Source organism: Falco peregrinus, chromosome 10, assembly GCF_023634155.1.
Source record: "Falco peregrinus isolate bFalPer1 chromosome 10, bFalPer1.pri, whole genome shotgun sequence".
Lineage (NCBI taxonomy): Eukaryota > Metazoa > Chordata > Aves > Falconiformes > Falconidae > Falco > Falco peregrinus.
Genome location: NC_073730.1, coordinates 17,565,331 through 17,632,822, shown reverse-complemented (window position 1 = coordinate 17,632,822; position 67,492 = coordinate 17,565,331). Strand labels below are relative to the sequence as shown.

Here is a 67,492-nt window from a genome sequence, read left to right as displayed (position 1 = left end):
TGGCACAGATGTCAACAAGGAGTGTTGAGACTCTCTACTTTAAGTGTCTGTAAAAATACGCTTCCTAATGTTGTTGGCACGGCCCTGCCTGTGCACACAGGAACCCCACCTTCACTTGCTAGTAGGTGGCTCTGATTGCCTGTGCTTCTGGTGCCAAGGATTTTTGCAATTTTTTGGTGTAACTTGGATGGAAGGTGGTATTTCAGTGTTTTTTCTGTGTTTGCTGCTTTTGCTCTCCTTCCCTTGGTATGTATCTTGGAAAGTTTATACATCTTAATGAAATTATGCAAAGGGGACGCATTGCCCAAAGGAAAGGAGAAAGTGGAAAAATTATATAAGCTTCCAAAAATAATATGGAAACAGGGTGGGGTTTTTTCTGAAGTACTGAAAGCCTGGTTTAGATGAGCAAATTAAAATTGCGGTCATATACTGAAAAGACAGTATGAGTGTCTGCTAGGAACGCCCACCTGACTGGGACCCCCACCAGCACAAGTGTTACCACAGAGTTTTGCTGCTGTAGCCAGGGGTTTTCCAGGGGACAGGCACTGGGATGGCCCCTTGCAAATGCCATCTGATGAATCATGCTTTTCTGAGGTGCTTATGGAGCAATCTTTGGCTCTGCATCCTAATTCCACTGAACAAGCACCATGCAGGAAAAATTCCTTATACATAGCACGAGGAGGAGGCTAGAGCCAGTCTAGCTCACATCAGTTCCAGGGGCAGCTGTCTAACATGCGGTCTCTGAGCCACACGGAGCTGGAGCTACCCTTTGCACGGGGGCAAGAGCTGGGCAACCAGAGTGCTTGGGGCCAGTGTCAGGCTTTACCCATGGTGTATCCATTTCCAAATCCCAGTATTTTGCACGCAGGAATGTGGCAGGAGCCAAGGCAGACCCATTGCTTCGTGGAGCTAATCCTGGAGCTCTGGAGCTGTCCTGGGGTATCTGGGCCTAACATTATGCTAGATGTGTATGTTTGCATTTGATTTTTGCTTCTCGTGGAAAAATACATAAGCACATATCCCTCACACTAGCTCTCTGCTAGCTCGCCTGTAGCTGCTGGAGCCATAACTGGGAAAGGAGAGAGAAAAAGGAAGACAGATGTGTCTCAGCCACAGGGAAGATCTGGGTCAGAGCCCATAACAAAGCCAGTTCACCAGTGCCTATGGCTGGAGGTGAATGGACTGGGTGGTAAATGTCCACAGGAAGGGGGAATGTATGCATTTCTTTTTTGTTTGAATCCTGATTTGGCCTTCCTGTCCCAGAATGCTTAACATAGGCGACTTAGAAAAGAAAGATACAAATCTACACAGCTCCCTCCCATAGCTACCTAAGATACTTCTGGGCTGTGTGCGGGGGAGTCTTAGCAGTGAAGGGGGTGAATCCATTAACTTGGTTGGAGATGAGGTTACATCTCCCTTGGTAGCAAAAACAGGTGAGAAAAGCTGCCTTTGAAGCCCCCATCACCCTCCGATGTTCACTTCTGTGCTTCCTCAGAAGGTCCTTTCAGGACAGCTCATTCAGCTGTTTGTGTGGCTGCACATGAACTAACTGGAAGGATCAGATTTTTAAAAGCCCTCAAAAGGGAGGGGTTGTGCACCTGTGCAGAAAACCCATGTTGTGCATCTGTATCAAGATCTATAATTGTGGTTAGATGAGGTTATCTGCATTAAAGTGCTCCTGGGTTGGGACCACAGACTATGAGGCTAGCTGGAACTGCATGCCCAGAAGGTATATGAGCATGGAGCATGGAGCTGAGTGAAATCGACGTTTCACTGGGATTTTTGAGAGGCAGCCAGCACTGGTTTCAAAGTGCTCTCGAGTATCATGGAGGAAATGTTGACAGACACTGCAATCCTCACGCTGATGAATGCGCTCAGGCTGCGGAGAGCATCTCAACATTCACGCCAGGACTTGAGACCCAAAGTAACAAGTGCAATGGAAGAGGAGGAGGAAGCAAAAGCTGATACTGAGCAGATACTTTCTATTGCTTTCTAGACGAGCTGCTTTGGGCTCAGCAGAAGCAGCTGTCTCCTGGAGAGGCAGAGCTGCGCTGTGGAGCAGAGCAGGCAGAGTTACCAGTGCAGAGGTCTTTTTTCAGACCTTGGAGTAATGCTTGCCAGGGCAAAGCTGAGGAGATGTAAGACCTTCATCAGTGCCAAGCCCCTCATCTCCCTGACACCCTGGGAACTGCTGCCCTGGCTGCTGACACGCATGGGAAGGTGGCGGGGGGGTGGGTGGCACAGCACCCACCTTTTGCAGTGAATAAACCTACCCCCTGTCTCTGGACCAAGGCTCCAAAGTGGGTTCAACAGCACTATTATTGAGCTAACAGTGTGTAACCATCAGACGTTTCACAGAAACCAGAGTGTTTGAATGTGAGGCTCCTTAGTGCAGGTTAATTCAAAGCACAACAAATGGAAAGCACAGAGGAGCATTATTTTAAGCATTAAATTTTCAGATTGTACTAAATGCACACTACATGCCCAAACTCGATTCAGAAACATGTGCAGCACATGCAGGTTTTTTGAGCCTTCGTTGGTAAAGTGTTTGCTGAAATTTCTGTCATCCTTGAAGTGCATGGGAAGCAGCACGCATGCAGTCTGAGAAAGAGGCTGTAGCTATTTTCTTCTCTTACACATTTTAAAGGATTCTGTGTACAGTCCGTGTTTTCATGAAACTGTGTAGTGATTCCCCTATAAAATGTCGAAAACTTGAAAGTAAACCGTTATGTGAAAGTTTGACTCTGTACCACGGTGTACACACTATATCATAAATCCAGCAAAATCAGATGGCAATTTTCCCTTCCTGCACTATGGGGAAATACCTTCTGCAGACCAGCTCCTTTGGTAGTACGCACCAACATAACACAATTTAAGGAAAAAAGTGCTGAGCACATTCATGGCAGGATGTATTGGGCCACGTGGAAATTGTTCCTGGCATGAGCTAATTTGGAAACACAGGAAAAAATGTCTGAAATGCACATCAAACCATATACTGACATTCTGGTGATTCTATCACAAATCTTGTAACAGTTAGTGTTTGCTGTACATGTCTGACGTCTGACTTGAAAGCATGGAAACCTGAGCTTCAAGTAACAATAAAAATTATAAATTAAAAATGAGAAAAACTGTTGTTCAGAGTCATGATGAAAAGTTCAAGAACAAAGCCCAAGAGCAAAGGCTTGGAAAGTGGCCTGCAAGTTCAAATAAAGATACCCTCAACCTCCCCTCCTTCCTTTTTTTTTAAACTTATTTTTAAATTCTTGAATGAACCCACAGCAGTTTTGAGGGTGCACGGGCAGCCTCCTACCTCTGTGAAAAGTTCCTGCAGGAAGCCCACATCGTAAACTCTTCTAAGCTTACTGCAGCACGGAAGAAAGCGAGACATGCCGCCTTCTACCCGCTTCCCTACAAAAGCTGTAACAAATATGTTACCACGTCCCACTAACTGTGCAGAGAAAGAAGCTCAGACGTCAGAGCGGACACAGCAGCCTGCCACGCGTTTTCTTCGGCTCCTACAGCAGGGGTGAGTTTCCGGTTTCTGAAGAGCTCCCTTTACGGGGAACTGCTTGGAGTAGTGCCTTCTCATCTGGGGCTCTCCTCTTCAGGCCTCTCTTCGTCTTTCTGTAGCAAGCCCATGGATTTGTCTATACAAGCCACAGTCACAAGGAGGACTAGAAGCCAAGAACTTTGGCCTCAGAAGTCCTCAGCCACTTGAACTGTATGAAAAAAATCACCCTACAAGATTTCATGCTTTTTCACATCTCTCTTGTTTAGCATTCTTGTCTTCACAGTAACACTATCCTAGTTAATGGTGACTTATTTTAAAGGGAATTGAACACACCTTTATACTCTGAGATAAGTTGTCTGACTGCTGCTGTGTGCTGCAAGTATTATTTATCGTCACATTTTTTATCTTGGAACCTCACAGCTTCTCATACATGCTACTTCTATCTAAAAACTGTTTTGAATGTAAATGTACTAGCCAAACTTTCTAGAAAAACGGTGTGAATAGACCCTTGCTGTGAAGGGTACACTTTTATTTCAGCTACTGTGTGTATGAGAGAGATGGCATATGCATTTTAAATCTACTTAAATGCGAAGTTTCTTGTAAGGAAGCTGGGTTTGTGCCCTTTCTAATACATAAGTACCTACACAGAAAAGTTGAAAAGTATTGCCAATTAATATGTATGTTTGTGTTAATTATCTGGGGGGTTTTGTGGGTTTGGTTGGTTTGGTTTTTTTTTTTGAAGGACAGGGAAGGTTAGGCAGGGAGTATGGCACAGACATCTCTAACATTGGGGCAAATAGACACGTAATAGGCAACTGAAAGAAGTGCTCCAGGACATCCGTGGCATGACTGACAGTGAAAGGGCAATGAGCAATGACAAATCCTGTTCCTTCTTTGTTTAGGGCACCCACGCAGCTCTGACTCTTCCAGTGCGGAGGCTACAGGGCAAACAGCCCAGCCAGAGTCCTACACACCTCCAGCAGCACTTTCCTGCAAGATTAGATAACTAGAGCTGGCCTCCAAGGAGTGTAAAGTAAAAGTTATACATCTAAAAAGCAATAAGCATAATGGCTCATAAGTATTTGCATGCAAGAGAAGTAAGGCACTTCACTGATAGTTTGCCAATTACTAATAAGCTGCTCTGCAAAAAGATCCTTTTTCCTCTAAGGCTGTGTGATAATGAAGCTGATATCCTTTCTCTATTCCCAACGAACCAGCAGTTCAAAATCATGCCAAAAAACAACCAAAGCCTGAAATGGGTTCTACTGCCCTCACTTCCGATGTTCCACTGTGACCCAAAAGTTATAGCAAATACTTGTTCCAGCAAGTGCGCACTGCTGCTTCTGGGATGCTGATGGGGCTCCAGTGGGGCTGTAGCAGCATGCAAGCTCCAGCAGGTCTGTGCTATGGCACATTTGAAACCTTCTAGTCTTTCCCATAAAGGAGCTATATGAAGAGGTTTGTTAAGTTTGGTTGACTTTTAATCTATATTCTAAGTGAGGGGTTTTTTTTCCTGTAGGAAAGGATAACATGATTAGTATGTTTCTGCATCACAATGTTTCCACTCTGTCCTCCACTCCTTCCTGCTGAATTTTAGGGTGTTTTTTACGCTTGTGTTGTACAATATATACATATAGACATTGTAATACTTCAGCTTTGGAAACCCCATATTATGGCTCTGATTTATGGTATGATGACAGACATAAGAGCCCACTGAAATCAGCGTGGCTCTGGATGGTTACCATGGTTCTTCTGCGAGGCTCAGATGGAAGGATCTGCTTCTATGCTAATATCTAAGAAGAAACAAAGAAAATTAGATTTCATGTTCTAGAAAGAATCGATGCAATTTTCATGTTCCTGCCCCACTCCACATTGCCCTAAAATGCAAAGAAAGCCATGTCCTGAAAATATCAAGTGTCGGTGGAAATGTATGTTAAAAATTAAAAAAAATATTAAAAAAATACATTCCACTGCTGTGAATGCTGTTTTAACAGCATTGGAGAGATGTGCTGTTGGAGTGATGTGCTCCTGGAGACTTAAATATTGTGTCAATCACACTTGCTCTAAACAGAGTTAAGAGACAGAGAGCTTTCATCAAAGCCAGAAGAACACCACCACCCCCCCTTACTGTTGATGAGATTTAGATTAACCCCACAGCAATGAAATACAGAGGATTTGTTAGCATTAGGCCTCCACAATTGCTAGTACCTGGTTGCTAACCCAGTGTCAGCAGCAACTGAGGGTCATTTCACAGAATTTCTTCAGGTTTTAGACAATGCTTTAAATGAAAGGGTAGAAGAAAGAGGAGGAGAGGGTGTGGTAGTTACAGCATTGAACTACAGAAGAGCTGTATTTCACAGTAACTGTGCTGCTGTGTGTGCTTGGAGAAATCACCGATTGTTCTCTTATCGCTGTACTGCTCTGAAGAATTTAAAAAACCTCCATGAAAACAAACCCAGGGAAGCAGCAGAACATGAATTCAACAGCAGAATGGGATTGCACAGGGAGATTCTACACTGAACGGAAACATTCATGTTTTGGATCATTGAGAACGAATGAAGTACAATACTGGTCTGTTCCCTTTCTCTTCTTATGTCTCCATTTTGTTTTGCTTTGCTTAGCTTAGATTTTTTCCTTTTTGGAGTCCTGCAGGGAGGAAAGAAGGAGCCTTTGTTTCAAAAAGCCTGAAACCAACAGTGGCCCATTGATCATAATTAAGTCTAAAATAATACGCTTTTGCTGACCTGTTTGTATTGAATCCAAAAAATTGTGTGTTATACCTGCTGTAGCCTTGGTGTGCCCCCAGATCCAGTTTCTTCTCCCTGAGCTTCTGGTTCTGGGACAATAACTTTAAAAGCCCGAATACACCTGTGTGTTTGCAGGGCTGCATGTGAAAGCATCTCCTCTTCTGTCTGGTGCCTGAAGTGCTTGTTGGTATGAGAACAAATTTTTCACAATCAGATGTTCTCTTTGTCGTGTACCTTCACTTCTTTGACAGGCTGCAGTCCCCATAACAACATCTCTGTTGTTAATAGCTTTCTCTGATTGTGAAGTGACACACAGGAGAGCAGTAAGTCTTGTAATAACACTGGGAGGTTGCACGTAAGTTATAAGTAACCTCACCATGATGTTCATGGGCCCAGTTCAGAGCTTCCTGAAGTCTATATGAATAGTTGCCTGATTTCAACGATCACTGGTTTCTTCAGGGGCTGCTTCTAATCTTTTTAAGTCAGATTTTTAATATGACAAAATACAGAGGCTTAACCCTGTGCCTCTTGGTAGCCTAGGATGCTCTAATGAGTAAACATGCTAATGGATTAGTCACAGAACAGAGCTGCTTTAGGAGAATAGTGGAGAGATTCACAGAAAAAGGTGCCTTTTTGGCATCATGTCCTTTATCCTACAAATGGGGAGTGTTAGGTGCCTCGATCCTGCTTCTGCCCATTCTCAGTTGGGGTCTTTACAGAGGCCTGCACCACACACACAGGCAACGTGCACAGCCCGACCCTGGTTCTAGGGATGTGTGCTCATGGAAACCCCCCTTCAAGGGTCTTCAGTACCTGTCTCCGAGACCGTTCATTCAACTCACCAACTAGTCTGGCTTGGAGTTCATGAGCAGATCACATGCACAGACACAGAATAGAGAACATGATCACATGGAAAATAATTAAAACCAGAATTTACAAAGAAGATAGGACAGACAGTGGCAATCAGTCACAAGGCTCAGCCACACATACTGACCAGCAGCCTGCTTATATGCAAGCAGTCCTTTTTATTCCCCTTCTCCAATCCACATCAATCTTTTTTGTTCTTCCCCAATCTACTTTGTTCCTCCCTTCTTTGTCTTTGGCCTTTTCCCCAAATATCTCATAATAATCCTGTATCATTTTAACAGTCTCCTGTTCAATCCCAGCATTTCCCTCTTAGGCACCTCATTATAAATCCTGTTCTCCTTTATGCAATAGTCCCCTTAGGTTGCATAGCGTACCAGAGAGTTTCATTTGTTGAATCCCTCAGCAGGTTTCACACCAGGGAAAGAGCTAAAACATTCACCTTTGGATAGTCTTAGGGGCAGCTGATTCAGATGAATCAGGTTTCCTGGATCTTTGTGTTTATTTTGAATAACCATTAGCCAGATATTCTTACAATGATCACAGATCTATCTATTCTGCATGATTTCCTCTCTTCAGAGCTGCTGATTCACTAGCTTTTCATTAGCCATCTCATTTGGCCCAGCCAGATACATTGGAGAGGGGTGAGAATCCCCTTAGTGCATTCCTCAGCAACTCATCCCGCAACACGCACTGAGTCCGCAAGCAGAAATGATATTTTACAGTTTTCACTGCTGTGTGTTTCAGGCCGCCTGGGAAAATGAGGTTATTCACACCACCTTTGGATTTTGTGCACGTATATGCTATTTTTTAATTCATCACCTTTTTTTTATTTGGCATACAGCAAAAGGCATAGAGCTGTGCCCATGCATTTTATTGCATGGGGAAAAAAAAATCTTCAGTATGTTTTTTTCTTGAGACATCTGTGCCAGGCTATGGTGAAGCGGCAGACAGGCCCTGGGCAGGCTGGCCTGGCTTGCTGGGGCGGATCAGTGGCGTTCCTGGTGGAAGCCTTTCAGCAGGAGCCCCTGTGCCTGTACACCCCACATGCTGGCCTGCTCCCTTCTGCAGGGCGGTGGGCTGCTGCCCCTCGCCCCTGTTTGCAAGCACAAGGCTACAGCACAGGCTGGGCAGCGCTGCGCTGAGCTGTGCAAAGAGGGCCGCGGAAAAGAGGCTGCTGTGTTGCAAACATGGGGCATACAGCCCTGAACGTATAGCAAAATGCCTGTTGTGTAAGTCTCGCGTTCAGTGCAAGGAAGCTGTTCGGTCTGCATGAAGGGTGCACGGGGCGCGCAAACAAGTCTGCGTGAGGGCTGTTTGGACCTTGGTATCACTGCTCTGCCCAAGCATAACATACCTTTGGCTGAGAAGTCAGCGGTAAAGCCGCAGGAAAGATTCCCTTCGGCGGGGGATAACCATTTCCTCCGCACGGCTTCCCCCGCGGCGCTGGGCAGAGCCGGGAGCGGCGAGCGGGGAGCGGGGGGAGCGGGAGGCGCCGGCTCCGGCTGCTCCCCGCCGCAGCCCGAGTACGTTCGCATCTGCTGCCATCCAGAGCTCGGGGAGGGGAACGTCTGCTCTGCCAGGCTTGGGGTTTAGTTCAATCCAAAACTTAAAGACTCTGGACAGGTGTGAGTCACATCTTCCTTTCCCGCAATAGGGCTTTTGTTACTTTTCGGATAGGGAGAAACGGGAAGGTTTTGATGCCATCCTGTCAGGCACCCGAGACCGAAAGCAGCCCTGTTTCCCCGACAAAATCAAACCCCAGGAGACGGTGGCCTTGCCAGCCCATAACAACGTGGGAGTTCACCCGCAGCTTGTCCTCAGCGGCAGTCACAGGTTTTCAGTACCAGATCTGCTTATCACCATCTCACTCGCATGCTTTCCCCCCCTCTTTTGGTTTGTTTGTTTGGTTGTTTCTCTCAGGGTTGCATAAAACATTACAAAAACTGTAAGGAATGGAGTACTTCTCCACACGTGATCTTCATACAGGACTTCGGGGTTTTTTTGCACAACAATGTGTCCGGGGAGAAGTCTGTTTCTTCCTCAATCTTTGGCTGCACAGAGGAGCACAGTGTTTTCCTACGACTACCTTAAAATGGAAGCCTGTGTTTCACAACTAATGTAAAATGGAAGTCTGTGTTTACTGTCAGCCTGTTCCAGCATTTCAATGCAGCCCGTTATAGACGCTGAAATACTTTTGTCTTGGAATTAACAGATAGAACCGATGTTAATACACATTAGGTTCATCGAAGGGGGGCATTACAGGGGTGGCGTTGCTTAAATAAGCATTTTATTTTGCACAACTCAGCAGCAGCCCCCGTTGGGAGCTTGGCAGGGCTGTGGGACAGGCCATGGAGCTGCCGGGGAGCCCCCCAGGGCTCGCTCCCACCAGGCACTGCCTGAAAGGGTTGAGGCCCAAGACCAAGGAAGATGCCTAAGCATCGTAGATACTTACTTAAAGAAGAGGGTCCAGGATGGTTGTGGAATGGTATGAGATAAGGAGGCCTGAAGAACAAGGGAACTGTCTGTAAGTACTAGATACTGAACAAAAGAGGCATCCTGTGGTTGTGGGATGGTTGTGAGATAAGGAGGTGCCTGGATCACCTCGCCTGACAGAGATGTGCTGGACCACGAAGATAAGAAAGTTACAAAAGGATGGCAACAACAGAAGACCCCGATGACCACTCAAAGACCGCCAGGAGAGGCAATTGCACTTGTGGACCAGACACTTGCATATGAGTTCCAGGTATACGTGTAACTTTATGGTATATAGCCTCTGAAGGTCTGCCAGATTGCAGGAGCGCTTCTGCTGGAGCTATCCCCAGTGCTGCAGTAGAGAATTGCTTAGTAACAGCCTGCTGTTACTGAGTTTTATTACATCGCACTCCTTAACGCAGCAGCACCTAGCATCCCACCGCTGCGAAGTTATAAAGCGAGGGGGTTTGGGTGCTACCGATCTTTGTATTGCTTCCAGCTCTGCACAGGGGCACATTTTGGTACTTGGGCACCGAGGGGGCTGTTTTCTGCAGCGGCCGCTTCGCCAGGGGCTACGGGTGTGTGTGGGAGGGTAACAGCGTAGATGCTTCGCCACTGCCGACCCCGCAGCGGCTTCAAGCACGCCGGGGCCCTCCGCCAGGACGCAAAATGGCGGCTGCCAGGGCCCAACATGGCCGCCGCAGGGCCTCCTTCGTGACCCGGCCGAGCCGGGCTCCCTGCGCCAGCGCTTCACGCGGCGTCGCCGCCGGTCCCGGGCCCCGTCCCCCTGCAGGGGGGGCTGCTCACGTGACGCGGCGCCCGGGCCAATCGCCGCGCGCCGTGGCCGCCCCGTCGCGCGCAGGTCCCGCCTTGCCTCGTTGTGGTGGAAGGCGCCATTGAGAGAAGCCGGAGCCGCCGCGGCCGCCAGCCGTCCGGGGGAGCAGGGCCCGCCGCCGCCGCCGCCATGGACTACGGGGAAGGTGAGGGCGCACCCCCAGAGCGAGGGTAGGGCCCGGCCGCCGCCACCGTTGCCGCCGCGAGGCCCGGCCGCGTCTCAAAATGGCAGCGGCCGCTTTGTTCCGCGCAGGACGGAGTCCCCTTCATCCACTTCCTCGTCCTCCTCCCCGCCGCCCCTCCCGGGTCGGGGGAGCTGCGGCGGCGGCGGCCGGCGGCGGGAGGGCTGCTGCGCGGGAGGAGGGCCCTCCCGGGGGGCGGCGCGGGCGGGCGGGCGGCGCGGGCGGGGGCGGCCCTCCGCGGGGCGAGGCGCCCTGGGGCGCGGGGCGAGCGGGGGGCGAGGGGGAGGCGGCGGGCGGGGGCGGCGCGGGCAGGAACGGGGGGAGCTCGGGGCAAGCTCCGTGAGGGGGTCGTGTCAGGAGACTGGAGATCCGACAGGAGAGAGAGCCGCCTCTTGTTGCGGCTCCCTGTCTCTCCCCTCCAGCTCTTGCTAAGCACTAAGTCATTCTCACTGACCCATCCTCTCCAGCTGAAGACAGAGATTGGAGATTCCCAGATACCCCCATGCATTGTGGTGTGAACATGCCCAGTGGGTCAGTCTCAGGTATGAGCTATAAATACGTCTAACCTGTAAAAAAAGAGTTGGGGCTGAACAGTCACTGTTGACAAAAACAAAAAACAATCGGGTTATTAAAAGTACGTAACATGGTTTGACTGCACATGTTGTTTTCTGGAGGAGTTGTAACTGGCTGGGAGTGAGACTTGATTTTCATCTTGGGCATGTCAACATGAACTCATGCACGTTCCAAATCAAAATTGTGAGATCGAGGAATGGGGATGGGTGGGGGTGGGGAATACAGACTTTTCTTATGATGATGCTTTTTGCATAAATCAATATTTTGTTTTCTTATGGACTACTGTATTTGATTCTTGCTACTATTGAAAAGAAGGAGGATGTTTCCTCCTTTTATACAGACATGGAAAGAAACAACCTGGAACTGCTTGATTTTTTTTAAGTTTACTTTAACAGTTTGGGAAGGAATATAGGAAGCATATAAAGTAAATGTGATACAGCAAAAGGTAGCTCTTGTTTTTACGCTATCAAAAATACCACATACAACAAAATACATACAACAAAAAGGAATGCACATAATTTTGTAAGATGATTAAGGTTATGAGTTTAGTAAGACTCAAGAAATGACTCGACCTATCTTGCCAGCATGCCAGTACTAAAAGGATGTTAATGTAAAAACTTTACCATAAACTGTGCCCAGGCTTCATTTACAGATGTCATCAAGTAAGTGTCTGCTGTTGGGTCTCTTGATACTCTTGCTGGCTGTTACAGGGAAATAACACATTGGATTACAGAGAGATCTTTGATTGCAGTATGATCATTTTTATGATACATTCCTTGAGTCTTAGCTTTTTTTGCTGATTATATTATTTTGCATTTATCTTTCTTCATAGTAAGATAAGTAAAGCTGTGACCCTGTTTTTTAGCCTTCTGTGTTGATTCCTAATTAAATGTCCTTTAGAATATTAGTAGAAAAGGTTCTTAATTGGCGGTTTTAAGCATTACTGGAATATTCGCTGTAGCCGTTAACCAGAACCTGCTTTTCTGCTATCAGATGACAGTAGTATTAAAGTGAATCCAGGCTCATCCTATGGGAAGTAACCAATGAAATGTATGTTGTACAATTAGATTGTTCCTTTCATGTACCTCTGTAATAATAGTTTTCACTGTGATAATTAAGCTTTCTATTATTCATTATTACTTAACAAGTTTAATTATGATGTCTGCAGCTTGAAACATTTAATGTTAAAGTTTATGCATTGTATATACCTTAGTAAGGCATGCATAAAGCTTTGTCTTACCCCATGATGTACAGTGGGCTAAAGACTGTTTTGTAGGGGTCCAGTAGATGGCAACAGAGGATGGATGTTGGGAGTTTTCATCTTTTCCCAGTTTTGAGTTCTTGGCAAGGCTCTTCTGGTTGGCAGCTTAACCAGTGTGAAGTACTTCTCATTGGATGATTGATGACCACTGTAATTCTGCCACTGTTTCTTGCTCATAACTTGGTTTGAGACAGAAGTGATATGGCCTGTAGAATAAATTCTGTTAATACTATTAACAAATGTGTTACTAACTGTTCTTGTTAATATTTTGTTTACTGTAACTTGCCCGTTTAATCTGGAAGGGGAAGCGTCTTCTGCTGCTGTTCCTAAAATTCAACTGCATTGTTAGATTGGTTCCTTGTTTTGCATGGGACTCAATGGTGTGTTAAAATTTCTGTATCTAATAGCAAGGTTGTGATCTTAAAGCAGGCATAGTGTTATGAAAAATCTAATGTACCTGGAAAAAGTGTTGCTTACTCCATTACACAATGGATTCTTAAGCTGCTTGTAGTCGCTGTGGATTATGAATTTCAAACATAGGGAAATTTAGCTTCTTTCAAGCTGGTACTTGTGTTTTTCTTATTGTTTAAAGGTTATTTTTATTTTACTGAAGTTTATTTTATTTTCCTGTATTTATTACTGTAAGATCTTTCTCATTTTTCTAGCCTTTTCATATGCTCCACATGGATAACATTGTTGAAAGTGATTTCATTTCTTTGTGCTGTGAATAATGATTTCAATGTTCTCTGATCTTAAGCTTTTTCTTTTAAATGGAGCCCTTTATACCAAGGGATTCTGAGTCCTATCTGCTACGTATTTAACTTCCTAGTTCTTTTCCTAAGGAAAACTTGATTTTTCTTTGCTGGCTATTGAGCTATATTTTGCAGCCATTTTAAATGATCTCTCCACCAGATCTGTTGTGGGTGTTTTTTTTAATCTGAAGGAATACATATACATTAACATTTTAATTTGTAAATTGAACTTGTCTTTTAGTGTCCCGTTCTTTTTTTTTTTTTTTTTTTTATTTAGAGGTAATACATTTTTCCCCCTCTGATGCAGCTATTCTCCTGTCTCCGCTACCCCAGTAGACTTGCGTATAATCTAGAAATACAGAGTGGGATTGTTCTTTGCAGTTCTGTTTCCATACTTAAATTCCACAGCTCGTTAATCCACACTGTATTTATGCAAGAGGTTGCAGATCCAAAACCTGATTTATTCCTTCAACAAACTCTTTGTTTCAGATGCTTTGTCAGTGCTTTCATCAGTGCAGAAATTTAGTCTTTAATTTTTAAACTTTAGGAGCAAATATGAGCTGCTGCTGCTTTTTTTTTCCCTTTTTCACTCTGTAGTATTCATAGATAATGCAAATAAAATATTTTGTCAAAGGTTTCTTTGACAAACAGTTACTATTTAAACTTAAATGAAGTACTACACTTCTGAATTTGCAGTTTGAGATGCTTCAGTACAATTCCTGGTGGTGTTTCTCTGGTGCTTAAGCACATGTTCTCTTAGTATGTGGAACAATTTCACATTTAGTCTGAATAGTTTGCACAGACAGGCAACTTCTGTTTATCTCTGCCAGTGGTAACAGCCAGAGCTAATGTAACAGTGAATGGGGAGTAGGCTACAGGCAGAGGGAATGGTTCTGTGCAGGTACAGCTCTTTTAGTGCTCCATGTCCATCTGTCTTGCTTTAGTTAGAAGAAGAGCCAGTAGTGTGAAAGAGGCCAGTGTGAATGGATTTTGATGTCTGCAGTTGTGACATTTGTCAACTAATAAGCTATTTACCTTGAGATTGTGATAACTAAAGCTGTGTGAGCGATTATTATTCAGGTATTAGATTCAGAAGTTGAAATCCTTTTAGGTCACCAAAGTGAATATTTACTGTATTATATCTTGTATGTTTTTCCCCTTTTTAGGATAAAGCCTATCTGGAGCACAGACTTTCAGAGTAAAGAAAAGCTTAATGCCTGAAGAAATACTATACTTCCTAATTTGAATGCAGTATGTTTGTCAGGCTCTGAGGTGTAAATATCTGTAAAACTTTGGTAAAGTTTGCAGCTGACAAAATGAACCAGGAGGCCAGTGGTTGGAATGATAGGCTTGGCTGCTCAGCAGTCTGGAACAGTTAATGAAGTAGTTGGAAGGAGATCATAAATCACCTTCATTAGGTCAGGTCAAAGATGTGTCTGTCCCACCTCACCAGTATCTTGTATGTTGCTGTCCGTTTGGAGATGTGGAAGGAATAGTACAAGTACTTGTTCAGTATATTTATATGCTTTTTCTGGTTTGCAGCTTGGGAACTTTCTGAACCAGAGACATAGCCTTTGTGTTCCACATCCTTTGAATTTGTCAGTAGATTTCTCCAGTTTCTTTCTTAAATCCATGCACATCTTTTTCTTGACACAGAGCACTTCCAGGACTCAAGTATCTGTTTTGTGAAAAAGATCCAGTTAATTTTGTAGCTTGTTATTTTTGTTTCATTTGCTACCTCCAGTTTTTTGTAGTAGAAAATCATGCAAGTGATCATCCCTCTTTGCTTCTTTATATCTCTTGTATCCCCTATTAAACCTTTTCAAAAGTGAGTGTATTATGATGTAGGTAAATGCAGTGAAGTGAGTCTGGAAAGGACAAGTAAGTTGTTCACTGTTAGGGAGAAGGTGATGATGTCCTAAAGGCAGTGATTTGAGGGTTTGGGCACTGGCATAGCTCTTGCAGTAAGACTGCTGGTGTTTGGTAACACGAAGTGTGGATGAGTAAGGAGAGTGAGCAAAAGTGGATGTCAGAAGTTCTTGTGTGGTTGTAGAACATAATTCTAGAAGTATTTGCTTTCCTGCTGAAAATTTTAGACTAAAAACTTATTTTGCAACTATGCTTCAAACCATTTTTTGGAAGAGTCCTTCTCTGTGAATGTTTTTGTATTTTTCCTACTAGCTAACTTCTGGCATTTGGACAACACTGATCACTACCTACTACACTACAACAGAATTGGATTGCAGTGGCAGGGAGCTTGATAGTATGTTGTGTTCTTCCTTGTTGAATGATGTGATTCATCTCTTCAACTCTTCACCAAATTACTTTTGTGCATCTCAGAGTCTGTAGATAATAGGGAGCAGGTGAAACTATGGTAGATTATTGGGTGCTTTTAGGTTAGATATTTTTTTCTATATAGTTTTCTATATAGTTTCTATATAGTTTTCAGAATGTCAGTCTTTTGATTAGATATACTGTATTTAAAAAAACAAAACCTAACAACACCTTGGATTTGAGATTGACTGTGAGATCATCTAACCTTAATTTTTGTGCAACTGAATTTATTTTATTGGCTACTTTACGCTTTTTACTGGCCTGCACCACTGGATTTGGTGATAGATCATTCAGTCACACCAGAGACAAATACTGGATGTTTCTATTGGAAAGCTTAGCCATTTCTTTAAAGAGTAACTTTTTGCAGTTTAAGTTGATGCTGTGTGATGCTACGTGACTAGTATTTTGAAAAGCTTTTTTTTGTGCTTTGCTGTAGAATCTTTATTATATGTTCAGAACATGGAAAGAGGTGCAGTGTGACTTCTCTTGTTCGAAGTTTTTTTTATTTCAGAAGTACCTACAATCATTAGAATAAAAAAAACCCAGCAGGAGATCTTCATTTCTTGGAGTATCTATTCAGGCATGCTAAGAACATCTGTGTAAAAGTGATACAGCCAGCTCAGTACCATTTGCAGAATTGTTGTTGTTGACAGATTAAGAAAGTGAATTGCAATGGCTGCCTGGTGCTAACAGGAAGCAGGTACAAACAGTATATATATATACTTTAGTATATATACTTATTTTCATCACTACAGTTATTTCCATGAAATGATATGCACAGAGAATTACTATGTTTCTTTAAACAGGAGAATTTCTTACAACTTCAAGTGAGCTTATTGTCCTGTTGTCTTCTGGAAAAGTCAGTGGTTTACACTTGGAGATTTTGAAATGGATAAAATACTCTCTCTTGTCAGAGTGGACAAGTCTTTGTGTGGTTTTATTTTAATCCTTCATGTGTTCACTGTGTTTTCCTTCTCTGTTACCTTTTCTGTGAGGCTTGACTTGCCAGGCTTTCTTTGTATTGTCCAGAAGTTAGTGTTGGTTGGTACCGGGAAGCAGCTTTTGTCATTAGGCTGCCAGTAAAGTGCAAATTGTGTATGTTGCAAGAAGACAGCGAATCATATTCGTTATGCAGATCTATGACACTGTTTCAGTGCTTTGAATTTGAGTGGGTTATTTAACCAGAACTTTTACGTAGGACTTCCAGTGTTGAGGAAGAAATTAGTTCTTTTGCCAGACTTCAGTTCAAGATACAAAGATATCACAAAGTGTCATCAGCTCAGCTATGAAATACCAACATCTTACTGCAGTTAGCAGGCTGCAGCTCAGTGGTGATTTCGATAAATTTTTGGCTAGATGGGAGAAAATTATTTTGTTTGACTGTAGTCTATATACAGAATCTGCACTGCAGCATGACAGCTTGTAACCTTGACCCAGGGTGTCTGTCAGTGTGAGTGAATATTTTTGAGGGGCTGGATAGAGAAAGCAGATGCCTGTGAGCTGTGTGTATTATTAAAGGGTGGGAAGTGGCCTTAATTCTCCACTAACTTCTGACATATTCTACATCAGTCTTCTCCATTTAATTCTCTTAATTTAACTTGCGTCTGAATTCCAGCTGATGGAACAATAATGCTGAGTTATCCAGTACTGGGGAAAAAAATATGAACTTGATTTCAGTTAAGAGGTGCTCAGATGATGGCAAAGACACTGCTTCCCTAAGCAGAATGTCAAAATTGGTTTGCAGCTGGCAGTTGCAAAATAGTTTAAGCACTGTGGCAAAGAGTAAACCTTTTACTTAAGATTTTTAACTAGATTACTTAATAAGACTTCTTGCTTGCTTTCTTTATAAACATTTCTCTGCTCTTTTTTTAGACATGGACCGTGATTATGGGCATGGAGGCTATGGTGGCCCACGATCCATGGACTCTTACCTTAACCAATCCTATGGGATGGAGAGTCATGGAGGTGGAGGCGGAGGAGGTGGTGGTGGTGGTAACAGGTAAAATAATCCTTCAGTTGTCCCAAGAATTGATCAAACCCAGTTTAAGTTTAAATAATTCTGTCTTCTAACTTAAGTGTTCCTGAGGCATGTTGTTACGATTTTGTATGAACACTTTTGTTCTGAGTCTTCATGTTTGATAAATACTGGCAAATACTAAACTGTAAGAGCTAGATTCTTATAATAATCAGCATTTTTATGGAAAAGTTTGATAGTGAAACAGTGCGCCTTCGAATGAAACTGGAAAAAGTGTTTATTTTTCAGTAATGGCTAGCAATTTGCAGCTGATTGGCCTGACATACCATTTCTGACATAGCAGACTAGACCTAACTGGTTTAGTGCCTTAGACCGAATCTATCAACATTCCGTTTTCAAGGAACATTTAGGGTCTGTGTTCTTTGGTTTGAATGTGCAGTGCTCAAATGATCTTGGTATTGAATCTGAAAGTCATGTCCAGATTATTTCATTGGCAGGTACTGATTACACTTAAAACTGTGTGCATGTTCTGGGCTGCTTTGTAAGATGGATTGGTCTAAAAATAAAAATTCTGATGCAGTGGTCTTAAAGTTGTGTATTTAATGCTAGGGTACTACTACTGTTGCTCTTTCAGATAAAAACAGTAGGGAGCAGCTGATTTGATTTAGGTTTTAATATTGTATTCAAAGAAGCATGCTTTTCAGAGTAGCGATTCTATCTTGGAGGAAACAAAATGTGAAGAAAATTTAGATAATTGATGGTTTTCTTGTGTGCGCCCTTGAATTCTTGTCTGGCTGTGGCCAGACTACTGTATGATTCTTGTCTGTAGTCACTGTGGTGCCACTGGGCAAGGACAATGCTAAGTAGGGAGGCTGGAGAAGTGTTGTGTTTTGCTGCACGGTTCTGTTAAACACTTTATAATTTGTTTAATGATGAACATTAAGATTGACTTAAAAGTCTGAGCAGAGATTCAGGAATGAGCTGTACCTACCATATAGTAATCTGCATATGATTGAGGTTGAATGACTACTTGAACACCGAAATGTCTCTTGCCATGTAACGTTAATATTGTGCATGGGCTCTTTCTGTAGATAGTGTCATTTTCTGTGTATCGTTGGGTCTTCTGAGACTAACATCCTTTAAAATGAAGGCATTCAGTTTACTGTAGATACAGCCAGTAGTTTGAGTCTGTTCTAGTTTATATTTTATCTGTCAAGGGGTTGCCTTTCCCAACTCCTGCTGAATCACCTTATTCTAACCCTGCAGGGACACTAATGTGTTTCCCTTCCAAGTGGTTACAAATACTGATGATTTCTAGCCTGAAACCCTTGCCCCACCCTGCCCCTGGCAAAGCAAACTCTTGGTAAATAACTAAAGATTTCAGAAAGACTTCAGCTCCTTGTTACTCTACTCTGAAATTGCGAGGACTGTTTTTGTGTCCACTGTGCATGCACTGGGTAGACTTTCAAAATCCTGAGTTGCTAGACTTAACAGTCTGCAAGTGAAAGATGGATATACTGAAGATCATGAACTCTTTGGGAGACAGAATTTAAAAGGGAGAAAATTTCCAAAAAGTACAAATGTGGATGGAAGAGCACCTGTGTTTTTCCTTTAAAATTAGAACCGTGGGGTGTTTAAGACTCACAACTGTACCACTAAAAAAAAGATCTTTCTTTTTTTCTCCTCAGTTCAGAACTAAGCCGCCTTTTAACTGCTGTTTAACTGTTAGAATATGAGGGCATGATTTTGAAGAAAGGAGAGTTTGACTAGCCTATGAATGTCTGCAGGTGATGATTTTTGTGAGACTAGGGCTGGGCTCTAATGATGTTTTAGTAAATAACTTGCTGAAAATTTTAAGTAAACAAAGTTCAGGCATACTGAACTTTAGAATTGTTTGTAGCAAAACTGGCTCAGATAGCTTTCTATCTGGTCATAGTGTGATTTGCCCAGCCCTAATCAAGATTAAACAATAACACAACTGTTCGGACCAGTACAGTAATAAATTGATTTTAGTTGATAAATGTCAACTGATAACTTGTCTTTTGAAATGTATAACATTAGTAAGCTTACTTTTTTTTCTCCTCACTGTGCAACTTTTCCAGGTTTGGACCTTATGAGTCTTACGACTCCGGGTCTTCTCTGGGTGGGCGAGATCTGTACAGATCTGGCTATGGTTATAATGAACCCGAACAAAGCCGCTTCGGAGGTAGTTATGGTGGTCGATTTGACAACTCCTACCGGAATAGCCTTGACTCTTTCGGAGGTAGAAACCAGGGCGGGTCTAGCTGGGAAGCACCTTACTCCCGTTCAAAATTGAGGCCTGGGTTTATGGAGGACAGAGGAAGAGAGAGTTACTCTTCCTACAGCAGTTTTTCTTCACCCCATATGAAGCCTGCACCTGTAGGCTCTCGGGGGAGAGGAACGCCTGCTTATCCTGAAAGTGGATTTGGAAGCAGAAACTATGATGCTTTTGGAGGACCATCAACAGGCAGAGGCCGAGGCCGAGGAGTAAGTACAGAATCTTTTCAGATTCTTTTCACTAGACACTCTTTTAAACCCTTTCAAGACCACTGCTTTAAAATGAATGCACTGTTCAGTACAGTGTGGGTTTTTTGTCCAAGCAAACTATCATGGTTTGACAATGTTGTTTACCCCCTTGAACCTGTCTTCAAGTAGTACCCAGTCCCTCTTTCTGTCGAAAGTAATGAGTAATAGAGGACTAGTTGATAAGGTTTGTTAAATCTCTCCTTTTGTTTGAAAGGTGAAGATAAAAGTAATAGGTTTGGTCTAAAAGGGGTTAAAAGGACTTGCATTTTTCCTTGTAAACACTAGCATCTTTGCTGCTGGTGGGGGAAGTCTTGAATATTGTAAAAGTTTAATTCAAAGTCTTTTGAAGTTTTGAGTAGGTTAAAGGTGCAATGTATAAGCAAAAAATAAAACACAGGCTGTGAATGCTAGAGTAGTTTTTGTTTCCTGTAAAGGTAAAAGTTTAGCTAATTCTTCAATATGTTGAACACGTGCTTTATCAAACATCAAGTCTTCTTTTAAACTTAATTCTTGCTCTGACTTGTGTGTTGGAAGGGTGATGGGGAGGAAATGGCAAAGATGGGTGGTTAGCAGTTACAGTGATTCTTTTTCAAAATTAAAGTATGGTTAAAGGGGCATCATCAACTTAAAATCAGGTCCTTTCACAGAATTGAGGTTAATTTCCAGATAGTGTGCCTAGTCGTGTCACCCGCATTGATTTTGTTTTGAGGACTTACGTTCCCACTCCTTTCCAGGGGACTCCTTTCCAGTGTAGGATGTAAAAACTGTATGTCCAAGAAACAGCAGGATTAACTGTACATAAAATAGTGGATCACACTTCAGAGAAGTAATGCTTGATGTTAAATGAGCTAGGGAAAAGAAATGCAAAAGAGAATAAAAAAATCCTGACAGAAGTACTAACTTTAGGTTGATGGTGTCCCTTTATCTTGGTTTTATAATCCCAATTCTGATTATGTTTTTTTTTTTTTAAGCATGAAGAGTTCATTGAACATTTTTCTGCCTGTGCCTCTAGGTGTAACTTATTTTAAAATTAAGTGTGCCATATTTCTTTGGGAAGCAATTGGTTAATATTAACCCATACAACTTGTTTGTAGCTTGAAGCGTAGAGGAAGATTATTTTTTACTGGGTCTTTTAAATGCCTAATTGTGTGGTGGTTTTGTTCCAGAAAGTCTACTTTGCAGCATTCTTGAGTACTATAGTTGCCGTATACAAATTTTAGCTCAGACTTGCACATGGCTGCTAGCTGGCATGTGGCATGGTATGAGAAATAGAATCTAATCTTTGTTTCTCTGCTTGTGAGCTGAAAGCGTTAGGTTCTTAACTTTGGATGCTGTCCTTTCAGAACTCCTTTAGATCTGAAAGTTTTGTGCAGTTACAACCAAGTAGCCTTATTTCTTTTTTGTTTTGCTTTGGTTTTGAAATTTCTCTTTTTGGTCTTTCATGTGATAAAGGAGAATGTAAAGGCTAAACTACTTACCATATGTAAAATGCATTGCACCTTTAATAGATAGACTGTTTAAAAAAAAAAAAAAGTACTTGAAATTATCCCAGTGCATACTTCATGTCAAATTTATGTGCGTACAGTGTAAATGTACATGCTAGGTGGTTCTGTAACTGTCTCGACTAAATAAATTAACATGGAAATCTTGTGCATGGACTTCTGGTTAAGAAAAGTGCCTGTTTTGGTACATTCTGTGTGTCATTTGAAATTCACTTAAGAAAAAGAAAGTCATACTTCTCACAAAGTACTTTAAAGTTATTTTTATGTTCTTTTAATTTTGGTAGTGTAATACTAATTCTCTTCTCATGGCAATACAAATATTTCTGCTTATCCAAGTCACCCATCCAGTCAGTGGGCTCTCCTTTGCCCTTTATTAATCAAGCAGTTGAGTTAATATTTAGTAGTATGTTAGTGCTTTCGAAAATACTGCAGCTACCTAAATTCTCCCTCTTTAGATTACTCATTTATTCCATGCCTTCAGAGAGGTAACTTAGAAATCATAGCAAGGTTGCCTTTCAACTGAATTTTCATTCCTACTGCTGCCATGTTTTTGTAGCACTCCCTCCAGGCCCAACTTTTAAATTCTGGATTTGTTGAATTCTGTAGAAAGATAGGTAAAAGAAAGAATGAGCTTCCTTTAGTTAATCTTTATTCCACACTGGACAACCTTCTTTATTCATTTTTCGAGTCTCTGCTAATAATTTGGTATGAAGAAGCTTTTTTTTTTTTTTGCCTTTTTGTTGTTGTTGGGTTTTTTAATTTTTATAAATGACTGCTGCCTAAAGTGTCAAAAAACTGCTTTGGTTAGCTCTGTTTTTTCCCAGAGGGAGAAGTCATTCATCATCTAGAGAATCTGAAGAGAGGAGCCAAGATGTTAGGCTGAGATACGAACTCTGATAGACATGTTCATTGTCTGGACAATGGTTCTGAATAAGCAGAAACACCGTTTGTACATATGTATTCATTCTACTGGACAAACACCCACAAAGCCATTGCACAACACAACATCAAACTGGGAGCTTAAATTTCCCTTGCATTTTGCTCTAGGACACAGATTTTACTTAGTTCACAGTTTTATTGTACCAAGTAATTGTTTCATTTCTATTGATTTGATATACTAATACATTTCTCTTGATTTTACAAATTTTCAGCATATGGGAGACTTTGGAGGAATGCACAGACCTGGAATTGTTGTTGACTATCATAACAAACCCAGTCCTGCAGCAGTTGCTGCAAGAGGAATAAAAAGAAAAATGATACCACAGCCATATAACAAACCTGGCGGGACATTTATCAAGAAACCCAAAATGACAAAACCTATTTTGAAGCTGAGCCAGAAAAAATCACCTAGTAAGTAACAAGTGCCAAAATTCTTAAGTTAAAATTAATGTTGGTTTTTTATTCATTAGGAATTACTTGGGTTTAATATTCAGGAAGAGGGCTGTATGTGCTGTTTTGTAATTCTTCATTTTCTACCTTAGAAGTACTCCACAACAGGTTTTATGAATTTACTCTTCTAACTCTTGTACTGCAAAGATAATGTGCTGAAGGAAATTGACTATTTTGATGTGTTTAAATATCTACTGCTGAAGACAGTTTCATTCAGACTTTATAATGATACTTCCTGGAGGCAGATTTCTACCACTGAAATTCATTTCAGATCTCGGGTTGCCTTAAGTGACAATGCCTGACAAATATTAACATAAGCCCTTGCATGAGCCTGGGTCCTGCTGTCCAATTACTTTGATGGATATAAATAGTAGTGTATCAACTGCAACAGCTAAAATAAAGGCATAAGGTGTGGGTGAAGTGGAGAGGGAAAGAAGGCAAACAGAAAACAGTGAAAATTGTTACAGAATAATTTATGAAAGGCAGAGAGAGATTGCTCCTTTGTGTAAATGAAATGCCATAATGAAGAGAAGAACTGGAAATAGGACAGATAAACCGGAAATATAAATTTCAAAGTATTAGTGGTGCTTGGTTTGTTCAGCTTCCCTAAAGATATCCTACAACTATAATAATTTTGATATTGCAGGCAAAGCTGGAGAACAAAAATCACTAATGAGGTGAATAAATTACTTGCTTGGAGGGAATGTAAACTTGAATATTAAATATTAAGAATGGCATTTACATCAGTCAAATTTTCTAGGCTTTGTGCTTGTAATTTCCTCGGTAATTCAGATCTACAGTGTTTTATATAGTTTGGTTTCACATTGCACCTGAAAAATGCTTAAAATTACTTTAGCTCAGTGCTTGTAAGGTAAATGCCCAGTCAGACTTGGCAGAAAATTCCACGTGAAAATTTTATTTTTGATTTTGTAATTCTAATTATATTGCTGTGTATTGCAAAACTATTCCTTTAACTTTGAGTACTATAAAAATTTCAGGCACTGGGTGTATAGGACATGTTCCTCTGGCTTTTGCATAGGGAGCGTTACTGCTGGACTCGCCAGCTTTGTTGTGATGAAATGGGTCTGTAAAATACACATCCAGGTATATCAGACTACTTATTCTTTCGGTACTTTTGTAGATTCTCCTTTTCTAAACTACCTTCAGACAGAGCACTTATAGTTTATTATCTCTTCCCCTTCACTGATTTCCACAATCCAAGGACCAATGTACTACATAATACTGAAGTTACTTTAAGAAGTGAAGTAGATAGCATCTGCTAGAATGCACTTTTTATCCAACCTGTCCTGTTGCTCAGACTGGGGGAAAGAAACTGCTGGGTGGCTTAACACAGTTTTCAGAAGCTTGAACTGAAAGATGCTTTAAGCAGTATCATGTAGTTTAAAACTAAAAAGCAGGTGACGACAGAAAATTGGATGCAATTGGTATACAATGTAAGCATGAAAATACATCTCAATTGTATTGCCCTTTCAGTCTTGGCTTTCTTGTTTTTGTGGAGTTTTCTTCTAGAAGACTGTTTAGTTTATATTCCGAAGGATAAGTGATTTTGCATCTAGTATTAGAAAAATATGTTAAATTGTAGATGTAGACTGCCCTGGCTGCATAACAGGCAGGCTTTTTTTTTTTTTTTTCCTAAATGCCTTACTGCCTTAAAATCAACAGCACTTCTGCGTTACTTATTTCTTCCTCGTTTTATTTTTATAGACATGAAATCATCTTTCCAGGATTCTACTATAGAGGTAAAGATTCCCAGCACTGAAAAATGTTTGTGATTCTTTCAGAAGTTTGCACAGTATGCCTTAAGACAAAAAATTATTAAGCTAAAGGGCTTAAGTTTTGGAATTTTTTCTAAATGTAATATAAAACTGTCTTATTTTGGTGACAGTCTGAAATCTTTACTGGCTTTGAGTGAAAGATTTATAGCTTGTGCAGATAGCCTAGAAAATTAATTTTAAGGTGTATTTGTAGGCTCTACCTGTTCTTGCATTGCACAGAGAGCTGTCATATGAGCACGTCTCATGTTGTCATAGGTAGTCTGCTTGAATCTATACACCTCTGACCTGCTTGGGTGGGTTGAGAAATTAAGTACAAAATGACAGGGAGATTATTAGACAACAGTGAGGAAGAGTGGGTAAGATACAAGACACATCAAGGAGAGGGTAAGTAAAAAAAGAACCAGTGTTAACAGGTGTTGTGTGATAGGGTACAAAGATTAGTTCCCACCTACAGAAAGATCAGTTGCAACAATATGTAAGAGTGTGATTAGTAAACTAAGCTAATCCTGGTTCCTGTGTTGAAAAACGGGAATGTTTTCCTTATTTTTGAGTGGATGTATTGATGTATTCTCAACTAAATATTTAAAAGTCTGAATTGAAAGTCAGAGTGTTTATGTAGAAGACAGGATTGTGATTGTGAAACTAATTCACAGAGACTTTAAAGGAGGAATGTATAGGTTGAAGTGTTTGTATGCTGAGTCTAACTATATACTCAATTGGCTTTCTTCCATTTTCATATTGGATAAAAATGGCAAATATCAGATTCTTGGAAAGAATTTGCACTGTCTTTTTCTGGTTTTAGAATGGCATTGTTTTGTTGGGGCTTTTTTCTTAGAAAATTTATGGCTTTGACTTTATTAGGAAATTGAAGTGGACACAAGTGGTGCAGTTGTTATATATGAAGACTTTACAAGAGATGCTTATGATCTTGGCTATCAGACTTTCGGAGGTAAGTTGCTTTGTCAGGTAAGGTGTTGTAGGTATTGTGTTTGTGTGACTTTGAATAGATTTAGTAAGTTGGTATGTGTGACCTCTAATTGAGTAGCATGACTTTTTCCTCCTCCTGCCCCAACAGTTCCTAAATTAGGCCATGAAGAAGATTGTAACATCTATCCATCACTTGTTTTGTTCTTTACATGCTTATTTTCTCTCTGCTTTCTGATCATCTCTGTATGTTGTTGTTTGACTTGCTTTATTTTTGTGAAACTGATGTAAATAGTCTTCTGTACTTACAGCCATTCCATTGCTTAAATGTTGTTTATCCCATCGGTTCCTCACCCATATCCTACTATTTATCCCACTAGCTGATCAACCTCACCCTTAAATCCTAGGTGAGTCACTTCTATAAAAGTGGATTTGGTTAACTTGGAGAGCTCATCTCAAGAATATTAGGTATATTTCATGTGCAGTCTTAATGGAATAGGTTAATTATTAGCTTACATAAAATCAGTTAAAGTGCATATTAACTTTAGTGATTTCAAACATATACACAAAGAAATCCAGTGTTAAGGCTGAAATTATTTTTAGTCCCCTTCCCTTGTGGATGGCCTGATTGTGCATGTAGTTTAATCTGATGGTAAGGAGTGCTGGAAATTTACAGCCAACTGATTAGTTTCTTTTCTTGAAATAGTAGTAATTTAAAATTTTTTTTTTTACTAATTATGTGGGTTTTTTTCATTTTTAGAAGTTTGACTAAGTGCACTTAAAAGTGGGAGCCCCACTGGGGATTCCCAGTTCATATGTAGATTCAAGACTTCCATTGCCTGGCTTGTAACAGGATGGGCACTTGTGTTTGTGAGCTTGAGAGGCAAGAGCAGGCTGTTTCACTCTGTTACAGTGTCATACCAGATTATTTTTACAGCAGTAAAACACTAACAGAATTGCCTCTGTGGGTGGGTAGTTGTTTCTTGATTATTTTTTTTAATTCAATTTAAAAACTTTTGGATAGAGTTTTTTTTCCTCCCTGGATCAGAGTAATTTTTGAAACTATTACAAAATAAAAAACCTTGGGTTAATCAGGAATGAAGTGTAAGCTGCTAGTCAGTGGAAATGTTTTCAGTACTCAGTGATGCTTCTAGAGTCACAGAGCTTTTCGCAGGTCTTTCTATTTTTTTTTCCTTCTTTTTTTCCTGTACATTCCTTTCTGTTGCTGTTTAGATGGAGGCTGGCCTCTCCTAAGGTTGAACTGCAACAGAAAACTAAGTGATCCTTTTTTTATTTTTATGATCTATAACTACTCACTGAGTAATACTCTAGTTGTTTCCCTTTGTCCATGGGCTTTTAAAGCAGGCATAGCAAAGGCGAACGTAAGTACAATTACACAAAAAGTCAAAATGTCCTTAGAAGTCACTAATGTTGCAAAACTCATTTCCTGACATTTGTTTGAAATCTTACATGCCAGGTGATAATTTAATGATATTTGTCTTTGAAGGTTTGGTTGGGTTTTTGTTGTGTGGTGGTTGTTTCCTACCCCATTCACCCAGCTGGCTCTTCTTTCAGTGGTTTTTCTTTAGCTGAGAATCTTTGGATCACTTTTCTGTGAAATCAAGCGAAGTCTAGTGAAAATTAATAAAGTTGTTGAAGATCAGGTTGGATACTGCACCTTAATGAAACTCTGCATAGTCTCCTTTGTGAAAACTTCTGGGCTTGGAAACTGCCTTCTCAGTGGAAGAGAATGACTTTAGATAATTTCTTTTTATGTAAGGGCATTGTAGCTATGGTGTTCTAAAACCATGGAGAGTTTTAAATTATGTGTTTCTCCCCAGTACCCTTTCCTGGTCAGTCACTTGAAGAGGCCTTTAATAACTAGGCACAGGAGGGTAGGGTTTGCTTTAACTCTGAATTTCCTTTCTTTTATGAATGTAATCTAGAGTGTAACCCCTTAACTACTAAGTTTGCGTTGTTGGAAGCAAATGTTTAAATTGGTTGTCTTTAGAGGAGGCAAACAAAGCAAAACTTTTGTGGCATTTAAATAAGTTGTTGAACCATTTTGATATAGAATCATTCTCTGCATTTTGAGGTATTTGTGAAGGAGACAGGGAAGACAGATACTTTTACTGGAGTGGAGTGGAGTTTTTTTGGTTTGTTTGTTTTTAATGTGATATTTTAATATCCTCCTATTGTATGTTAAGATGGCAAAGGAGAAGTTAAAAGTGAGGAAGAAGAAAAGCGGCGAATTGAGGCCAGAAGAGAGAAGCAAAGGCGTAGAAGGGAAAAAAACAGTGAAAAATACGGTGATGGATACAGGTTTGTTATAACTTCTGTCTTGTGCGCAGTGTTCTTTTTCCCCTTTATCCTTCTGTAAGAATAGGTCATTATCAGTCCAAAAGGGTTTTCAGGAAATTTTAGGAAAATAAAATGCAATGTAGAAATGAGCAAAAACCTGACCCAAACAAACAAAAAACCCTCAGACTAAAACAGAGCACCCAAATCTTGTGGCTTAGAAGACTGAATATTTCACTGGCCCTCTGCTGTGTCAGAAAATACAGTTTCCTAACCCCTTCTCTCCCACAAGTGCATTAGTGCACACTTGAGAAGCAGCTTAGAATGGCACTGCTTTTGAAGTATGTACTTCAGTTAAATATGTATTTCATGCCGATTTAATAAGCTGTTAGAAATTAACTTTATTCTGGTTTTATATGTATGGTAAGTGATTTTGTAGCAAAACCAGGTAGATAGTTCTGTAACTTTTCTGAGTCTTGTCACGGCCAAGCAGGCTAGTGGCCATCACCATACAAGACTGTTCTATGTCACTGCAGTATAAGGTCGTAGCATTACTGCCTTTTCCTTACTGTACTGAGGAGGCCATATTTCCTTATAAAGATTACATAGGTTTTGTATGGAAAATGAGCTTTAAATGAACTCTTTTGACTATTTGTAGTTAGGAAATCATGGAGTGACTTGCTTATGAGAGCTACTACAAAAAGTGACACAAACTAGAGAGCTGTGGTAGATATACTCACAGAATAATGTGGCTTTTAAATGGCTAGCTTCTGATATCAGCAATTTTCATGTTCTGCACAGATAATTCATTACTTGGACTGGCCTGATTTGTATTTGGTTCTTGTAGCAGTTACCCTTTTAATATACTGGATTATTTTTTTTTTCCACTTAGGCTGCTATAAGGAATGCTTTTCCCGTTCCTTTTCCAAATAGGTTTGTCAAGTCCTCATCGTTTTGAGGAGAGAGAGAGAAGAATGTTTTCTTTAATAGTAATATTGTTTAATGTATTTCTCTTAATAGAATGGCATTTACTTGCTCATTTTGCAAATTTCGAACATTTGAAGAAAAAGAAATTGAGGCACATCTGGAGAGTGCAGCTCACCAGGAAACATTGGATCATATCCAGAAGCAAACCAAATTTGACAAAGTAGTGATGGAATTCCTTCATGTAAGGCAACTGGTTTTTGAGCTATATAATACTTTTACATTAGAGTGTAGTTAACAATTTACCATGTATCTTCAAAATATGCTTAATTTATCATTGTCACTCCTTTTGCAGATGACTTGGCACAGCACATATTGCTAAAAATTGAAGCAAATTCAGAGTCTGTAAAGCAGTGTTACTTTTACAATTAAAAGTAGTGCCTTAAGAAGTAACAGCAATTAATTGCTATGTATTACTGAGCTATCCTGAGTAATATTGTAAGTACAGGTTCCTATTGGGATATCAACAGCTGTACATCAAATGTTACAGGTTTTGGGTTTTTTGATTCTCTGTAGGAGTGTATGGTGAATAAATTCAAGAAGACAGCTATGCGTAAGCAACAGACAAGTAACCAAACAGAAAATGCTCAAGCTGCTGAAAAAGATATAATGGAAGGTGAGTAATGCTTTTTATATGAAAGTGCATACTGTGGAGCTCTGCTTGCCCTGTTCTCCTATCATTCCTCTTCAGATCTGATAAAATGTTTGAATTAAAATTATGAGTTTTCATACCTTTCCTGTACCTGGTTGGAATTTCTTGCTTCATTTCTGTTAAAATGTGGAACATGAGCACAGTGGGAGATAGCAAACCATATTTATGTTCGTTGTCCTGATAGCCTTGTTGGAAAGTAAGATAGCATTGTGCTAAGTACTTGACAACTGCTAAAAGCTACTTAAAAATGGATATAGCTAACATCTTAACCATCTCCCAAATTCTTTTTGTGTACTTTCCATAAGTACTGGAGGACCCGTATGCCTTTATTATCAGAGTGTGCTGTTGGCAAGCTAATACTTAAAATTGCAAGAACTGCATTCATGCTCTTCCTGGTGGTGAGGGGAGGCAAGGAAAGAAATTAGTTGTTCTTATAAGGGGTAAAGTAAATCCAGCTGCTTTGGTGAAGCTTTGGTTCTTGTATCAAAATGTGTATTAAGGATATTGGTTATTGTTGTTTTTAAATAGATGACATTTGTGTACATTAACTAGTTCAGTTCGATAGTACAATCATTTTTATTTCCTTCTGTTTAGGCAGGTAGGTGTTCATATATCATAACCTCAGACAGCAAACATAATTGCCTGGGTCTCATACATAGTCTGTGGAGGGAAAGAGTTGGAATATCCAAGTGAAGAGCCTTCCTCCTTCAGCACTTTGCCTTCAGAAAGCCTAATTTTGGTGCCCAAATTTGGGTGAATATTCCCCTGTGGTTCAGTTTGACGTGTTTACAGTTCTAGTTTTTCTGGTATTAAACGACCAGTCCCCTTTCCTACTTCCCTAGAATAACATGCTTTGTCTTAGTGATTTGTTGCATCTTCTTTGGCAGGGGTTACTGCTGATGACCATATGATGAAAGTTGAGACTGTTCACTGCAGTGCTTGCAGTGTGTATGTTCCTGCATTACACAGTTCTGTTCAGCAGCACTTAAAATCTCCTGACCACACAAAAGGAAAACAAGTAAGATATGTCATATTATTTAAAAAAACCCAAACAAAACGGAAGCCCAAGCATAATTAATGGTAGATGACAAGTCCTATGGTACTTGGTGCAAGTAATTTCTGAGTTCTTGTTGGTATTACTTGTTCTCTAGAAAGCTATAATGTCCTTATTAAAATTTGTAAACGTAATGTCTTGTGAAGTAGCTAGCACTTAAGCACCCCCAGTTAATGAAATGTTGGTGTGCTTAATAGCTGACAGTAGTAAGTCCTGAGAAGGTTACTGGGAATGACTTTTTATTTTATGGGATTTTTTTTAAACATCATTAAGTGCTGGAAAGGTTTTGTTACTCAGATTGCAAAACTTAATACTTACGTTTCTAGCAAGGTAACAATCCTGGTATCTTTTTTTGCTTGGCTGTTAACTTTTTAATTTGAAGAAAAGTGAGACCAGTTCAGAATTAGCAGTACACACTTGTTAAGTTTGGTAGAAGGGTTGAAAGAGTAGCATGGATGAAAAAAAAAATCACAGTTGTCATAGTAAGCAAGTAATGTTTTGTTTGTATGTGAGCTTCTGTGATTGTGGAATATCACGGAATAGTTAGGGTTGGAAGGGACCTTTTAAAGGTCATCTAGTCCAATCCTCCTTCAATGGGCAGGGACATCTTCAACAGTATGTTAGGCTGTGGTGGAAAAGCATGGATGTTATCTGTAGATTAAAACAGGTAACTGTGGTTGTAGATAGGTGCATGGTTGTAGTTTGTTATGTGAGCAAGATGTGAATGTATCTTTTGGTCAAGGTAAAGCAACAAACTAAGTTTCTTTACAGAAACGGACCATTAATTCAAGTTTGTGTGATGATTGTAATAACTATGTGATGATTATTCACTGTAAAATCTGTTTCCCAGGCCTACAGAGAGCAAATAAAAAGGGAGAGTGTTCTTACTGCCACCAGTATCTTGAATAATCCTATAGTCAAGGCACGGTATGAGCTGTATGTGAAGGTAAGATGCAAATGGGAAAAAGGTAGTCTGTAATAGTTGCTATACCACTATAATAGTTGCTATATATTTTCTCCATGCTCTTGGAGTGTAACCTCGGTGCTGTCTTCTGCTTCTGCCTTCTAGGCAGCTCACAGATTGAATATACTTTTAACATATTTTGCCATTCTCAGATAACTTTGCTGAAAAACTTGCCACCTTCAGATTTAGTAGCTTTTGGCTTTCGTTTACCATTTCTTTTTAGTAAATTTTTAATTAGATGCCCTTACGAAAAAAATAATCGAGCTTTAGGAAAGCATCTGCAGTGTCTTTTAAATGAGCACAAAACACTTGAGTCGGTGTGTATGTTTAGGAGCGAAGGCTCCAGTGTGTGGTGCACACTACTCTGCTACTTTTTATTCCATAGAATTTCTAGAATTTATGGCAACATACAGAAAACGAAAGCTTATGACAGTAGTTGTGATCAGGCAATTTAAAAGCCTTGGCAGCCTGTGTTACAGATGCGTGGCCCGAGAAATGTTATGTGAAATCATTTTGGCAAAATGTGGATGTTTTTTCTGCCAGGCCAATGAAGTGACTTTTTCTGTAGTACCATTGTTAGCTATTCCTGGTAGTCACTTTTAATTGATTGATTATTTTTTTTCTCTTCTGTTACACTGCTTGATTTCTCTGCGCATATTGGGAAGCTTGGTTTTTTTATCTGTAGCCTAGAAGATGTGCATTTCCCTAATTCAACCTTATTTGGGATAGCTTTTCTTTCTGTTGAGGCCAGTACTGCCTTTTAGAACCACACCCTGCTGAGGGTAATGGTCCTCCATCTCTCTACCACAACTGGTATTTAGGACCCACCTGCCACCATTGTGGTTTTGAGTGAAAAGTTCTGCTTCAGTAAATTTGACTGCCCCTTGAAGCTACTGAGTAACTGCTTGGTAGATGACAATTTAATGTAATTTGGGTTGATTGGCTAGCTGACACTGCAGCAGGTGATCAGTTTTGAGAATATTAGCTGCGTGTTGCATTGTCTAAGACTTTTTTTCAAGGTTAAAGGCTCTAGTTAATGTTTGACTGAAAATGAGGGAGTAGATAGTCACTTCTGGTCTGGAGTGAACTAACTGATAAGCAGTAACAGCTCTTGTCTTACTTGGGACACCTTGACCATTTCTTTTGGGTAAAAATTCTCTGTGACTTACTCCTCTACCAAATGCTTAATGGAAAATGTCTTTTGCCCTTTTGATTTTATTTTTTTTCAGCTAGAGACAGCTCCACAGGTTGTTCACTATATGTGTAAAAGGAGAGAAAGCAAATGGATGCATCCTTTTTAAACAAACTTACAGCTTCAAATATGTCATTCTACAATCAGTTTCTTTAACTACATGTTTTTAGTTTGCACTGTGAAAATGAAAGCAGAAAGAAAAAATTGGTTTTGGCTGTAAACATTTTCATGTTTAACCACTTAACTATGAGGTCAGTTGTAGGTTTTCAAATTTCACTGCAGAATCTTCAAGAAATGAATACAAACTTGGTAGTATTTACCTGTACCCGCTAAATAAGTATGTGTATTTTAACTTGAGTCTTTCAGCTAGTTTTGTGAGCTTGAACACATTGACTATAGAAAGGGTGTAAAGGTTAAATCACCCCTGGTAATTTTCACTGAGTTAAGTGATTTTTTTTAATTATATTTTTTTTAATATGGTAAAGGTGTCTGTGGTGTCCACTGAAAATGGAAGGATCTATATGGAGTTAGCCTAAGATAATCCCTCATGTGTTGTGTGTGTGGTTTTTTCATTTGTTTCAAGACATTTGCAATTAATGTCCCAGCTCCATGGAAGACAGCTTCGGTAAATTAGGTGATGCAGCTTTTAGAAGAGCTCCTGGTGTTTTTATAAAGGCTCTGATCTTTGTTACACTTCTGGTCAGTGACTATAGTTACAAACGGAAAGGAAAACACAAAGATCCAGATAGGTCTTGACAGTGGTTGCTAGTGCCATAGCAGATAATGAAAACAACAAGAATCATAATGGTGGAGAATAGCATTTCTTCAAGGTGGCCTTCTTAATTTACTAATGCGGCTTCCTTGGATCTTTTAGTATTGGAATTACTGTCACATGTACTGTTCCTCCAGTGTTCTACTGGACCCCAGCTGCTAGGACAATAATTTTTGCTATCATGTCTTCTGTCATGAAATGCTGCATCTGTTCACTGCTGCTTTGAAGCTGGTGTCTGCATTGTTGCAAACTTCATTTAGTTTCCAGAAAACTGCTGTATTAGAACCAAGGTTTCCAGTTGTCAAAACATGCATGTGATCTTATGATCCTAATGGTGCTGGTGACAGTCTTTTACACTGTCTTATTCCATGATTTTTTTTTTTCAATTCCTGTATTTGAAAACCAAGTACAGTGCTTAAATTAACAAGGTATGTTTGCATCCTACCCTTTGCATGCAAGGAACCTTTCCTTTACATATCTTGATATCTTCATTGTAGATATTTCAATCAAAGAACCTTGAAAGGATTGTTTCTTAGCTTGGCCATTTCTTTTAAAGAGCCCTCTGTTTCCCCAGTGTTGGTCTTGTGTCACATCCTTTTATGCTTCCAGTGTATTCTTTGTATGCTTTTTTAAAAAGTTCTTCATTCTTCCTTATTCCCCTACATCTGTATTATGGAGGGAAGCAGGGGGGAATCTACTACAAGCCACCTGCTGGCCGCTCTGAAACAATCATCTTGGAAATGTTATGAACCTGCAGCAAGTCCCTTTATACTGAGGAAAAAAGACCACCTTGTTTCTCAGGCAAAAAGTTACCACTTGATGAAGTCATGACTATCTCTTAATTTTGGACCATTTAGAACTTCCTAGATAGAATGATGTCTGTGATTAAAACATGCTGGGATGTTGCTCAAGAGAAGTGTCATAGAGGTTGACATTTTCTATCACTATATCCCAGGACTGTGTTCATGTGTATTAGTGAAGGCATTCTAAAGTTTACCAGTTAGATAGGCAGACTTCGGTATCTTTTTGAGTCAGGTTTGTGAGACCTGTTATAAACAGATAGGGAGCGTGGTTTCTGGGGACATTTGAATCCTGAAGCTTTGGTTGTAAACACCAGTTCACAGTCTTAAGGTTTCTCTGCAATTTAAATATTCTAGAGACAAGGAACCCAAAGAATGCATCTCTTGGGAATGAACTACTTACCTGCTTGTGTTTTTATGCTCTGTAGGCATCATAAAGTCTTTCTGCAGCAGTTCAATGGTGTGTCTGTGTTCTTGTTTTCTGGTTTTTTTTTGTTTTGTTTTTTAAAGCCATCTGGGAAGATGGGACCAGTGTGGCTGTCAAAATCAACTAGCATCAAAATTGGCTCTGCATGCTGTGCTGGATGCCTCTGATGCTACATCACTGGAAAAGAGCACAGTCGTTAGGATCTTCCCCTTGAGGGCAGTAACTTTTTCCTTGGCTTGAGAACTTGAAAAGTGCATTTTTCTCTGAAAAAAACAGTTGGAGAAAGCAACTTCAACTTTTTTTGTTATTATTGTATAGAAGTCTGTTCATCCAGAAGTAGTGTGCTGAATCCAGTTCTGCTAGGTTAGCCAGAAGCGACATACTGTCTCCATAGGAATGAAATGTAACAGTTTTCTGTAGCTTGTCCCCAAGAGTCGGGGACAGTCAGAAGCTGTCTGCAGGAGTGTAGAAGTAGTCCTTTCAGAAGTGCATTCTTTAGTTACGTTCCATAGTTATGCCTAGCCTAGACGTGAGAGGATTTTAGTCTTTCCTTTTATATCAGGCCTATAAAAGGGCTGATATCCTTGTGAGTCATATACAGAGGAAGGCTACCTTTTGATTTCTTTTGCTAGGAAACAATGCTCTCTATCAGGACATATGAAACTCTTAATATAGCTGTCTTCCCTCTGTAATGTCTATTGATGGTATTTGAAGCTTACCAGGTGGAGTGTTCTTAACTCTGTAATTAGCTTATTTCTGTCTGTCTTTGGAAATCCTTGTTCCTGTACCCAGATGATGGAAAATATTTGGCTGAACCTAAGGAAAATGGCACTGGAGCATTTACAGTAAGGTGGTCTCTTGCACTTGTCCAAAAAGGAAAATAGATGGATACAGTTTTGGGGAGTGGCACTAATTCTTGATGTTGGAATTGAATTGATTGGGCACTCGCTTTTCCCTGTGGTTTGCTTTTTGATGAAACTTTTTACTGAGCTAATAAGTATTTTTGGTATTTCTGTGTTGGGACACTTATACTAAACAGTAATAGTATGTAGGCAGTAATGAGATGTGGGGTTTTGCTGTGTTCACGGGGCTCAGATAAGTTATGATACCAGCTTTCTATGTGCTTGACCCTTGCCTGTGAGAATCTTCTTATAAAAAAAGTCAAACTTAGTATCTCAAAGAAGTTTAAATAGCTTATTCATGGGGTTTATATGTGGCAGCTGTGTCTTTGATTAGACTATGAGTTGACGGGGCTCAGCAGACATTACCATCTAGGTGCTGTAGACTGGCCATTATAAAGTGTATGCATGAAATTCTCCTGGGACTTGGAATAGCATGGCCTCAAAGAATTCTGCTTTCTTTGTGTTACTCTTTAAATATGAAGTTATGATTTTTCTTGATTTTTGAATAACAAGGAAGCCAAGTTTTTGTTTAGTGGCATTTGTTAAATGTTTTTATAGCTTTCTAATTTTTCAGTGTTTCATAGGCCACCTGGAAGACTTACCAGAAAAATGTAACGGAAGAAAAATATTTAAGCAAATAAGTACAGGAGGCCTAGAACTCCGTTTTTCTTTTGGATCATCTTTTAAATAATATTAAAATCATTATCTTAGTGTAGTTAGTGATCGGTGTCATATGCTCAGATCAGACTTGCTCTGTCAGATGCTTGAATGTGAAAGGAACTTTAGCAAAGAAACTGCTAATACTTCATGTTGTTATTCTTTATTGATTATACATAGTTCTTAAATTTCTGAAACAAGTGAAAGCTGAGGTATGTCTTGTACTGAACTACTATATGAAATAGAGAAAGTTTAAAACTAGAATGCTAATGTATTTAAAATACTGAGAAATCTAATAATTTCTCTAGATAAGCAATGGGGTGAATTTCAGACTAGTCAATATAATTCTAAATTGTTTTTTCATACACTGAAGAGTGTCTTTTTGGTAGAATTATTTGGAGTAAGTAAAGACTAAGTAAGGAAAAGCAGAACGAAACTCTGTTCAGATTTGGTTTTAATTGAGGAGAAAAAGGAAGTGGCTGTAGTTCTTAAAAACATATTGAAACTTAACCATGTAATTTTAACTTACTGAAGGTTGAAGTTAAACTGAAGTTTGTGTGTAGCATACTTGGACTTCTTCTCAGTGCCATTTCTACTTTCATGAAAAAATTTTATTTGAATCTTCATTTCCAGTGTGCATAAACTTTTAAAATCAAACCTGTTTTGATTTTATTGACAAAAAAATGGCACCCTATTAAAAAGCTGTATAAAACACCATAGCATTTCTTAGCGGCTGCCTTTTTAATTCACTGAAATTATGAGTATAATTTTATTTCATGTCTGAAATAAATATCAAAGTGTTTGTTTTCAATCTTCTGCTTCAGGGTGAAAATCCTTTTGAAATTAATGATCAGGCTCAGGAGCAGCAGGCAGAAGAGGAGGACAAAGCTGATGAACCAGCTGAGGGTGAGGAAGAAGAGGAGGAAGAAGAGGAAGAAGAAACTGAAGAACAGACTGATTTCACTTTAGACCACACTGAAGATAACTAAGTGCAAGAAAATGAAAATATATCAAGGGGGGGGAACAGCTTTTTATTTCTGCTCTAAAGTGGCTAAGACTTTTTAATAGTCTCAAATGAAATTGTTGAAGATTCCCCACCGTATGCATGCATTCCATTCCATGGAGAACTTGTTTATATAATTCCTCTGTGTTTCTGATTTTGTTTAAAATGAAATTAAGACTATTTTAGTTGAGCTTTTTATAGAAAACTGACTGTTAAAGCTGATTAAAACATTGTGTTGTATATTTTTTTAAGCATCCTATTTTTTTGGTGTGTGTATTGAAAGTTGGATATAATAATTTTTGGTCTAATCAATTGAAAAGAAAGGCGGGTCTGTGGGGTAAATATATTAAATGCTGTATGGCATAAGCTTATCATATTTACCTCTTAGTACAGAATGAGTAACTCCAAAAATTGTGCTGTTGAGTGTGGCTGTTTCGGGGACTGCATTGCACTCTGTATAATAGAGTATGTGTTATAATATGCCTTGTAGCTTTTTGTGATAAGATGTACCAGTTTGTAGCAATAAAACACTTAAGAAATGTTACTGTTTTTAAAGTGTCTATAGTTACGTATTTCAAGTATGTCCCTATGCTGACTACCAGATTGGTTTCAAATCAAATCTTGATTGATACTGTGATTTAATTTATTTAAAATTTGTAGTTGCATCTTAGTGATTAATGTTATTTATTGCTGATTTTTTGATGTATTCAGGCTCCACCTATCGGGACAGGTAAACGCTTTAGGATTCATAGTGTGCCTAGGGAAAGCATGCTTTCAGTATATTTATATGCTGTGCATTGTTGTCTCTTACACTTGGTTTTTCCACAATTACTTCTAGTGTAGCTTTTGACTACTGAGAACTGGAAATACCCAGTTTAACTATTTCTAAGTACAGCTAAGTAGTTTGCATAATTTTTCCCTAAATGTGGTAACTTAACAGAAGTAACTGTACCATTTATTGTGGTCATTATGGGGAATTTTTTTCAAAGTTTCATCATATGTAATTTGTGTACCTTTCTGTTGGAGAACCTTTGTGTAAAGTTGTAGCCATCGCTACAATACAGGTGGTGGACAGAGAGTGGACAGAGGTTAGAATGTAAAGTGCTTCTGACCTCAAATGCGACCCGATTTGCTCTTCCAGTGATCTACTGCAGAACTGGGGAAAGTGAAAGTATTATGGAGGAATACTTGATTTAGATACTAGGCCACTAGAAAGTCTAGTAGCAGTCAACTCCAAAGAACACTGTGTATTGTAATCATTTAGCTGTTGCCTTTTAGCATAGCTTGGAGTGTATTGTGAGGAAAGAGAGGCAACTGAGTAGCGCTTTGACTTTTTGTCTTACATGGCTTAGATGTTTTCATTTTAAAAAATTGGCATGAAGTAGACTTGATTGTTGTACCTGTAAGTGTTAGCTTGGAACTGAAAGTTAGCATGGGTTGGTTGAAAGATGTGTTAAGGCTGCAGCTGGTTGAACAGTATCTCTTTTTGATATGTAATCTTAAAATAACAAAGTTCTCCTCCCTAGATCTGTAAACCCTCATTCTCCTGTTCTCTATCTTAGGGTTGGGATTAAGATTCAGATTTGCATTACTTTTAAGGTGTAATCTCCCCATCTGCTTTACAAGCTGGTCACTCAACTATCTATGTGTTCTATTTGTAGATCTTTTGCCCTGCAGGAGGAAGATGCTGATCTCTTCCCTAACAACTTAACAGGAACTATCAGTGTTCTAGAAACTGGCGAGAGCTTTAGGATGAGAACTTCTTTGCAGTAGTTAAGAGAACTGAGAATGCTGTCCAAATTTCTGCAAGTGGTGGGTTTTTTTGTCTTTGTCTATGGTTCCTTTACTAGTTGGAGAGAATTACGTTGCTCCTAAAGCTAAAATAAACCCTTTCCCTAAGATCAGTACTTTATTTCCATTGTTGTCACTTTATCCACTGTGACTTCAGGATCTTTGAACCCTGAGCATTCTTGACTTCACTGATAATCTAAAATACATTATTGACGACTATTATATACTGACAGTTCTCACCTATAAAGTGTGTTAAGCGATAGTTTAAGCTTAGATGACAAATTGGGGGTGGAAACAACTGGTTATAATGGACGAAGTTACCCTTTTCTATAGGCTTAGAAGGAACTTTTAATGGAGTCCCTGGGTCCCTTTTGTAGCTAATGTTTCATCAAATTAAATTAATTTCCTACATCGGTGACAAAGTATGGAAATAATTTCAGAGGGAGTGGTAGCTACCCATCCCAGATGACACAGATTCTTGGTAAGCTGCCCCCCACTCCCGGTTAATCCAAACTGAGTGGAGATTGCATTTGTTTGTTTCAGAATCTCAGAAATAAAGACTACAGTTTTAGGCAGTTCTGGGTGAAGGTGCCTGCTGGAATACACAGGTATATTATTTACACATCCCTGCTAAGTGACGTTTCCAGTTTTCCTTTGCGTTCACTGAAGACCAGCGATGTGCTGCCAACTTCCTGACTGTTTTTAAGTGTTGGTTGCAGTAACACAGGCCTTTTCCTAGATCATAGAATGGTTTGGGTTGGAAGGGACCTTAAAGATCATCTAGCCAACCCCCCTGCCATGGGCAGGGACACCTACTTGGCAAGGTTGCTCAAAACCCCTCCAGCCTGGCCCTGAATGCCTCCAGGGATGGGGCATCCACATCTGCTCTGGGCAACCTGTTCCTGTGTCTCACCACGCTCGTAGTAAAGAATTTCTTCCTAATACCTCATCTAAATATATCCTTTTTCAGCTTAAAGCCATTCCCCCTTGTCCTACTGCTACCTGCCCTTGTAAAAAGTCCCTCTCCAGTTCTCTTGTAGGCCCCCTTTAGCTACTGGAAGGCTGCTGTAAGGTCTCCCCAGAGCCTTTCTTCTCCAGGATGAACAACCCCAACTCTCCCAGCCTGTCTTCATAGGAGAGGTGTTCCAGTTCTCTGGTGATTTGTGGCCCTGCTCTGGACCTGCTCCAGCAAGTCCCAGTCCTTATGCTGGGGGGCCCCAGAGCTGAACAGAGTACTCCAGGTAGACTCTCGAGACTAAACAAAAGATCAGTGGAAAACTGGACTTGAAATGTAGTTGTTTATGGTTCATGCTCCAGATAATGACTGGTTACTAATGGTAGCTCTTGGAGGGTCATTTAATTAAGGAAAAGCAATTGGATGGAATTTGGGCAGCTGGTGGGTATAGGTTCCATCCTGGAACCAGTATTGAGAGGTTTGATAAAGGAATTTTGTGGTTGGTAAAAGTGGTATCAGGTGATGCTAAGTATTTCAGGATGTTTAAAAACACCTGTTGGGAATAAAAAAGGCTGTCCTAGATGACAGGCAAGATCCTTCTCCAGTCCTGTTCCTCCAGTGCATGCGCTGTAGAACTCTTTTTAGTGTCTTAGGTGGAATCAGCAGAAAGAAGTGTGGTACTTCTGATCTGAGTAGCCAAAACTGCATGGAACGTTTCAGGTGAGGATTTACTTTGTGCAAGAATTGCAAGAATTTGACTTGCAGAGCAATAGTAACACTACTCTATTTCTGTTGGAAACACCTTGCTGCATTTTTAATCTTTTGCAGGACACTGCTTAATGGTGTGTTGATTCATAGTTGTGCTGAAGAAATACATGCAGCTAGTCTCATGTTCCAACTACCCCTTTCTGGAGCTAGAAATTGAATCATTTTGATTTGAGAAATGTCAAAAAAATGTGCCGTAGGTTTTTGTGGGTTTGCTTGTTTAGGGTTGAACATGCAAGGTAGCAAGTACAGTAGAAATACAGGCATTAATCCTTGCAATTTACACATACTGAGTAACTACCGTGTGTGTGTTCCTACGTGTACTGCAGCCCAAATGCACTGGGCTTTTTATATACAGTTATTTTGCTTCACAGTATAACTGTAGAATGACTGGCATCACACTGATGTAATATTTGGCTTGTTTTCATGCAATGCAAAGGATTGAAATCTTGAAACGAGCTTGTCGATTCTCTTGCTTTTGCTTTTCCTGCATTGCTTACAGTTAAGAATAAATTAAATCGGTTTTCAGCTTGCTGAAATATTAACTACACCTGCACATTTTCTTTCAGTCTTCTGCCAACAGACTTTGACAATAAAAACCCAAGAACAAAACAATGAAGCTTTTCTTTGAATGCCAGTCTAATCTTCCAGTATTTTTCAGATGCTGGAATGCCTCCTGCTTCTCTTAAGCAGCATTAAAAGAGGATCCGGAGCTTTTTCTTCAATAAGTTATCCTTCCACTAAATGAAGTCCTCACCCATTCAGCTTTTAGGATTATAGGGAAAAACTTTATTGTAAGGAATGCCCATAACCATCAGAGTTGGGTGCCTCCTAGATACTTCCTCCCAAGTTAAAGCAAAGAGAGGCTTGGTAAGATCCACATGCAGGATCTAGATCCAAAAGTAATGAAGTTTGTCAAATCATGTGAGAGGATTGAAATTTTACATCAAGTTTGTTAAGTACAAAAATGAATAACACATCTGTGTAATTTGTTTTTAAGTTAATTTTTAAAATTGTCCTAATTTTTAGGCTTACAATATTGTATTTGTAAAATAACTATAACTGTATAACACTACTATGTCCTGCAGCTCCATTCAGCTGTCTTTAAAGACATTTGGCTGGTTTTAAGTACAGCTAGCCAATGAAAAAGCCTTTCTGTATAAATAAAAATGTGTATAAATTGAAGTCCAACATCTAAAACAAAAGAGCTTCTGATTCTACTCTACAAATCTAAGCTTTCCTCATCCCATCCTTTGGTACTTCAAAGGTGATGCCCACAGGAAAAGTAATAAATACCTAGAGGGTGAACTGGAGCATCAGAATCTGCTGATGCAAAAACATAAAAGAGAAGACTTCTTAACAAGACCCTAAGACCCCCTACTATCCTGTGATTCTGATTTAAAACAAAGTTCTGCCTGTATGCAGAAGTGTGGTTGTTTTTTTTTTCTTTTTTTTTCAGGGTTGAAGAATACAGAGTGTTACAGGAGAACAAGGAATAACTAACCTGCTTGTCTTGGTGGTCCCCTGCAGGTCAAACATTAGTCTTCACATCGAATGTGCCTGTTCTTTTTGTGGAGACTTGCCATCTTCCTCGTGGACACCAGAGCATGCGCATTCCAAACTGTTTCTGTGTTTATAGGGTTCTCAATATCCCCAAAGCTGTGAAGGAGGGTAAGTCAGGAATGTTGGGAGTCTTTGTGGGGTACCAAAACTGCTAAGAATGAATAATACAGTGACAGGATGAATGTATAATTGTGAATAATCACAACTTACTGCATATTTAAGTGAATGTTTGTCAAAAGATTGAGCAGAACAGCTGTATGGACTTGGGAAAAGAGCTGCAAGTGTCGATTACAAAAGGGCATCTTGGTTAATGTACAGTTGTTTTCAGCCTTCTTGCTTCAGCTAATAACAACATTGTGGTCCAGATCCTTTTATTTTCTTTTGTTATCAGTCTGTAAGGTTGCTGTATCATTAAACCATCAATCAGTAAGGTTCCTTCAAGAGTACTTGTAAGTCTGTCGTCCTCTTTTCACACTGAGATGACTGAAACATGTTGGAGCCTGTTTGAATTTCCCAGGACATAGCTAAGGTAAGTGTGTAGCTACTACATGTGTGGCAGTGGACAATTTACAGTGGGCAGTTAAGATCCAAATGTGCTTTTTATTGTCTGAATATTTTACTCTGTGTTAAAGGCATCCATCTGGAAGCTAATTACTCTGAGGGAGGGGACTGTGATGGCAGATCAGCAATTTGTTTAGCTTGCAGTCACTGTTTACCTGGAGTACAGTGGTGTATTCTGTTGAGGCCATAGATTTATAAGGCTGGAGAGGACTGCGGTAATATCAGCTGTGCTTTGCTTCCTGATCGAATGCCTTTTTGTTGGGCTAGAGTGTGTGTTTTGGAAAGCTAATTTGTTTTAACTGTTATTATTTGGACAAGGGTGAATCTTATGCAATCTCTGCCACATTTTATTTTAAAAGCCTAAAACTGATTTTATTGGCATAGTGTGGGGTTTCATATGGCACTGCCCTGTTTTTCATCCTTTGTGTCTGTTGCTGTTAACTTTTTGGTTTTGTTAGTGCTAAGCAACACAGTCGTTAAATGCCACAACAAACAAAAAAAAAGCAGGGGGAAATGATCCTCCTGAGTGCTAAACAATCTGTGATGTTACATGGGCATCTTCTCCCTCAAAAGACTGGCAAAACTATAAGGTTATGAGAACTGAGTTCTCTGCCAGAATCAGCCATAGGTTTCCCCCCGTGTCTCTCTTATCTTTGGAAAAAGTGAATAGTGAGTTCAGGTGTTGTGAGGTTAAGTCAGTATTCAAGAAGTTTAGTTATCCGCGGAGGGAAAGATATTTCCAATTTACTTAAAGGTACTATTGCTTGCAGTAGAGCTCAGCCCTGGGCACAGGTGTAGTTACCTTCCTTAGCTGTGAATGTTTGTCTGGTGACAAATATGGTGCCCTTCCCAGCGGGAGGGGTGCTTTGTCTTGTGTTCTGCTAGTTCTCCATGTGGAAATGTACAGAACGTGAGGTGGGGTCAAGCAGGGCTGAAGGTCTCTAAGGAGTAATACACTACTGAACTCTCTCTTGGTAAAACACAATTGTCATGTGAAATGGGTATGTATAAAGGTTGTTAGCCTTCCTACTTCTGTGCCCAGTCCTTAAATACTTTGTTATAAATGTTTTTCAGTGAAGGGTTTATTTCTGCCGCTGAAATTCCTTTGCACCTTTTCAAGACTATAAATGTTTCTATGTAACTATGTGCATAAATACATCAGCAACAAAAGGAGGGCTGAGGAGAATCTCCATCCTTTACTGGATGTAGGGGGAAACAGTGACAAAGGTTGAAGAAAAGGCCTCCTTTTCTTAATGGCTTCTTTGCCTCAGTCTTTAATAGTAAGACCCAGTTGTTCTCTGAGTACCCAGGCCCCTGTGCTGGAAGACAGGGATGGGGAGCAGAATGAAGCCCCCATAATCCAAGGGGAGATGATCAGGGGCCTGCTACACCACTTAAGACACACAGGTTGATGAGGCTGGATGTGATCCACCCAAGGGTACTGAGGGAGATGGCAGAGGTGTTCACTGAGCCAGTTTCAATCATTTACCAGCAGTCCTAACTAACTGGGGATGTCCCAATTGACCAGAGGTTAGCAAATGTGATGCCCATCTACAAGAAGGGCCAGAAGGAGGAGGATCTGTGGGACTACAGACCTGTCAGTCTGATCTCGGTATTGGGGAGGGTTATGGAACACTTCACCTTGAGTGACATCCTGTAGCGTGTGCAGGACAACCAGATGGTCAGGCCCAGCCAGCACAGTTCTATGAAAGGCAGGTCCTGAAAGGTGGTGAATGGAGTTAAATTCAACTGGCAGCTGGTCTGGAGTGGTGTTTCTCAGGGGCCAGTTCTGTTTAATGTCTTTATCAATGATCTGGAGGAAGGGATCAAGTGCACCCTCAGGAAGTGTGCAGGTGACACCAAGTTGGGCAGGAGTGTTGATCTCCTTGAGGGCAGGAGGCTCTGAAGAGGGGTCTGGGCAGGCTGGATTGATGGGCTGAGGCCAGTTGTATGAGGTTCAACAGGACTTAGTGCTGGATCCTGCATGTGGGTCACACCAGCCCCACACAACACTACAGGCTTGGGGCAGAGCGGCTGGAAAGCTGCCTCGTGGAAAAGGGCCTGGGGGTGCTGGTTGACAGCCGGCTGGGCATGAGCCAGCAGTGTGCCCAGGGGGCCAAGAAGGCCAGTAGCATCCTGGCTGATACAGTGAGGCCAGCAGGACTAGGGCAGTGATTGAGGCACTAGTGAGGCCACACCTTGAATCCTGTGTTCAGTTCTGGGCCCCTCACCACAGGAAAGACATTGAGGTGCTGGAGCATGTCCAGAGAAGGGCAACAAAGCTGGGGAAGGGTCTGGAGCACAAGTATTAAGAGGAGCAGCTGAGGGAACTGGGGGTGTTTGGTCTGGAGAACAGGAGGCTTGCAGGATCTTATTGCTCTCTACAACTATCTGAAAGGAGGTTGTAGCGAGGTGGGTGTCAGTCTGTTTTCCCAAGTAACAAGGACAAGAGGAAACGGCCTCAGGTTCTGCCAGGGAAAGTTTAGATTGGATATAAGTAAAGATTTCTTCACCAAAAGGTTCGTCAAGCATTGGAACAGGCTGCCCAGGGAAGTGGTTGAGTCGCCATCCCTGGAGGTGTGTAGATGTGGCGCTTAGGGACATGGTTTAGTGGGACTTGGCAGTGCTATGTTAATGGTTGGACTTGATGATCTTAAAGGTCTTTTCCAACCTAAGCTACTCTATGATTCTGTCAACAGCATGACGTGAAATAATGTCATATTTGCTATGTGCAGCAATTATAATTTTAAAAATATACCTCTTTCTATCTACTGCTTGTCTGAAGGTAAAACCTTCTGTCGACTGCACTGCTACAGTGCGCAACAGTCCTAATACTGGAGTTCTCAACCCGCTGTGTACCAAGGGGTTAATTTGTTTCCATCACCAGGGATTTGAATTGCTCGTCAGTGCTGAGGTCACTGTCACTGTTAAATGACAGATGTCTTTCTGAAAATCCCTTGTATCTTTCCTTGTGATGTAAAGTTCAGTGACTGCAATAACAGGGTGTTGTTCTTTAATAACTGTTAAATTTATTCTTTAGAGAATTTACAAAGATGTCCTATTGCTCTGGGAGAGCTCCCTTGATGCTGAACTCTGCGTTTTCTTTTTGCATAATGCCTACAGATTTAGAGCCACTGTACTCCCAGTTGTATAGCTTCTGTATCCCTTGTTCAGTGCTGCTGAAATACTCGTAAATCTCCTTTCTTCTAGTGGCTTTGTGCAGCAGCTGGGGTATGACAATAAGGTCCCTGATCTATAATTCCAGACAGCCCCGGAGGGTGAGCAGATCGACCAATCCTCATCCCCAACGTAAGCCCAGGGAACTCGCAGTCCCTGGGAGGTAGTTGTCTAATGCTTTCTATTTGTATTCTGCATGAAACTCTTCTTGATGCTGGACTGTTGTTCACTTAGAGAATTATCCAGTGCACAGTATATAAACTCCCACTAGAGATTGAATGCATGTAAATAAAGCATGCCTTAAGTCTAGCATAATGTAACTTTAAGTGAGAAGAAATAGACTCAATCTAAGCACCTTGTAAGGCTGCATTCACTGCTCAGATCTGCACAGTGCAGTCACAATCTGCATTTCTATGTCACATGGATAAGAGGTAAGGAGGACAGCTGTATACGTTTTCTAATTCCACGGATTTCCTGGCTTTTTATTGAATTTGATGAGAATACAACTCTGACTTTTAAAAATAACAGCTGTTTTTGAAACTCTTGCGAAATAGCAACATTCACATTGTAACAGAGAGACATAGTTTGAAAAATGTGATTGATTGATTGACCTTTACACTATACAAGCCTCATGAAAATGTTACTTAGTGTTTTCACACCACCCAAAAGCCTGGCAGGCATTTCGGAGTACAGACAGAAGATGATCCCTGCCCTGCAGCCTTTGCAATCTCATCGTAATCTCTAGCTGTATTCACTTCAACTATATTATTTTTGCAACTTTCATGTCTGTATAGCAGCATTGACATTTATTTTGACTATAAATTATTTAGAAAGGATCTGCTTGAAAACTAGTACTTATTTTCCCATAAACCTGTATCATCTGTTTTAAACCTTGAGATTAATGAAGTGTAAAGGGCTATTTTTAAATGCAGGGTGTTACACGTATGCTACCAGTCTTTGATTGTACTTGGCTTATCCAAGCAGGTTTTAATGCTGACACAATTGTCAGGCTAATTTTATTCTCTGCATCAACTTTAAAGGAGATTAAACTGCTTCAGTTCTGTGATTTGCTACTTGCCAGAGCAATATATCCAGTATCCAGAAAACAGTTGCATGTTTGATAGAAGTAGTGTGAAGTCCCCAGTGCATTGAGGACAATGACAAAGTTTCCATCAACAGCGACACAGCCAGGGTAGCACCCAGCCTGATGTTCTAAGGTAAGAGTATTGGGTGCTTCATCAACACTACTCTTACAAAACTGGTAGTTCTTCAGATGTTATAGAAACACAATTCCATATGTGCTCTGTGAAACCTAATCCATAAAGAAAAGAGGGAACCTCAATGGAACAAGGTTATCTTACTTTCCATCTATAATTCCACATTAGTTTCTTGTGTGTTTTCTTAAGAACTGATAGTCTTCTTTCCAGCTCCTCTACAAAGGCAATGGGACACTGGTCCGTCAGAAGAAAGAATAACTGACAGAGGATAAACCGATGGAACTTTGAAGTCATATTTGACTTGTATTTCAGTCTTTTTTTGTCAAGATAGCTCTACATTTATGGCCTTTAGTCTGTCCTTCCTCAGATGAGAATTCAGGAAGGCAGAGAAAATTGTTAAAAGCGTTAAGTGTCTCTGTCCATAGAGACTCTTTATTTTTTTATTTTAAACAAAGGATTCGGTTGCCCAAATTGAATATGGAAGCATATAAATTCATCCCTAATAAACTTGGATTTGTACTGAAAGAGTTAAAGAGTATTAAACTGTAGTAGCCTGTTTGAATTAAAGTGGCTTTTGTTATCAGATTATCTGAATAAGGGATATTTCAGGCTCTGAAAGTAAATTAAGATAATCATGGACTCTTTAGTCTTGCTTAATTGCAACAAAACCCGGTAAGCACAAAGTTCTAGTGAATCTAAGAACACATACATAAAGCAGTGTTCAGAGCACGCAAAGTTCTGTGCCAAAGCACTGTGGGTTGCTAATTACTTTTGCATGAGAGCCAAGCACTGTGCTTGGTGAGAATCTGGACACCAGTATGTTTACAATGTTTATGTAAGTGTATGATGTAATTAATGTAGTCTTGGTTAGCTAAAATGAACTTTGTGTCAACATTAATTTGTATTTGTTTTATCCTTGCTGCTCTCAAGAGGCTCCTTTTAGCTGGATGTTCATGATAGTATGATTTTTGGGACACTAAATTTGGCCAAAATAAGGAAAGACTTTCAAGAAACAGATCTAGGTTGCTTCCATTTCACAGATTTTATCAATCAATCAGACTTTCATTTTGACTTTCTTATGAAAAATGCTTACAAGGACTTTACGAATTAATTCAATTACATGCTAAACATTTTTCTTTATGGTTCAGAGTGGTTTTCAAAATGGTCAAAATAAGCATTTTGAGACGAGATGTAAGATACCAGTTAATGCAGGAAGCTTTAAATGCAGCAGGATTTGTTTTTGTGAAAGCTTTATTCTTGTAAAGAGATGTTACTTCAAGCAGAAACCAACAGCTTCCTGCTTTACAGAAGTTGTGGCTGTCAGAATGTGAATTTTGCCTGATATTTTTCTGGATGCTGTAGCCTTTACTACTTCTCATCCATATCATAAATACTTACTTTTTTTCCTTGAAAGTATGCTGAGGGAACATGGCAAAATTGGAGGCAGCTGAATTCTGTGTGTTTGGTAGGATGTTATCTTTTCATTTCCTCTTTGATCTATTCTGAATCTTTTGTGTCTTGAGCCTGTAGAGTGTGCCATAGTAGTACCCCTATCGTGGTAACTGTTCTTTCTTAGGTTGTTAATTCTTAGGTTGATATCAGTATTGTAAATACAGCTTATTTTCCCTTCTGCCTTTCTGATAACTTCTTTCCTTATCACATTTGTTTTACCACTCATGGTCTCTAATTTCTTATCGAAGTGGTAAGGACGTTATATACAGGACTGATTTCTTCTTCTCCCCCTCCCCCCAGTTGTTCATTCACTTTTTTCCAGCCTTTGAATCAATGATAAATGCTGCTGGAAGCAAAAGTATGGACAGAGGCAAGTACGAATCTTTGGAAGAACATACAAAAGGAGTTATTCTTTAGGTCCTCAAACTTTTCTTAATTTTTTCCTAGTATTGTTTTAATGTAGAAGCTATATTTAAATCCAGATGCAATTATAGTACTGAACACTTAAGTCCAGACAGATCCAGCTTCAGTGTACGTTTCATTGCAGAAGCTAAAGTGCCTGAGATTTTAAGTGACTGTAATAAAACACTGCAAAACAAGAATGCAGGGTTGCATGAGCACTTTCATTTTGATTCAGATTTCTGCTCACTTCCTGTAAGAGACTCTTAAACTGTTTTGTTCCTGGGACCCATAATGTCTTTCCAAATGGAGCTTGGTCATAAATTCTTTTTTTTTTTTTTTTTTTTCCGAGATCATTGGAGACTTCTTTTTTCCGAACATAAAAAAAGTAATCCTAATTATATGGGGCTTGATTTTTATTTTTTCCTAAGTCAATATCCGTATTTTGTAAAATTATTTTAGACTTTATTGGCAGACTGTCATAAAACCAAGCTGATCAGCCATTTTTAACATCACAGGAAAAGTATAGAAATGTAGAATGTTTGTAAGGTGTTTAGTGATATTCCCAAGAAATATTGTTGAACTTGCATGATGGAGTGCAATTGTGATGATACTACTATAACATCCTTAACTGTGCTCATAAAACTTGCTGTATTTGTTCCTTTCCTCTGAGTGCGTCAGAAAACACCATAAGCCCTTCACAGGAGAACAGACTTCAGGTTGCTCTGATTCTATCAGTGGAGATAAAATACTTCCGTAAAATCATAGGGGTTAGGTCCTTTACATTGACCTCTCAATTTGAAGAGCTTCTGTTGGCTGGGGAGAGGTTGCCTAAAGGAGTTTTTGTTGTGGTACTTCTAGTTTGTGATTTGTTTGTCTGCGATCCTGGGAGCACTGGTAGTTAACAAAGCAAAACCAAACAATAAAACCCCAAACCAAACAAAAAACCCCCACAAACCAAATGCCAGAAAGGTGGTATGAGAGGGATATAAGACTTTAGAAGTAACTGAATAGGTGTTGAGGGTTCTTTGCTTGTATTTAGTTGTTCCAAAGACTTCTGATGTCTTCTAGAAATTTGTTAATAATGGTTAAACATCTTACTTGGATAAGCAAATTATAGAAGTTCGTAAAGCAGCTTGAAAGTGTTTTGAGATTCCAAGAGAGAGACTCTACCACAGAATTATATGTTTTGTTACTATCATGACTTAATAACCCCAGGACTTCTGTTTAAATACAGTACCTACTGTGTACCTGTGTTCTCTTGTTGAATAAGGTATTTTCATTTAATTCCTTTTACATGTGTAAGAGGTAATCATTCAGTGGTTCAGTCCTTCTATTTCCAAAGTGTCTGTCCATGGTTTCTACACAAAAATTATTTTCTGGTATGTGACACTCATCTGGTTTTCAGTTCCTCTTGAAAGCCTTGCTCTTCCCCCCCGCCCCGCCCCGCCCCCCCCCCCCCGCCTTTTTCTGGGAAGTTCACAGAAAAAAGGAGTTACTTTGTTGTTCTTTAAAACAAACTCAAGATTAAAAAAAACCCACAACCCAGCGAACCCAACAAAGTCTGAATTGCAGAGTCTGCCTGGCTATGTCTTGAGGCTCTATAATGGAGCCCACTGGTGTAGTTTCTTTGTAGCAGTGCGGTTAATAAAATGAGATCCCAGGTGAACTTCTTGGTGGCTTTTCATCCTCTGTGGTGGTAGGCAGCAGAGCCTGGTGTAATTCTGAGGTGATCAGTGTTGATTTGTTAGCTTTGCCAGGGACTAGAGCCTAGACTGTGACTGAGAAAAGGACTTCTCACTCTCTGGATAGCATATGCTCTTCTACATCTTTATAAGCTGTCTGGGGCAGGAGCTGTCTGTGTTCCTGCCAGGCTTCTCAGTTTTGCCATAAACCCCAACAAAAGATAACTTTTTCTCTCCATGCAGATTCCTTGATTTTTGGTAACAGTCAGATCTGAAAAGTTGTTAGTATTACTGGAATAAAACATGCTGGAACAACCAGGAATGGGGTCTCCTGTGTGAAGGAGGGCTTTTCTTAGAAGAATAGTAAATCAAGGCTATATTTAAAAAGGTTTACTTGCCTTATTCTACTTCACACTGGCTTTCAAAGAATAGAATTAACAAAGTGGGTCTTACTCATGTATTTATATTCTTTAGATGCAAACTCTTCATTATGTTTTAAGGTTAATGACATACTCTAGGTGTTTGACCTGGTGTGCTATAATGTGTGGTACAAGTTGCCTGAGTAATCTGGCATATTTTAGGACTTCATTAAAATGCAGTGGACTTTGTTGTGTTCCATGTGGGCTTACTTTTGGCTGGTGGCTTCAGTTACCAAGAAGTGAGATGGGAGTAGGGGAAAGTGTCTCCTTAGCTTTTAATTTCATATAAGCAAAACATGATTATCCTATTTGATTTTAACTGTCATGATATTAAGGACATTGTCTTGATCTCCCTGTTTTGTAGAACCAACTGGGGAGATGGGAAGTATTCATTGAAAGCTCTTACCACTCTTCAATGAGAAGACAGATGGTTACTGGGGGTTCAGAGAGGTGGTTGGGTTTTTTTTCCTGGTATTTTAATTAAGTGGGCATTAAGAGAAACCAGTGAACAAACTGCAGGTTTAAAAAAAGAAGGGTAAAACTCTGTTGCCATCTAAATTGACAGCGCTTGATGTGAGTGCTGTAATGACTGTGCTGATTCTCTGGTCACACGTGTTTAGCAGAAATGCAACTTGGATTTCTGATGGAAGAAGGGAAGTAGAGAGGATTTCTTTTGTTTCACTGATTTCGGTCATAGATGTTCAGCACTTTGTAGTGCAACAGAGAGAAAATCTGCTGAAGCAGGGGCTCAGACTGATTCCTTCTGCTTTGTTTTGCAGGTTTTTCTTTTCATAATGGAGCAAACCAAGCCCAGAATGTTTGAGGATGGCCCGTAAAAGGAAAGGGACCATGCACCCCTGTGAGAGAAAGCAGAGGCAGAAACCTGGCTGTTGTCCTGCATGCATTGAAGACTAAACAAAAAAGAGATGGAGTGACTTTGGTGTGAGGGAAGCCACGCTGGTAGCCCCAGTAATGGATGATTAAATAAGCGAGTGATTCTGGGGCAGTGCCTTCCAGCTGAATATAATTAAAAGCCTTTAGCAATCATTCTTCCCGTGGGTGGTTTTGCATTCCATTTTTAATCATAAGCAAAAGAGCTGGTTGGCTGTTTTTTGTTGTATTTTTCAAATGGCATTCCATCGTTTAAGCTCAATGAATGGGGACAATAATTGTAACTGATTTTGTGCCTAATCAGGACATATCATGTAATTGTGGCTGAATTCCGAGCTCTTTTTAGTATTCTGTGGAAGTCTGGGACTTTGAACATAGTTCTGATTTTTCTGTCTTCTCCCACAGTCTGGAAACTGACAGGTAGAGGGCAGCAAAGCTCCATTTTTTTTTTTAGTTGAAACCATTTTTTTATTGAAGTGGTTTTTATCAAGCTAAATAATGATCATGTCAGTTAGATGCATTGGTTGATGATCTGAGTGGCTCAAAATTAATATAAAATTTTCAATTAAGAAAAAATATTTACTAAAATACAAATAAATTTAAAAGAACCTGGCCTGCAGTACGATTTAACTGGTTGTGAAGCAGCTGGAATACAAGGGGGAAAAAAAATCATTTGCAAAACCAACCGAAGGGCGGCTTTTAACATCAATAGTGAGAAACTTGTGCTGGTTTATGCCAAAATCTGTAATTACAGACCGCATGCTGAATTGTATAAATGGAAACAAAATGAAATCACACACAAATATCTCCTGCTTAAGGAAGAAAAAAATGAAAGGGAGTCTTGCATGCAGCTCTGGATTGATTTTTGGATAAATGCCCCATCTTTGCCTCATTTATCTCACAATGTGAAACTAGTCATATTACTCAGTGGTGACACTATTCCCCTGTGATTCTTTAAGTGTAGTTATGAAATGATGGCACTGAGTTTGAAATCAGTTACTCCTCCAGCATCAGTGTGAGCTGTAAACATTTCACAAGAGGAACAGGAAAAGCATTAAACCAAAAATGCTGTTAATTCTTATGAGTTCACCCAAAAGGGAATACCCCATGCAGTACTTTAGCCATTAATAATGAATGTTATTCATTAATGCAGAAAGTGGAATTTACTTAGTTAAATACACTGGAACATATATTTTATCTTTCAGAGTGATTATAACGTTGTACTGTTTAGCTGGTACTGTTGCCTGGTACTAGTATTGCATGTGGCTGTACAGTGAGTGTGCAGGGAGTTTAGGGGACAATTTGAGCTCAAAGCCCTGGTTTAATAAGGAAAATCAGCGTCTGAAGCTGGCAACAGTCACGCTTTGTTGTGACTTTCTGTTCTGAAACGTACCTGCCATGTGTTTAGTAGAAACAAACCCAAACCCCTCTATTCAAATCTTATGGCCCTTTTACCTCTATTCAAATGTTCTGTCCATTTTCAGAGTTCACTTTTATATCATGTAGATTCACTAAAGACAGAGTATGTAAGGACTCATAGTGGCTCACCAGCTCTGAAATTTTCAGATTTTGTACATCCTGGTTGAAGCTGTCAGGTAAGGGGTAGTGCCTCAGTCTTGGCCTCTTTGCCCTCTGCACACTTAGTAGCAACCCACACTTCCAGCTGTGTGTTTCTTTCAGTTACATCTCAGGTAGCTATTCATTTGGCGTCCTTGTTTGTAGTGGACTAAAAAGATGCAGGCAAAAAGTTTACAAAATGGAGAAATCGAGTGTAAGTTGGAAGGCAGTAAACATGAAGATGCTGTCTGTCCTTTGACCGCTTATTTCAGAGATAGAAGGTGTTTTGCAGGTTTAAATTGGGAGGTAATAATAAGATTCCTCTTAACTTAAAAATGATTTTTTTATTTTTGTAGGTTTCTGTCAAAGTGCCAATATAGTTTTAAACATATTGTATTAATTTTATCTCATGTGCTGGGACTTTCACTGCTGTCAACAGGTGTCCTCTCTGAATGCCATGGAAAGCAGAATTTGGCTTCCTTGGTCTTACTGTGCTTCAGAGTTTGGATTGTGTTTTGTTTTCTCTCTGTTTGTTTTGTCCATTTGTCAGTGGCTCCTGGGGAACCATATTCTGTATTTAATTTTGAAATGCCCTTTTGAAGGACATCACATGAGATTTTCATTGTCTGTCTTCTGTATATCATTCCTCTTGCCTATTCTGGGTGAAACTGACCCCAGGTTATTGCAGACACCTTGAAATATCTCCTGCTTTATTTAAACCAAGTTTTCAGGCATGTTACTTTAAACCCCTTCACATCTGGATAAACGAGTCTTAAGTTATGACTGTGTAATGTTTTTATGGTAGGTTTTAAACTATCATTGTTTATTTATGGGAACAATTTCATGTAACTTTTTAGCATTATCAAAAATGAATACACATTTGTAAACATAGTAAGTATTTAAGTATTGGAATAGGAATAGTGAGTATTTAAGTATTAAAAAATTTATTGCATGTTAATTCTTCAAAGAAGTGACAAATATTTGGATCCGCAAAAGAAATCATAAGTAATTTAGTACATAATGCAGTCATTGAAAAAAACAACAATCCATTAATCAGAAAAATAACAGTACCTAATGGGTTGCATTTGTAGTGTGAAGTGTCTGAAACTTGAACCTTTATGCTGTAACAGCATAAAGCAGCTCTAAGCCAAATTGGCTGTTTTAATTTCTGCATGGCTAACACTTAGGAAATATGATTAATAAATTTTTAATGCACGTGTTGTGTGGGGTGGGTTTTTTCTTTTTTTTGTTTTGTTTTTGTTTTACAGAAGAGAGCGAGGAGGTTAAAGCAAGATTAAGCATTGCTGCTTTGAATCTAAGGTAGGTCCGAGACATACATTTTTGTGATCAAATTGTATCATCTCAAAATAAGCTAAATTGAAAGACTGAAATACCCTCTACTATGTAGCACCACAAAAGCATAGCTACTGTAATGTGCAAAATACTGCATTTTTCATTGGCAAGCTAAGTCTGTAGTGCTGCTGGTAAAAAACAGATTGACATTTGGTCATTATGTCTTATCAAGGGTGTTTTACTTGTAATGCTATTTGACAGCTATATTCTAGGTCTGACAGCATTGAACCAGCTTAATTCCCACTGAACTGCTCTAAATACGTGGTATTGCAATCAGTTTAACAACCCCTGGAGGCAATAAAATCTCTCCTTTGAACACACACAAGGGGAAGAAATCTAAGATTTATAAAGGGCAGCAAGTATTCAAGATAGGGGCAAAGTTTATGTGTGAGCCTATAATTGATGTTTCCTTTGTTGGAAAAGAAAGCTTGAGGATGCTTTAAGAATTAATCTTTAACAAGTTCTAATCTGCACTAACAAGATCTGCTCAAGATGAGTGAGAGAGAGATATGATACCAAGAGTTTTGTCAGGTTCAGCCAACAATAAAAATTCAAAGGTACTGTGTAGTTCAGGAACATTTCTGAGCAGATAAGGAAACTTCACAATTAGATGTGAAATCTGCTGGAGCTCTCTGCCGCAGGTGGATGAGTGCAGAACTTGTAACCTAGGCTGCTTGTTCTCTACCATATATCCAGGTTAGTGTTCCTATGGCTGCAAGCGCTTCCTATTATCTACTGAACACAGAGGATAGGTGGGAAGGTACTTCAACTTTGTCTGCTCCTTTCATTCTTGTAACATGTAATTTGGCAGATCAGGCAGTGACAAAACAAGGGTAGATGCTGAAGAGTTTATTAAATACTATCTTACCTTCCAAGGGATACCCAGTGCTTTAAAAAATACTGTACTGGGTATCATCCATCAATAAAATGTAGCTGCCACTAGGATGAAATATGTTATCTCTCTAAGAGGATATGCTGACAGTCAGGCTTTAGAAATAGAAATATAGAAACATTTTACTTAATTGCAATTGGCAAATATGCTTTACATCTTTATGTTCTGCTTTATGTCCAAAAGTCACTGTGAGGAATTTCTTAAAAGGCAAGTTGCAGCATTGTTGCAGAAAGATAACGGCCTTCTCTGGATTAACCAATACTTCTTTCACTATCCCTGGGGACACAGAGGTCTCATGTGAATGTTGCTGTCCTTGGCCTGCTTAGTCTATAAGATCTGAAGCGAGGTGTCAGATTGAAGGCCTGATTGTGGTCCTTACATAAAGGGAAGCAGAGACTGGGCCAGTGGAGGATGCTGACAGAGCAATAGTGTGGGTTACTGTACTTCGGTAGCTCTCACAGTCCATCCAAAGAAATGAGAGTATTATGCAAAAATATAAACCCTGCCATCATTGTGTAATTTAGAAAGGTACTATTAATGCCATAAGAACACGTCACTAAAATGTATACAAGAATCTTTTTCTTGCATATATAGAAAGAGTAGAAAGAGCGTTAGGGAAAAAGCTTTTCAGAGCCTTCCTGGCTTCCATTTGCAGAACTGCACAGTGCAGGATTAAAACATAAGAGAAGTCTTTGTGTTGCAGGTTACCACCTGACCACAAGTTTTATATCTGTAAAGCATCAGTTGATACAGGGAGCCTGGTTATAGTCTCTCTAGTGAGGGGATGAAATAGCAGTGTTACTGAAGAGGGCAGGAAATTTCAGGCTATCCTAACTTGTGAGGTTAGCTCTAAATATGAAGATGATGAGCATGTTTTCTTTAATACCAGAAAAAGTGGCTGGTATCATAACATTGGACTGCAGAATTGTGCGTTAGGTGATGTCAGCTATTGCTGTGACAGGCAGCGGAAACTTGGATGAGTAGCCGTCAGGCTTCCCAGGCAAAGCTTCAGGCAGGGTGCAGGGGCATGGTGGACAGTGTTCCAGCAAGAACAGCTAGTTCTTGAATGCGCTGTTTTCCTTGTTCAGCACTGCTGTAGACTGATGTGAACAAGTCGAGGTTCTAGTAATTTTCTATGTGGATTGGTTTTTTTTTCTTTTTTTCTAGAGGTTCGAGAAAACTTACCTGAAGTAATTTATCAGTCAAAAGTATTTCCTTATAGCTCTGGTGTAAAGATAGTCTTATTTAAGTAATCATGTCCTGTAGCATTTTTGTTGCAATAGTTGCAATTTGGTGCTGTCAGTCTGCCTCAGTACTGATCCATTTTCCTCCAGGAATGAAGGTAGCCGCCTTTTTAAGAGTTACATTAGCTGGCACTTGTATTCCTGTACCGATTCGATTCAGTGTTTGTAATGGCAGGATAGGTGGTTGCCGGTTTGATGCTGTAACTGTTAGCATTTAATTTTTCTTAATCAACTATAAATCTGCTAGTCCAGAGAAAGGGTCATTACAGTATTACGGAAAGGCCACTTCAGTATCTGAGCAATAGCTTCTGTTTTAGTATGGAAAAGGGGAAGAAGGAAAATCCCTCTTGCCTGGGGAGAATAAGTGATAACTAGGCAGCATTTTTCTATGGTTAAACTGCTAATGTAACAAAGTACTTGCAAGATGCTACAAATAACTGGGCATATCTTCTAGGAATATGAAAATTATCTTTGTTCCCCATCATGTCAGTAGAACTTCGAGAGTTTTCATCAGATCAGGAACTATCGGGTGTTGATATCTTTTCATGTTCAGTTACATTTAATAGATATTGTCAATAGATACTGTATTCAAAGGTTTGACTGCATTCCAGCATGCCCTTGACCACTGTACTGCTTCCGTTAGAAAAGCTTCTTTTCCCCTAGTATCATTTTTGGTTTTGCAGACCTTTAGTTAGGGAAGTGTTTTCATTTAGCTCATGTGCTTGTTGCTGGGTGGAGGGCTTCAATGTAAGCCCAATCGTGGAACAGTCTTGATCAAATCATTACCATGATTATCAAATACACTCTGTAATACAGTTGATTTCAGTTGGCAAAACAGGTGACCTGTTTGCTTTTCTGATTCCTTTTTTTAGTGCTCATACTTTACTTTCTGTGAGTAATTTAGCAGTGTAGTTCTCCTCATAACCCTGTTTGTTGTTATAAAATTTGCTAGATTATTTTATTCTCATCCACTTTATGAAGCATTGCAGGCAGTAAAAAAGTTAAGAGCTAGGTGAATCAGTCTTCAGTCAAGTGCAGTGCCTTTGCTTTTCAAGTTGTTATTCTGGTCAGAAGACGAAGATCTTCTTAAAATCAATTGACTCAGTGTTTATTGCCAATAGAGGGAAAGTTTAAAACTACCAACACAGGCTAGTTTTAAAGGAAGAAACTTCACTTCTTCCTTCTCTAATATTATAGCAGAAGTTCAGTTATCCCTTTCATTCCCAGTAGTTTTGCTTTACCCATATACATCCTACAGGAACAGACTGTCCCTTTCTACTTGACAGTAAACTGTATTAGCAAAGAGCAACTGTGGTACTGATACAAAATTTACTGTAAAGTACTTATTTTTATAATGCAGCACTTGCGTTATTCCACAAGATTTTTGTCATCTTTTACTTCTTACTACTTAGTCAAAAAAGGAGGGGGTGGGGGGAAGCAGATTTTGAACAGGTCCCTACTCTATTAATGTGAATGAGGAAGGTTCTATCCTAAGTAATTAAAACCAAATTGAGTAGAGGCACTAAATCTTTGTCCCATAAATGAAGGTTTCAGTAGGTGCAATTGCATCTCATTGGTCATAGAATGAATTATAAATAAGCCAATGAATCCAGTGGATCATTTCAGATGACTAATCTTAGTCAACCAGGTAAGGGAAGATGGCTATAAATTGGGTTAATTACTGTAGCTCGAGTTTTAGCTCAACAGCTCTTAATTTCAACTTTCAAAGGCTACACAAACCAATTTTGTACTCTTAGATTATAATGAGCAGTCTTTATTCTTTAATCAGTTCATCCAGTATCTGGCTGTCTACTGTAACATTCCTTTGAAGTCTAGAAAGATCTAACATAATTGAAGAAATGTCTAACTACTTGACTCTCTTTTTTAATATAAAGGAATTAAACATTAATCAGACTTGTGCATCTCAATTAAGCCAATTAAAATTATCACAGAACATAGTGCACAGAGCAATAGGTAGCTTTAATGTTTGAATACATTATCAACTTTTACCTAATGTTCCTTATTTAAGATGTTTGTTACTCTAAAAGGAAATGCATGCAACCCATTAAAGAATGCTACCATTGTTTAAAAAGAGTTTGACTAACTTAATTCACTTATTGTAATTGCCTACATTTATGCACAAGATACGTTAAAATTTGTTGTGTTTAGTTAAAAGTAATGCCATGGATTACTTCAGGTCTTCCTACACCAATCTAATTTCCATATTTTGTGCTGATTTTTTGTAAGAAAAATATTATACAGTATATCTGAATTAATTTCTGTCACAGGGAAGTATGGCTTAGTCTTTACTAGCTGAAGTATATACACAAAGTCCATATAATTACTAATAATTTGTAACAAGTGTTAATTGATAAACAACTCCCTCTGGTAGCTTAATTAAAGCTGTAGGATAGCAAGGCGATTTACAACTGGGATTGATCTCAATTAGTCAACAAAATCTGTGTAGCCTGTTCAAAGAAGAAGGAGGAAATTTAGCCTAGTGAGGCTTTGGGGATTTTGTCTTGTAGTAGTCTTTTTTTTTTTTTTTTTTTTTTTACAAGAGAAATAAAATCACAAAGTATAGTAATGTTTTCTGCAGTGATCTACCTACTGTATACTATGCTTCTCTTTTACGCTACCCAGCATTTGTTCTTTCATTTGTTTGTTCATTGTCAGGTTACAGAACAATATTCTAACATTTCTTTTCATTATACACAATGCGATGAAAAAGTCATTTCATACAGAGATGTACATTTTAGAATAACACCCCCAGGAGACCACAAACTAGAGAATGAAAAACATTTAAAATATGTCAGTTTTTGATCTTACTTAGAGATTTGTTTATAAACTGGCATTATGCAGCCTTAATTAAAAGATAACACAGGAAAGATGGCATTAGGGAATAACTGGATATGTGGAAACACACTGATCTTATAAAGTCAGCTATGCTGTTTCAGGATTCACTAGTCTTTTATCATTTGGACTGATAGTAAGAATATAATCTATGAGTACTTGAAATTGCCCCTGTGGAATAAAAAAAAGTGTCATCTCTATTTAAACTAGATCACAGACTGGCTGCAAACAGCTGCTGAAACATTAATTAATTTGTTTGCAAATAAATCATGGATATGTACTAGCTGAAAATACTGATATAAACAAGCATGAATGTTGTGCTTCTTAGATTACCAATGGATCCCTGGTTTGCCTTCAGTTTTTTAGATAACTTTATATGCACCGGCAAAACCAGCACAGAGACCAGATAATCTGGAATAGCTGAGCCTTTTTATTAAAGATGTCCTATAGATATTTCGATGTGCTGAAATGCAAATCAGTTTCAGTGCTTTAAAAAAACACACATCCATTTTACATTTGTGTAGGACTGAACCTCATTTAAGAAAGATTTGTAAATCAAAGAGAATGAAATATTTTGGTGGAGGCGTATGAATGTGGGTTTAACAAGTTTGCAGCTAAAAATATAGCTTGAAGATTTCAGCTGTGCAATTTATGTTCCTCTGTCTTGAATGCTCTTTTGGTAGCTGTGTGGCATCCTCTCTAAATTCTGCGTTACTTGGTACCTGCTTTTCGTATACCATCTAGGATGCTGTCTAATGTCTATGGATTGTTAAAAGAAACAGGCTAAATGCTAGTCTTGCAGCTTCACTGACCTAGAGCCCAGGCAGAGGTACCCAAACTTGTGCTTGTAACAACACATGTGCAGCCTTGGGGCTGGCCTTATAGCTGTTACGTGCTGCTCACTGTAAGGGCATTGCCTCTTCCTGGTGCTGCCCTAGGCTCTGCATATGGTGGGCAGAGAGGAGGAAGATGACGCTGCAAGCCTTGCTCCCTTCACATAAGCTTTTTTTTCAGTAGTGGAAGAAATGAAGGTTAGACTCAGCCAAAGGATGAGACTTGCATGTGTAATAAGAACAATACAAGGAGGCCTTTGGATGCTAATAACTAACCTTCAGGTGGCAGGCTGCTCTGTTACAAAACAGATGTGTTTGTGGAGGTTGGGAGGACATGGCCAGGGAAGATTGCATGGCCTAAATTTTGCATTCTCAGAGAATGTCGTCTGCATCGCAGAGCTGCTGGCGCTGGCTGTCTTACATTGCTTTTTCTCTGCCTTTTAAAAAGGTTTTGGTTTGAATCTTCTCTAACATGGCAGGTGTCCTTTTCAGTCTTTAGAAAATTGAGTGTTTGCTAACAAGAAAAATCACATTCTGACACAAAAAAATAAAGCCAAAACCCCAGGGAAAAAAACAAAGCTATTCTTTAGAGGAGCTAATGCTGTGACTTGATAATGTGAATTTGATTTCCCTCCTCCTTGGTTCTGTTTTTTTTGCACATTAGCTGAACTGTCATATAAAAGATTCTATTCCAAGGCAGATCCCACTATCCACATGTTCTTGTCAGTGGAGGAATAGGTTTTGCTAAGTTTGGCTGATAAGTGTTTGAGCAGTATTGATCTTTGGGTAATAACACAGCATTGTACTTTTCTGTAGATGGTGCAAGCCCAAGGGTTAGTTCCAAGAGCAGCCTTTGACTTCAAGGAAAGTATTTCTGCAAAGCACTTGGGATGTCCTGTTAGCACCCAGGTACTTGCTTCATGCCTATTTTCATCCTAATAGAGAAAGCTTCAAATCATAGAATAATTTAGGTTAGAAAAGACCTTTGAGTTCATCAAGTCCGGCCATTAACCCAGGACTGCCAAGTCCATCACTAAATCATGTCCCTCTGCACCGCATCCACACATTTTTTTAAACACCTCCAGGAATGGTGACTCCACCACTTCCCTGGGCAGCCAGTTCTAACGCTTGATCAATGATAGTTTAGTCTTTGTACTTGAGTTAGCTACATTTTTGCCCTTTGCTTGGGCTCTCAGAAACCACTGGCTAGAGCATGAGTTCTTTGTGAATTTGAAACCTGTTAGGGCTTTCTCAGAGGTTAATGTGACCATTCCAGCAAGTATCGAAGTTTGTGTACCCCCACCCCTGCCCCAAGGTTCACCCACCAGCTGCTCCAAGTTAGGCTGTTCAGCTTCTTGTGTCATAGTATTTCTGCTAGCCTGACTCTTCAGTGATAGTATCTGCCTAGAAGCTTGACTTTCATATGTTTAAGGAAAGAAGGAGAAACTTACTTTTTTTTCCACCAATAATACCAGCTTAACTAACTTTTTTGTGGAATATCTGAACCTTTGGATTTTCTTTTGCGGAGTGAGGGAGGAAGTGTCCATTTGAATATGAAGGCAGTAACTGCATTACCTGCAGGCCAGTTACCTGGGGGTAACTTAGAAGTGCTCTTACAAGTTATGGTTTTACATGGAGGATGGTGATGGCTTCAGGAAGCCAACTTAGGATCCCTGGACAAACTGCTCTGTTCGAGCGGGCAGAGTCTGGAGAGAAAGGTTTCACTGATGGTGCTGTTAGGAGAGATTTTATTAATGCTTCTATATTTCCAGCTGTAAACTCCAATGCAAGTTGTAACCTTCACAGTTTCTGATCAAATTAGGGAGACACGGATTTTGAGAAAGGTTTGGGTTTTTTTCTCTGCTATTCTTCCAGAAAGCTGAATTTTTCTTTTTTCCCTTTTTTTATGGCTGGCTTTTCAAATTTTATATATACGATCATTTTGGATAAAAATTAAGCCCACTTGTGCTCATAACAGATAATAAAGTCAGTAGTCAGCCAGGGATGAGCAGGGTCTTCAGCCCATTAGCACAGAGAATTTTGACTTGCTTGTCTGGCATCCCTATTTACTGTACACCATTGGAGTTCTTGGCTGTTACAGTGACTGGAGATCACCATGTGCCTGCCATTTGAACTCTCCAAGCTGTCAGCCCACTTACGGGATGGGGTCAAACTGTTCGGTTTAACATCTTATCTCGCCACGATCTTGAATAAGGCTCCAATGTATAGCTTACAGGAAGGGAGATGGTTTTGCTGTCTTAGATTTTAGCATTTAATGTAACCAAGAAACAGAAACAAGCTGCAGTATTTTGAGAAGGGGTGATACCATAGTAATAACAACGCAAAAGTCCTGCTTGCTGAAATGACTCTATCTCCCTCTTCTTCTGGTGCTGAAGTTCCTAGTGCCAGTGACACTAATTATTCAAGCTTCTTTCCACTCTTTGGCTTGTGCTGAAAATACTGAGCTTCTGTATCATCTTGTTCTGTGCAAGGTCATAATTTAAGGTATAGCTTGGCACATATTGGGCTAAAATTGTGTTGTCTTCTCAGAATTGACCCCTCCATGAGTCTCTCAGGGCCTCAGGGCTGCTTTACTGTACTCTCTTGGTCAGGTTTTTTGTTGTGGCCCCCCAGCCCTGTTCCCCTATGTGTATGAATTGAGTTGCAGAGACCTCAGCAAAGCCCAAGAGCTGGGGGTGCAGCCTGGTAACTTTTCAAGTTACTTTCTGCTGCTAATTTCTTTGAGAGCTTAGTCACTTCTGTGATCAACTTCAGAATGCTTTATTTATTTATGTACTTCTTTCAAACGAGTGTCCCCAGCTCCACTCTTTTTCTTCTAGGAGCGCAGGAGTCCCTCTGCCAGCACAACCCACAAGCTGTCTGGAGGGCGTTACTTGGGGGCAGGTGACGAGGCAGGGGCTCTTGAGCACACTGCCAGACCATGAGGAACTGCACTTAGGACCTGAATGCAGCCCTCCCTCTGGGTTTGGCTGCTCGTTACAGCTAATTATAATTGTAAATTTGCCCTTAAAATCAAATTCTATTTAAAGAGCAACTTTTGCCTTGGGGCAGCCTTGTAAGCAGAAAATACGTATCCAAAAAGCAGTTTACTTGGCTTATGATTTCTTGTAATCCCTATATTGTTCTCTAAGATATTTTTATGAGAGCAAAAAACTGCTTTCCACAGTCCAGCCTCTCCCCTCCTCGTTGTGCCTGGTCTTGTGCAGCAATCATCACCTTTTGTTTTATAGTATCACAGCCAGTTCCCATAGAAATGACTGATGCTCCCAACCTTTATGTCTCCCAGCAGGGTCTGCCTTTCAAGCTACCACTTCCACAGAGGTTTCCACAACTCCTCAGGAATATAGGCTCTTGGTTCTTTCAGCATAGGACAATTTAGGTAGGATCACTTTGCCTATGACTACAGTTTATTCTGGGCTAAACATAAAACTTATTTGACCAGGTGACCACGCTTCTCAAAAATTTGTTGTCAAGAGGCAAAGAATAGCATCGTGCTTAACTGAGGTGTGCGCTAATCACTTAATTGTCTTAAGTCTGTCTCCTTATCTGAAGTTGGGACAGGGTTATTTGCCCAGTGATGTAAAGTCCTGCGCTTCTTTGGGAGATTTAAATAAATATGAATTCATGTAGCTATTTGTGCAAAATAGGCCATGGAATAATTGAGTGCAGCGGGTGCAACTGCCAGTCCTCCAGCAGGTCTGGAAGATGGGACTTCAATCTGCATGGGTTCGTTCTTGCTGGGGAATGAGCCACGCAGCTATTGGCACTCATCAAGAGGAAGTAGAATGAATAACTAAGCTTAGCTAACCTTCTTCATTATCCCATCTCTTCCTGATTCATAAAAAATGAGGTTCTGAACAGTTTTGGCTCAGTTCATATCTTTGGTTCTTGATTAGTAAGTTAAAGATCAACTAATAATGATTTCAGGATCAGTCAGAAAAACAAACCTGCTAGGATTGAATCACAGGTTATTTGGTATCAGTTTAGGTGTAGTGGATTAAAACTTACATAGGCTAAAATGAGTATCACTTACGTAAGTGTGAAAGTGTACATAAATGGCAGTTCAGTAGCAGATTTGGATGGAAACAAGCTGAGAATAAGTGAAGAAAAAACATAATTAAAAAATAAAAAGGCCCCTAGAATGCCTTTGTGTTCCAGGATGCCATATGGTCAATTGCTTGGCATCATCTTCCCAAGTATGCTACAGTACTCTACAGGTTGCTTAACATCAGTGCCCAAAACAGGAGGCAATGGCAGAAATAGCGTGATGCAAAAAAGGGAGCAGCTTGAATGCTTCCCTCCCCGCGTTAGCCGTCAGGCAGTGCTGGATTGTCATTGCTTCAGAAGCTGCTGGTTGTGTTGGAGCTTGCTTCAGGAAGGGTTTGGTAGGAATTGTTTGGATGTAAGTGATGGAATGGTGTTTTAACATTGTCCTTGGTTTGGGTGGCAGAATTTTAAGAATAATCTGTCCAAGGTTTCTTTTTTTTTTTTCTATTTTATTATTTATTTGCACAGTGAATAATTACCCTTCTTGTCATGGGGGCTGAAACATACATCAGGCTACTTAAGGGTAAGGAGTAAATTCATAAGTTATGACATACTCAGAGTAATGCAGAGAAACAATAAGGGACATTACTGAAGCAAAACTCATTTCTGCTCTTGTATAACATTCTGACCAGAACACTGAAGGACATCACAAATCCATTCATTTATTTCAAAATTTGCAAAACAAATCCCTTCTTACACATAGTATTTGTACAACATGAAATTATTATTCAATAAGTTGACATTTTAAACCTATTACCGCCTAAACCCATCTATTACTGAGCTATTCAGAGCACTAAGTTAACATTTACCAGAACATTCATCCTCACATCATGGGGAGATCAAGCTCAAATCCTTTATTTCATATTCAGATCTTGTTGGGTCAGGATTGAAAACTGCTACCTTTCTGATACTTTACCGAAAAGCCACTCTGAAATCCACAAAAGAATTATTATCAAGTTACTGCAGTTATTCAGCTAGATGTTGACTTTGATATGTCAACTCTCTGATCTTTAATAGAAAATTGATGGTCTTGCACTGAGGGTCAGTCATATGCATGACCAGGATAGGCCAAGGTTTGCATTAAATTACACCCAGCCTTGCATTCTCATTCCCTGGCAGGCAAAGTCAAACAAAGCCAAATGGATCCCTTGTTAGTTTTGTTTTCTTCATTGTTTTGTGTTGGCATATGGATTTAATTCTGTAACGGGTGACTGCTGGGCACAATCTGCTTTATTGATTTTTCTGGGGAAAGTTTTTGTGAGAGCACCCGGAAGTATAATAACATAAAAGCAAGTGCTGCAATTTTTGTTCATGTTGCAGTATGTGTCTATTATAGTGCTTATTCCACAATTGACTCTGTCACAAGAAATCAGGTTACATTTGTGTTTCCAGAACTTGCTGCTTCCAGCCATGGGCTGAAGCTGTCAATCCCACAGTGGCATTTTTGGTACCTATAAATTTTGTACCTGTGGTGACTGCAATGAGTCACGCAAACTTTGGCCCTTTTCAGTGCTGTTGGTTGTCTGTTCATACAAAGTTGCATTTTTTAACTTGTCTGAGGAAGGAGCGCTGTATAGCAAAACTAGGATATCCTTGGTCTGGGACTGGCTTTCAGATCCCAGCTTGTAAAGTGTTGGCTGCAGCCACAGGGGGTTGGGTGAGCTGCTGTTCCATACATAATTTCTTTGATGGCCGCAGATGAACATGTTGTGTGGCAGCAACTAAAGGAAATGAAGGAAGGGGAATACATTTCCCATTATATATATATATATATATATATAAAAAAACCCCACAACAAAAAGCCCCTGTTCTTCAACTTATGTTTCCTGCAACTGCTATTATGTAAACACCACATCAAATATGCCTACAGAGACTTGAATGGCTTAGCAGCATCTTCTGGTCTTATCTGTAGCTTCCTGCAAGGTACTTAAGTTTACTGTTCAGTTCACGCCGGTCAAAATAAAGACAGAAGACGAACATACTTCCTTTCTCAGAATGAAGCAAAATGTTCATACCAAATCATCATAGAAGACTATAAATAAGTTTGCACATATGCCTCTGGCTAATGGCAGCAAAGTCCTGTTCCTTTCTGCGTGGAAGTTGAGCAATATAGTGGCTGATAAAGTGGGCCTTATCTGGGCTGTCACATGGGGCATCTGTGCATTAACTAGTGTCCCTTTCCTCGTATGAAATCCAGAGAGGGTCCTAGATAGAGAGGAATCGCTTTTTAGAGATCTTAACATTTTCTAAGTAGGCAGATCACAGAAAGACTCCATTTACGCAACTTGTGTCTATTGTTTGTGTTGCTTTTTTGTGGCAGTGTTATTTATTGGCTAAATCTTTTGAAGCCTTAGCTGGGAGGCAGTGAAGTCTCACTGAAATGCAGTAGGATCTAACATTCAGAAAACCTAACAGATTTTGGGAGACAAGTCTCATTGACTTCCAG

The 67,492-nt window shown here is 39.8% G+C and overlaps 1 protein-coding gene and 1 long non-coding RNA gene across 5 annotated transcripts; both read left to right on the top strand.

The window, feature by feature from the left end:
- The first annotated feature begins 10,408 nt into the window (after positions 1-10,408).
- ZNF326 (zinc finger protein 326) lies at positions 10,409-37,915 on the top strand. 2 transcript variants are annotated; one of them, XM_055815034.1, is made up of 13 exons: positions 10,409-10,577; positions 11,081-11,155; positions 17,406-17,532; positions 19,611-20,016; positions 22,709-22,907; positions 24,672-24,706; positions 25,604-25,691; positions 27,874-27,988; positions 28,985-29,132; positions 29,465-29,564; positions 30,488-30,618; positions 31,505-31,600; positions 37,193-37,915. In XM_055815034.1, exons 1-13 carry the CDS (start codon positions 10,562-10,564, stop codon positions 37,355-37,357), a joined length of 1,701 nt encoding a protein of 566 aa, XP_055671009.1. In that variant the 5' UTR covers positions 10,409-10,561; the 3' UTR covers positions 37,358-37,915. The 2 variants fall into 2 exon arrangements, with proteins under 2 accessions (XP_055671009.1, XP_055671010.1); XM_055815035.1 differs by lacking the exon at positions 11,081-11,155.
- A 10,812-nt stretch (positions 37,916-48,727) lies between these two features.
- Positions 48,728-55,018, top strand: LOC129785287 (uncharacterized). 3 transcript variants are annotated; one of them, XR_008749095.1, is made up of 3 exons: positions 48,728-48,865; positions 51,720-51,808; positions 52,135-55,018. It is a non-coding gene; the product is annotated as an uncharacterized LOC129785287 (long non-coding RNA). The 3 variants fall into 3 exon arrangements; XR_008749093.1 differs by lacking the exon at positions 51,720-51,808; XR_008749094.1 differs by lacking the exon at positions 48,728-48,865 and having other exon boundaries at positions 50,712-51,808.
- The last annotated feature ends 12,474 nt before the right edge of the window (positions 55,019-67,492 follow it).

What these genes read in the sequence shown, in the direction of transcription:
- ZNF326 (XM_055815034.1), top strand. An exon ending in GCAGAGGCCGAGGCCGAGGA is followed by an intron (nt 20,017 to 22,708) that starts GTAAGTACAGAA and finishes ACAAATTTTCAG; the next exon opens with CATATGGGAGACTTTGGAGG. An exon ending in TGAAAAAGATATAATGGAAG is followed by an intron (nt 29,565 to 30,487) that starts GTGAGTAATGCT and finishes CTTCTTTGGCAG; the next exon opens with GGGTTACTGCTGATGACCAT.